Source organism: Bactrocera tryoni, unplaced genomic scaffold, assembly GCF_016617805.1.
Source record: "Bactrocera tryoni isolate S06 unplaced genomic scaffold, CSIRO_BtryS06_freeze2 scaffold_207, whole genome shotgun sequence".
Taxonomy (NCBI): domain Eukaryota; kingdom Metazoa; phylum Arthropoda; class Insecta; order Diptera; family Tephritidae; genus Bactrocera; species Bactrocera tryoni.
This window is the reverse complement of record NW_024395930.1, coordinates 139,351-211,439: the sequence shown is the minus strand read 5'-3', so window position 1 is coordinate 211,439 and position 72,089 is coordinate 139,351.

Sequence of the window (72,089 nt, the reverse complement as noted above, 5' to 3'; positions counted from 1 at the left end):
GAGCGCTGAGTATGCGTATGCGTGGCGGCTGTATACGTTGACGTAGACTGCATAGAAATGTTCGAACTATTCTGCGAGTTCGTTGTTGTCTGCGTTGAGACTGCTGTAGGTTGTATAGCGATATCTACAACGGGATCCACTGAGGTCGTAATGGAATTTGACCTTGATCCGTCCTCTACGCGTATCGTGGACTTCAGAAGTTCACACTGGCGTTCACTTTCCTTCAACTTTACCTGGGTACCTCGCAGTTGGTTACTCAGAGCATTGATTTGCTTTTGCATGGCAATGAGCATTTGTTGCTGACTTTCTACTGTAACTTTAGTAGATGCGCTAGAGTTAGTTGACGTAGTACCTCGATGACTGGATCCGTTATCCACATCATCATTATCCAAACTTTGATCTTCAACTGCAACTGACTTACTAAGACTGTCTTGTTGTTGAATACGCATACTCTTTCTAGTTGAGTTTTCCATTGTTATAATACGGCGGTTATAATACATTTTCCATAATGTTACAGAAAAATATGATCGGCACTTTGGCAATATAAGCGTTATAATGTTAGCGATGAATAGCGGGATGGCGTCCCGTTTGGCGACGTGGCGACTAGGATTTTGGCGGCGAATAGCGGGATGGCTTCCCGGTGGCAATATAATACGATGACGATGGCGACTAATTAGCGACAGGATGTCCCATTTGGCGATGTAAAAACGTTAAGACGTTGGCGGGGAATTGCAGGATGGCTTCCCGTTTGGCGACGTAATGGCTACGACGTTGGCGGCAAATAGCGGGATGGCGTCCCGTTTGGCAACGTAACGGCTATGACGTTGGCGGAGAATTGCGGGATGGCTTCCCGTTTGGCGACGTAACGTGGCGGCAAGTAGCGGGATGGCGTCCCGTTTGGCAACGTAACGGTTACGACATGGCGGCAAATAGCGGGATGGCGTCCCGTTTGGCGACGTAACGGTTACGACGTGGCGGCAAATAGCGGGATGGCTTGTGCCACGATGGCGGCTCGTAACTGATCAGTTATCCCATAAAGCTTTATAATGTAAATTATGTACATATATACTCCACTGGCACGGGAGTTCGGCTATGCAAGAATTGGCTGTTTGCATTCAATTTGGCGACAGTATAAATGAATGCATAGTCTTGCGTGTAAAGATGGTACGAATAAAGTTGACGGTAAATATAGGATACTGCGAAATAAAGATCGCAAATAGACCAATGCAAAATAAAGATGTCTCAATTCCGTTGGCTGGCGAATTTAATTGTGTTCAAACCCATGTATGCCCATATACATTTCGTACATGTGCATACGATGACAAACAAGAACAACAATTTATTTCTATAAAGAAAAGGTTATTACAATATTCAATGATCTGCAAGATCAACTTACCGCAGTGTCTCAGCCTATCTCTTCGGCGTTCGGAAATTGAGTGAATTATAATCGGAGTTCCAACAGTATGGACACCGAAAACGAACGTCGGGAATAAAAGACACTGCGATAATTCACAATAATATGCTTAAACTAATAATTCACAGTGATCCTGAAACTGATTAAATCTATTAACTATAAATTCGTTACAAATAATCGCCGTTTTGTTACAGCCCCTGAAAGGAAAGCGTTATGCAGACGTAGAAGCCATTCAAAAGGCTTGCTTTTAATGTTTTTGGGAAGCACTAGTAAACTTAATTATATTATCTAATTATGATTATAGTTTTTAATTTATTATGTTTAATGAGTAAAACACAAATTAGCTTTTCTGTGCTTATACAAAAGCGGACGATTTTATTGTTTTTAAAGGGATACACTTAACTTCGTGTTTCAAATGAAATAAAATATTAATTTCAAATATAGTGTAAATGAAATTAAATAAAAAAAATAAAAAAATATAATTTTTTCGTCGCATGTCATCTTACATTTCGAGCTCATTTTGTAAAGCTCACTAATTTTCAAATGCTTTTATCTATAGTTTAATGTGATTTGTTTCTAATCTATATAAATAAAAATGAATTGTTGTTCGTTAGTCTGATTAAAACTCGAGAACGGATGGGCCGATTGAGCTGATTTTGGGTTTAAAATGTTTGTCCTAGTCCAGGGTATGTCTAAACGGTGAGCAAATAAGGAAAAATTGCGAGTAAGATAGAGTAAAACAACAATTCCATTTTCCCATATAGAAGTTGGCTCTAATATATAAAAATAAGCTGGGGTTTCCTTCCTGACGCTATAACTCCAGAACGCTTGAACCGATTTCCACGGTTTTGCATTCGTTAGAAAGGTCTCGGGCTCCGTGAGGTTTATAGCAAAGAAAATTCAGGAAAAATTTCAACAGAAAAGCGGGAAAATAGAAAACCAAAAAAAAATGTGTTGGTAAGCGCATAACTCAACAACGCCTGGACCAATTTGGCCAATTCTTTTTTCTGAATGTTCGTGGAGGGTCAAGGATGGTTTTTACGGCAAGAAAATTTCAAATAATTGCCGGAAAACCCCTAAAAACAGCCCTTTTCTTTTTCACATACAAACGAATGAATGTTTGTTTGTTAGTAACGCTAAGATAACGGTTGCAGCAATCTTGATGAGATGAGATTTGGGAATAAAAATACCTTATGCTTTTTATGAGGAGAAGTCTGAAAATTGAAAAATTCCAAAAAGTAACATTTTTCCATACACAATTTTTTTCAATTTTTGTTTGACAAGAAGCACTTCCAGGATGCGATGACAAACGTGCGGAATTATGGATCGCGGTCAATCAGCAAGCGATCGTCACGATGTCGCAACATGACTTTTTAAACAACAGTTACGATGTTTGATTGGCTTTATCTTCAAGCAACGTACATATATGTGGTGCTGTTGGATGCTAGATGTACTTTGTTGAGTGGCAAAAGAGAGGTTTTCCGCATTCTTTTTTGGATGATGGTTACACCAGATCAAATCGAGGAAATCATTTCTGCGGAAATTCCTGATGTAGAGAAAGATCCAGTAATAAACGAAGTGGTGCAAACCAATATGGTTCATCTTTTCGGTTTGTATGTCTGACAATAAATGAAAGAAACACTATTCACGAGCTTTTCTTTCGGAAACACAAACTGGAAATGATATCCACTCTATCGGCGTCGCTCACCAGACGACAATAACAGAACATTCAGCATTCAATTTAGAAGAGTGAATATCGAAGTTAACAACACATGGACCGTATCATATTCGCCATTATTGTGTAATTCACATTCAAAACTCATATCAATGTTGAGTATTGCAGTTTGGTGTAATCGATAAAATACGTTTGTAATTACGTCACCAAAGGAAGCAACATGGCGGTTATTGGTCTTGAACGATACGGTCGATATGTAAACTGCAATAAAGCGCTTTGTAGGATATTTACTTTTGCAATTCATGAACGTTTTCCGACTGTTGTGCGTCTCGCAGTTAATTTGGAGAGTGTATTTCAACCCAGAGAATACAGTACAGCCAGTGGAAACACCGCCAGCAACAAAATTAACATTAACGAGTTCTATTCGGAAATACCTTGATATTATACCTGGAATGCATTGTCGAAGAAATAGTTGCACAGAAAGCAAGGCCAACCAATAGATTAACATCCAGGTGTGTTATCAACTAATGCATGAGGACGAATTTACACAATCCACCCGAAAAAGGACGATTGTTTCTACCTTCGGTTGCTATTGATTAATGTACGCGGTTCAACTTTATTTGAGTCATTGGGTACTGTGAATGGTACGGTGTGTGCAAATTTTGGAAAAGTAAGACAGCAATTACAATTGCTGGAACATTTTAATCACTGGAATAAAAATGAAGTTCGCACACTTTTCGCTATAAACATTTCGACAAATCAGCCTTCAAATCCGCGTCAATTATGGGATACGAACAAAAATGACATTGCCGAATACATTTTACATCGTCTTCGCTAAAAATTAGAAATGGGTCAATTCCGGTGGTTCGATATCAATTCCATCTGTCGTTTATTAATTCACGAAAGATGAACTCATTACGAATGTTCGGACATTGGCCAAATTATTGTAACTACGATTCCTTAAGTGCACGCGCAATGTTAGCTGCCAAAATACCGATGCTGTTGACTTAAACTGGAAGATTCAAAGTCAAATTCCGAGAGACTTGCGCTCATACAAATCGATCGATCGTCTTGACAATGACGCCGTGAATTATCCAGTGAAATTTCTGAATTCTTTGGAGAGGCTTGGTATCCCACCGCATCATTTGCGTCTCAAAGTTGGATCTGTTGTTATTATGTTCCGCAATCTGCGCTATCAAATAGAAGGGGGCAGAATGCTTGATTCAAGAATTTCTTTGAGTTCTAACGATTTGCCATTTCAATTCAAGCGTATTCCGTTTCGAGTGAAAATTGCGTTCGAGATGACAATCAACAGGACACAAGGATAATCGCATAGTGTGTGGCATAAGTTTGGAAATGCTATGTTTTGCACACGGTTAGATATACATGGCGTGCTAAGAAGTTGGAAAACCATATTTTCTGGACATCGGAACAAAAACCAAAAAATGTTGTCAAAACACATAATTTCACGCAGGACAACGGCTGCGGGGTCAAAGAGCACTTCAATGAAACGGATAATTTGCGGTCACGTAAAACGCTTCGATTCAGTATTTACTTTGGATTCACTTTCATTTACTTAGAGAAGTTCAACTAAATAATACTTAATTTTTGTAATCGAAATGAATTAATTACTTTTGTGAAATGAAATATAATTTTTCCTTTTCAAATATAAAACAAATTTTTTTTTTTTTTATCCTTTAATCACCAAACGAAATGTTACATAAAACGAAGCAATTTGGTGGCGAAACGGAGATCGCCGGGTTTGCTAGTTTTTAATATTTTTGATCAATAATACGAGTATGTCATTAACTTCTTTCTAAATAAAAAATTTCTATACGCAAAAAGTACCTCTATGAAGTGTTGTCAAATATGCACAACACTTGAAAATTTTTAGTGGTAATTTTTGCGTGGCCACGAGTGTAGTTCATCGAATCAAGAGACACCGGCTGCGCTGGCTGTTGTCCAGATGTAAGAGAACACTCCTGCTTTGAAGTTTTTCGACCCGGTGGGTGGAAGAGGAAAACCTCCACTACTTTGGAGAGATCAGGTGGAGAAGGCATCTCGAATAAGCGGCAACTAGCGAAAAAAACGACTGGCGCGCTGTTGTTAACTCGGCAATAACCACATAAGCGGTGTCTACGTCAATAAAGAAAAAGAAGATACATACAAGGTGCGATCCAAAGTAATCAGGATTTAAAGAAACAAAAAAAAACAGCATAAATGTTTTTTCGGCAAAATCAATTTATTTTATTCAAAATAGTCTCATTCTGTTTCAATACAGCTGTTTGCAGGGTCCAAAAGCATGTCGACCGAGGGTTTTAGCTGGTTGGCCGGTATGGTCGCCAGTATGCCGATGCAAGCATTTTGAATAGCCTCTACGTCTGCATAACGCATTCCTTTCATTGGCAAATGCATTTTTCCGAAACAAAGTCGCACAATGCCATACCAGGGTGAATTGAATGAATGAAATTTGGTCAAATAATCGGTCACAAGCATCGATTCGAATGTTGGATTCTGAGCAATTTTTGGTCGTCAGTCAATTTGTGTGGAACAAACTGTGCACACACCTTTCATAAGCCCAATGTTCGAAGATGTTCAATTCCATTCCCATGAATTTCAATGATGATTTCGGCTGATTTTTGATGAATTCACGCACAGTTTTAATGGAATTTCCGGTGATCACGTATTTTGATTTGCCCACAGCTTGATCGTCATTTATGTCCTCACAACCACTTTGAAAACGTTGAAACCACTCGTGCACTCTGCTACGGGATAGGCAATCATCGCCATAAACTTGTTTCATCAATCGAAACGTTTCGGTAAAAGTTTTATCAAAATGTTTCAAATATGAACTCTTTCATGAAACGAATTAAGTTTGGTTACACATTTCTACTGACCAACCAAATTCCTCTGACATGCATGCAAATATTGGGTAGTCGTAAAAGTCTTTTCGAATTTTGTCAATAGAAGTCATTCTAGTAATATACATTGTATTATACCATATAGCGTTGAAAAGGTGAGATTATATGCTTCATTTAACAAAAAATAATTAAATTTGGGGAAGTTGAAAAAAGTGACAGCTGTTCAAAAATGAGTGAAAATAATTAAAAAATTCGCTTTATTTTGAAATTTTTGTATCAAATACTGTAACATTTCGCGTAGCACAACAATGATTAGCTCGCTACCGTTTTGGAATTCTCAGTGTGAAAGATTCAACTCGCTCTGGTCGACCTATCGTTGAAAAAATCACATAAGCAGCCACGACATCGCTAAGAAACTTAACATTCATCATCAAATGGTTTTAAACCATTTAAAAAAGGCTGGCTACAAAAATAAGCTCGATGTTTGGGTACCACATGAATTGTCTGTGAAAAATGCGTTCACCATATAACCCTGACCTTGAACCATTGGATTAAAGCAAAGTTGGCTTCAAGAGAAGCCAGTGAAAATTACTTGTCGCAGTTTTTCGCCACGAAACCACAAAAATTTTACACTGATGGAATAATGTCTATTCACATGAGCTATGAACGTTCTGAAACATCCCACATCGCATCACGTCACGTCACAACACCTCATCACACAACAGTTCACAACATACACCACTACACACACACGCATCAAACACAGTCCTTAACAACGCTCATTACTACAGCACAACAACCACACGATTATCAACGAGACGACTCGTAATCAGCTAATATTCACCACCCAAACTATCAAAAGGGATTGATCCGACCGGGATCGGTCTCTTACCGTTTTCATCCGCGAGTTCGCCAACAGTGTCCAACAGAAGACTTTCTTTAAATACAATATATATACAATAAATTAATATTATATAGTGAAATATTATAGTGAAATAAATATTTTATAACGAGTGTAAAAATCAATGCGTTTTATTTTCCATCTCATAGGTATACTATAGCAAGTAAGTATACTAGTGGCATACGTTAACAATGTCTCTAGCGGAAAAATTGCTAAAAATGGTCGACCAAAATGGTACGTATTTGTAAAATAAATTTAATTTTGATTAGAATTACGCAAAGACTTTTTCGACTACCCAATATATAGTAAGTACAAGCGACCTGGTACGTGCTTCGTTACGTATAAAGTGAAATAGAACAACAAATCTTCCGACTCTGGAACAGGCAACCTAAAGTTGGCCAAGTGAAAAACATGATTCCTTCAAATTACTCACAAATTCACAAATGATAATCGCACAGGATATTGTAATCGTTTGAATTGAAATGGCGTATCAGTTGGAATAATAGGGATACGCTGTATTAAACAAACTTCTCATTTTGATCTAGCAGTTAAGATCGTAGCTTCAATCAAATTTGGCAATAACTTTTTTCATTGCCAATCTGGTGCGATAACACAGATCGGATGCGGATGAAGAATTCCCAATAATATAATCAAAGAACAAACTTTCAGATTCAAGCAATGCGGTGGCACACCAGCCGGTTCCAATAAATTTAAAATTCAGTTAGATAATTCATTGCCTCATCTTGATTCATAACACAGTCAATTGATTTACATATACCAAAAAATAAGATGACATTGTACTTATTTTGAAAATTCTTTATTTATTCTTCCAAATCAATTTCATCCCTTTCAAAGTAATCCCCTCCCGATGCAATGCACTTATGCCAACGAATATTCCAATCTTCGAAACACTGGTTGTGGTCACTTTCCGGGATGGCCTTCAGTTCCGTCTTCGCTGCGGCTTGAATCTCCTCTATCGTATAAAAACGGTGTCCCCGGAGCGGTCTTTTGAGCTTGGTGAACAGCCAGAAGTCGCACGGCGGCAGATCAGGTGAATACGGTGGTTGCGGAACGATATGGGTTGAGTTTTTGGCGAAATGATCACGAATTACGAGGGCAGTATGGAATGGTGCATTATCGTGGTGTAAAAACCAAGAATTGTCTTTCCACAATTCCGGCCTTTTTAGGCGGATAGCGTTACGCAAACGACGCATAACGTTCAAATAATATTCTTTGTTGATTGTTTGACCGGTTGGCAGGAATTCATAATGCACAACACGACGATAATCGAAGAAAACAGTCGTAACATTTCTAGAACGCTTCGGCTGGGATGTCCGCGAGTACCCTAGTCACGGCCCTCTGGGTGTCCGTAATCGACTCAAAATGGTTTCCTTTGACCACCGATTTTGTTTTAGGAAACAAAAAAAAGTCACAGGGTGACATGTCGGGCGAATAAGGCGGCTGTTGCAACACGGCGAACCCTTTAGAGGCCAATTACTGGGACACGCTGAGGGCGGTGTGGCACGGCGCGTTGTCGTGATGAAGAATCCAGTTACGAGCGATGTCTGGGCGCACCTTGTTGACTCGTTTTCGCAATCTTTCGAGTACTTGGCAATAGTAGACTAGATTCACAGTTTTCCCTGGTGGAACGAATTCTTTGTGGACGATTCCACGGCTATCAAAAACGGCAATAATCATCGTTTTCCCCTTTGACTTGCTTATGCGAGCTTTTTTCGGGCGGGGGGCGCGCGGAGACAACCATTGTGAGCTTGGGCACGACTAAGAGCACTATCACCATACACTCTTACAGTTTTAGCGTCCGTTTCCGAAGCTGTTTCGCCCAATCTGGGGCAAAATTTTTTCGCGACGCGTTGCTCTTGATTTCGTTTTTCCATTTTCGTGAAGAGCACTACAACCACACGTCTACTCAACTTGACGCAGCAGGCGAACTAAACAAGCTAGAGCGATGGTACATACATCAATGGAAATGGGAGGGATGCCAGAAAAAGAGAAAGGGATTTTTAAGGTCACAGGTTTACCACAAGTGCGGCAATAAAATCAGTCTCATTACTTAATTGTCAAACCTCGTAGATGCATCATGAATCCCAATGTGCATCATCCTGCAACAATCGCAGAGTTGACATGCTTCACGATATGTTTGGTACAAGTGACCGTCGACTATTCTTAATTCTAGAAATAATTTTGAGCCATCGACTTTAATTAATAACAATCGCAAATAAACACACTCAACATTGTTCGGATGTACTGTATATATTCTCCCAATTGCATCTGTTTGGAAAATGTCATTTCTGTTCATCGACTGGTGTTCCTTGCTTACGTCTTTGAAATTTGTTTCTAAGCCACATATGGAATGTGCACTACTGAGGTACGTCAGAATATAACAAATTTATCGCAAATGTATCAGTTTCGCATAATTTGAAAAAAGAGATAAAAGTAGTATGGTAGTTGTTTTGCTAATTCCAATACATTTACTTCATTAAAACAAACGGGTTGGCCGTTCTCAAAATGCACAGCCAAATGAACAACCACAAGATGTTCTTCGTGCATTGGAATTCGTAAATACTATAATCAATATGACTGTTGTAATTAAAAGCAGCACGCATCATTTCTGCCTAAACAGCACAACGTAGTAGTCATCGCCGTGCAAGATTCAGTAAAGGTACAGAGTCAACAATTATATTTCGTGCATTACATTCACACTGCGGTGTATTAGCCTAAATGACATAAATTATATAACATAATTTGACAGCACAATCTCCACCTTAAAAAAGTATCAATTTGACACAAAATTATCCATTAATATTTATTGAATCAATTTGTTCCAAAAAAATGTGCTAAATGAAAAGAACCGCTCGACCGTCCAAACTTTACATAAACCATTTACTAAATAGTACGAACAAAGCCTATAGATTTGGATTGGATAGGTGAGCCTGTTTTTAAGTTATAAAGTTACAACGAAAAATGGCATTAATTTGTATATACATTATATATAAATAAACACTGTTATGTTTACTTATTACTAGTTGATAATTTGTTTAGATACAGATTATATTATTTGCTTAGGTTTGTTTACATACCTATATATTATTTGCTTAGACACATTTGCTTTGTTTTAAGATACCGTTATTGTGGTATTCAAACTCAAGGTTGTTTTGATGTTTGTTACTACGAGTATTATAAGGCATACGTTCCTTAACGCATAATCAGTACATGAAGATGACCAACATTCTTAACGTAGCGTCTTCCCTAAACCAATTAATAAACCAGTTATCGACTACAAACATAAAATAAGCATTCATTAATCATTAAGCATCATTAGCCATTAGGGAATTCCATAAAGAGTCAAAAACATGTAAAACAAATTTGCATTAACAAGTTCTGTACTACTTACAAGCAAAAACCTACGTTGACGGTATTATATCAGACAACCCCAGTCTCTCATTACAGACTATCTCGAGTGATCAAAGCACCCCATTCAGCCGGGTTCTCTACAGAGAAAATTACATCAAATCATACCGTAATAATAAAAAACATAAAATGGGAACACTTATAAGACGCAAACTTTCTTGAATTTGAAAAATCCAGTACTTCAAAAACCCCAGGGACTTAAAAGAATGCAATAACAGATTAAATCTCATAAACAATTAAGTTCATATCTGCAATATCAGGTATAACCAAATACCAAATACCATACTCGCGAAAAATGATTCAAGCAAAAATCCTCATTCCTAGAACAGATTGGAAATTAATATCTCTTTATGGGTAAACTTCGTCCCTAACTACTGAAAAAGTTCGGATCACTTCAGAAGAGAATGATATATTAAGCCGATTTGCATCACTTTCCAAAGAGCTAAGGATAGGCGCTTACATGTTTAAATTTTCCCAAAACCTTAAAGAATAAACAAGTAAGGAAGGGCTAAGTTCGGGTGCAACCGAACATTTAATACTCTTGCAACTTGCAACAATCAAATCCACGGAAATAGTTTTAGGTGCAAAACCAATCATATAGAGAAAAGTCAACTGGATGTTCGAAAATCAGTAATATAGGGGCTAGTCCAAGTTTTCGCTCAATCTATTTTATGCACAAAGATACACTGTTATGAATAAAACACGCTCTCTTATTATACCCTGAGAAATCGTCGGAGACCCTACAAAGTATATATATAAATGATCTGTATGTCGAGCTGAGTTGATTTAGCCATGTCCGTCTGTCTGTCCGTCTGTCTGTCTGTATATATACGAACTAGTCCCTCAGTTTTTAAGATATCGTTTTGAAATTTTGCAACGTCATTTTCTCTTCAAGAAGCTGCTCATTTGTCGGAACGGCCGATATCGGACCACTATAACATATAGCTGCCATACAAACTGAACGATCGGAATCAAATGCTTGTAAAGAAAACTTTCACATTTGACAAGATATATTCACGAAATTTGGTATATATCATTTTCTAAGAAAACACTGTAATCTCCGAAGAAATTGTTCAGATCGGTTAATTATAGCATATAGCTGCCATACAAACTGAACGATCGGAATCAAGTTCGTGTATGCACAACTTTCACATGTGACACGATATATTAACAAAATTTGGTATATGTTATTTTCTAAGGCAACAATATAATCTCCGAAGAAATTGTTCAGATCGGTTAACTGTAGCTTATAGCTGCCATAGAAACTGAACGATCGGAATCAAGTTCTTGTATGCACAACTTTCACATTTGACAAGATATATTAACGAAATTTGGTATATGTTATTTTCTAATGCAACAATATAATATCCGAAGAAACTGTTCAGATCGGTTAACTATAGCATGTAGCTGTCATACAAACTGAACGATCGGAATTAAATGCTTGTATGGAAAACTTTCACATTTGACAATATATATTCACGAAATTTGGTATATATTATTTTCTAAAGCAACAATGTAATCTCCGAAGAAATTGATCGGATCGGTTAACTATAGCATATAGCTTCCATACAAACTGAACACATACATAGTTACTAACAGAAATGCACCTGTGAAGGGTATTTAGCTTCGGTGCAACCGAAGTTAACGTTGTTTCTTGTTTTCATTGAGATAACTCACATATAGGTCGATATATGCGGTAAAAAGTCACCCCGAAGTTCGAAAATCTTTACGTTAAGTATATGCGGGCTAAGGGAAGTATTGGTCTGATTCCACCTATTTTTGACATACAGAAATTTCATTATAAGAAAAGGATTATCCCTTAATTTCAGTTATATATATCATACATTGACCCACATTTTCGATCGAAAGTACAGTGATCCAAATATTCGGTACATAGGACCTTGAACAGTTAAAACAATTACATATTTGTGCAAAGTTTAATCCCGTTGTATGAATTTCTTCTTGATTTGTGTATTTTAAATTGAACGAATGAAGTGAAATATAAAAGTGTGTTATATGGGAAGCTTGCTCGTAAAAGGAATGCCCCATATAAATTTTGTCGAAATCAGTTGGACGGTACCCGAGATATGAGATTTCATCAAATAGTGGGCGGTGCTACACCCATCGTCCGAGTCTTACCCCGGTTTCTATAAAGCCTTGTCACACTATCTCGGCGACAAAATTTTACGTTTCTGGTGCATTTAGTTATTGATTTATCGCGCTTTTAGTAGTTTTGAACAGTACCGTTATATGGGGAATGAGCGGGTTTTCCTCTGATTTTATACGTTTTCACACTAGTTTTTGTAATATTCGTGCTGGGAGAACTTGGTTGTTATAGCTTTAGTGGTTTAGGAGATATACACATTATACTTTTTAGGGGGCGGAGTTGCGCCCACTGAAAAAAAAAGGTGCGTGGAGTCCCTACGCGAATTACGATATTATATGTATGTAATTTATCGGAAATTACATATCTTTCGTTTGAATGAAAAACTCCGGCTAATTTACCGTACTGTGCGGCTTGCCGTCCAGTTTATTAATTATAATTTTATTCTTTATAAAAATTTTATTTGCTAAATTTTTATGTTAATATTAAGGAGTCAAATTTTCATGAAATTTTTTGTAGGTTATTTCCAAGGAAATTTCATGACGGGATTGAAAATAATGAACAGTTAAAAAGAAATCATCCTAATATGCTTATGGGCCATTCCATAAATTGGCGATATGGTTTTGTACCCGTGGTTCTCCGATCTTGACGAAACTTTAGAATATCATAATATAGACCAAAATAAGAATATCTGTAAACTTTTTAGTGGTCAAAGTTGCTCCATTGTTTTTTGGCGCGCAATTCAAATTGAGATCAAACAAAAAAATGACAATTTCTTTTATTTTTTAACGACCTCAAACTTGAGTGAAAAAAATTTTGCAGTTATCCAATTTATGTAAAAAAATCTCAGCTTTCTGATAAAAATATTTTCAAAATCCAAGAAAGTTTTTTTTCAAAAATCCAAAAATCCCATTTTTTGGGCTTTTCCCCCATTTTTTTTTTCAGAATTGACTATTTCATTCGATTCCTTCTTCAATTTAATAAGAATCAGTGTTGAAAAATATGGGACTCTGATCCCATGAACAGCGGCAAAAATTCAAAGTTGTCGCTCAAAATCAAAAAAAAAAAAAACAACTTTTTCCAAAAATCCCATTTTTTGTGCTTTTCCACCAACTTTTTTCAAAATTGACTTTCCCATTCGTTTCCTCGTTAAATTTTACATTAGAACCAGTGTTCAAAAGTATGGGACTCTGATCCCATGAACAGCAAAAAAAATGCAAGGTTTTCGCCACACATCTTTTAGGCATAAATGAAATTTAATTACTAATATGTGAATCATTTATTCCATTCTCGGCTCGTTTTAATACATCAAGTAGCTTGTTTTTATAACCGTGGACCTGTTCCTCTTTAATTTGCCTGTTGACAATTTCCCATAAGTTTTTAATCGGATTCATGTCACGAAACTGGTCGGACCATCTTATAACATAAACTTATTATTCCAAAAATCAATCCTTCACAACTTCCAGGATGTGCCTGGGGTCATTGACATGTTGAAACTGCCAATCAGGCAGCATTTTTTGGATAGCGTGAGGAAACATTTGGGTTGGCAGTATATTTTTATATTGGAACCCATCCATGTTCCCTTCTATTCTGTAAATTGGTCTTACACCCTGACCAGAAAAGCATTGCCACACCATTATATTACCCTACCATGCTTTACTGCACCCTGCAAATATCGACACTCTAAATGCTTCATGTTGATCTTCGTATACCTGTCATTTCATCTAAGTTCTGCAAATTAAATTTGGACTCATCTGAAAACAATATCGGCTTCCATTGCTCTTCAGACCAATTTATATGCAGTTTCGCAAATTCCAAAGGTGCTAACCGATTTTTTTGGAAACATAAGATTTTTTTACTGCACGGAAGCTAAAAAGAACAACATCAACGGCGCGCCGTTGTATAGTACGCGTACTCTCTCTCTTAGTTGAGAGCTATCTACAACATTGTTTGTTGATATCTGGGGATATTTTATAAGCTCGCGCACTATTCGCAAGTCATACTTTACCGAATTGACTCTGGGACGTCCTCCAATATTAAGTTTTTTAACGGTTCCTTCAGCTTTGTTCTTGCGTAAAATAGCAAAAACAGTTGTTTTCCCCAGAGAATAATTTTTTTAAAGCTTCTTTTCCACACATTTTTAGTGAATTTGCTTACAATTAATAATTTAAGTTCAGTTGAATGTGCTTTGTTTGTTTTTTTATCAAAAATAATTTTTTAGTAGCATTATTCGGGACAACTTTAAATATTTCACAACACACTCGTTATCATTAAAATAAACAACTCGAATAAGTGTGATCTACGATTTATAATAATTATAATTATTGTAAGTACCTGCAAAATTCTTTTCCCGCCACATAACGGTAAATTAATTCAATGGAAGTGGTTATTTCGATATCCAAAGTGTTAGTCCAATGAGTTATGTCGCACAAATTTTTTACTTTTTTCCCTTCTGTTATAATTTGTAAATTTTACATAAAAGTTAAAAAATATTACTGCATTGTTTCTTAATATAGAATATGTGATCTATCTTTTGCAAAAAAAATTATTCTTCTAATGCATCTATGTAAAAAGTTATGACGGAACATGTGTGAGACTCGAGTTAGTCCAATGAGTTTTGTCCGACACTGTATATAAGTTTGTATGGAAGCTATATATTGAAGTGGTCCGTTTTCGGGTCCAAAATTTCAGATCGATATTTCAAAATCTTAGGGGACTAGATTGAGTATATACAGACCAACGGGAAGAGAGACGGACATGGCCAAATCGACTCAGATAATCATGCTAATCATGGCCAACACAACCTTACCGCTTCAGGCAAACGCCAAATTCTTCGCCGCTTGTAAGCTTATTTTGTCCAAAGTTATAATTTGTGAAAATATCCCGGTCGTTTGATTAAGATTATTAATAATAGTACAGTAAAAAATTTAATTGCACGTAATTATGCTTTTACGCGGTTTTGATCAAACACTATTTAAAATATATCAATATTTTTTAAAGATTTTATTCCATTCCAAACTTTTTTGTTATACATTCCTTTTTCCAGTTATTTTTTGCGAAATATGACACATCACAAATTTATGAGGAACCCACTTTTTATGGATACTAGCAAGAGTATAGTACTGGTCGAAGAAATTGTAAATGGCACAAATTTAAGTTATTGATCACTTTATTTTTTACACAGTTTATGCTGCAATAAATCTAAATGTAAAAACAGAATTAGGTAAATTACTAACTTTTGTTTAATTTCACTCAATTAAAACTTCTCTCTTTTGAAATTGAAATCGCATAATTTTTTCTTAAAATTACTCGTGATCACTAACTTATGCTTAGAACGTGTTGTTTTGAAACCTTTACACGGAATGAATGAAAATACTATAATACAAATAAACAAGAGATAAGTTCGGGCATAATCGAGCATTTCATACTCTTGCAGCTTGCAAGGATTAAAGCCTACTTCCTTTTTCTTCTTAATTGGCGTAGACACCGCTTACGCGATTATAGCCGAGTTAACAACAGTGCGCCAGTCGTTTCTTCTTTTCGCTACGTAGCGCCAATTGGATATTCCAAACGAAGCCAGGTCCTTCCAACGGAGTGGAGGTCTTCCTCTTCCTCTGCTTCCCCCGGCGGGTACTGCGTCGAATACTTTCAGAGCTGGAGTGTTTTCGTCCATCCGGACAACATGACCTAGCCAGCGTAGCCGCTGTCTTTTAATTCGCTGAACTATGTCAATGTCGTCATATATCTCGTACAGCTCATCGTTCCATCGAATGCGATATTCCCCGTGGCCAATGCGCAAAGGACCATAAATCTTTCGCAGAACCCTTCTCTCGAAAACTCGCAACGTCGACTCATCGGTTGCTGTCATCGTCCAAGCCTCTGCACCATATAGCAGGACGGGAATTATGAGCGACTTATAGAGTTTGGTCGAGAGAGGACTTTACTTCTCAATTGCCTTCTTAATCCAAAGTAACAGGTGCTACTTCAAGCGTTATCTTGCGTTGCATGTCCAGGCTGACATTGTTGTTGGTGTTTATTTTGGATCCTAAATAGACGAACTTATCTACAACTTCAAAGTTATGACTGTCAACAGTGACGTGATAGCCTCGTCGCAACTGCGACGACTGTTTGTTTGATGACAGGAGATATTTCGCCTTACCCTCGTTCACTGCCAGACCCATTTGCTTTGCTTCCTTGTCCAGTCTGGAGAGAGCAGACCTGCTCGATAAAGTTCTGCAGCTCGAATTATTTTCTCCAGCAGCAGATTGAAAAAGTCGCAAGATAGGGAGTCGCCTTGTCTGAAACCTCGTTTGGTATCGAACGGCTCGGAGAGGTCCTTCCCGATCCTGGCGGAGCTTTTTGGTGTTGCTCAATGTCAGTTTACACAGCCGTATTAGTTTTGCGGGGATACCAAATTCAGACATCGCGGCATAAAGGCAGCTCTTATTCGTTCTGTCGAATGCAACTTTAAAATCGATGAAGCGGTGGTGTGTGTCGATTCTCCTTTCACGGGTCTTTCCCAAGATTTGGCGCATGGTGAATATCTAGTCGGTTGATGATTTGCCAGGTCTAAAGCCACACTGATAAGGTCCAATCAGTTTGTTGACGGTGGGCTTTAATCTTTTACACAATACGCTCGATAGAACCTTATACCACGGTAATTGCTATTCGAGCTTCTTCATTTTCGTACTATTTTCTCCAGAAGCAGGTTAAAGAAGTCGCACGATAGAGAGTCGCCTTTTCTGAAACCTCGTTTGGTATCGAACGGCTCGGAGAAGTCCTTCCCGATCCTGACGGAGCTTTCAGTGTTGCTCAACGTCAGGTTACGCAGCCGTATTAGTTTTACGGGGATACCAAATTCAGAAATCGCGGCATAAAGGCAGCTCCTTTTCGCGCTGTCGTAAGCAGCTTTGAAATCGACGATAAGGTGATATGTGCCGATTCTTCTTTCACGGGTCTTTTCCAAGATGATGGTGAATATCTGGTCGGTTGTTGATTTTCCAAGTCTAAAGCCACACTGATAAGGTCCAATCAGTTTGTTGACGGTGGGCTTTAATCTTTCACACGGCTCGGCCTGCAATCCGTCGGCCCCTGCCGCTTTGTTGTTCTGCAGGCGGGTAATTGCTATTCGAACTTCTTCATGGTCGGGTAATGGACCGTCTGCTCCATCGTCATCGATTGGGGAACCGGGTTCTCCTTCTCCTGGTGTTGTGCGTTCACTGCCAATCACCACCACCATTGGGGGTTCTACAAGAGTATGCTCCGGTCTTGAAACCTTATGTAAGCCGCCGCATTTTTTCGTAGAATTTTCGAGCATTACCCCTGTCGGAGGGCTTATCAATCTCTTCGTACTCACGCATTCCGGCCTCTTTCTTTTTCTGTCTGCAAATGCGTCTCGCTTCCCTCTTAAACTCTCGGTATCTATCCCATCCCGCACGTGTAGTGGTCGATCGTAACGTTGCGAGGTAGGCAACCTGTTTTCTCACCGCTGCGACATGGCATTCGTCGTCGTACCAGCTGTTCTTTTGCACTTTCCGAAAACCAATGGTTTTGGTTGCAGCTGTACGTAAGGAGTTTGAAATGCTGTCCCACAGACGAGTGCTCTCAGAGAGCAAGAGTGCAAGCCGAGTAGCAAATCGTTCGGTTGTCTGCTGTGATTGCAGCTTCTCGACGTCGAACCTTCCTTGTGTTTGTTGACATGCGTTTTTTGCTGCACAGATGCGGGTGCGAATCTTAGCTGCAACAAGATAGTGATCCGAGTCGATGTTAGGACCTCGGAGCGCATCATCATCTAAAACACTGGAGACGTATCTTCCGTCTATCACAACATGATCGATCTGCATGGTGGCTTTTCGATCCGGAGACTGCCAGGTAGCTTGATGTATCTTCTTGTGCTAGAATCTAGTACCACAGATAATCATATTTCGGGCCCTGGCGAAGTCAATCAGCCTCAACCCATTTGGGGATGTTTCGTCGTGGAGGCTGAATTTACCGACCGTAGTGCCAAATATACCTTCTTTGCCCACCCTGGCGTTAAAGTCGCCAAGCACGATTTTGACATCGTGGCGGGGGCAGCCTTCATAAGTGCGCTCCAAGCACTCATAAAAGACATCTTTGGTCACATCGTCCTTCTCTTCCGTCGGGGCGTGGGCGCAAATCAGCGATATGTTGAAGAACATCGCTTTGATGCGGATTGTGGCTAGACGTTCATTCACCGGAGTGAATGATAGTACTCGGCGACGGAGTCTCTTTCCCACCACGAATCCAACACCAAACTTGCGCTCCTTTATATGGCCACTTTAGTAAATGTCACAATGACCTACTCGTCTCTGTCCTTGTCCCGTCCATCGCATTTCTTGGACGGGGGTGACGTCAGCCTTTATTTTAGCGATCAGACAACTTTCCTCACTTGCGTGAACTTCTACACATGACTCCATCCTCCTACTTCCTTGGCTTCAAGTAAAAAGGACGTGTTAGTTATATAGGGTCTAGGCGAGATTTCACCCTTTTTTATTAATTTTAGGCACAAATATGCACCGTAATGAAAAAACACTCCAACCGGAAGTTCGACAAACATTATTTTTGGTATATGGGGACTAAGCACACAGACATACTACTATCGGGAAAGGATTTTCTCTGAATTTCAATTATAAATCTGACATATTGACCAATATTTTCGGTAAAAAGTCAACGATAGGTAATGGGGTCCAAATATTCGGTACCTAGGGATTTAAAAAATTTGGTGGATTTGGAAAATTTTTAGCGATAATGCTCCAAAAGCACTATTCGTGCAAAGTTTTATCCCGGCTTATTAATTGCTTCTTGAGTTTTACACTTGAAAGGAAAGAATCAGTTGGAAATTAAGTTATGTTTGATGGGAAGTAGGCGTGGCTATAGTCCGTTTTCGCCCATTTTCATACTGTAACATAAAAATGCCACTCACAAATTTGGTTGAAATCCGTACGGTGGCTGTCGTGAACCATATGTGTTTTCACCTAAACGTGGGTGGTGTCACGTCCATCGTCCAATTTTAAACCCGACCCCATTAAAGTCTATTATACCATCTCGCGGGTGAAACTTAATGCCTCTGGTGTATTTAGTTATTGATTTAAATATAACGTTTTAAATAGTTTTTAACGGCATCGTTATATAGGAAGTGAGCAGAGTTATCATCTTATTTCATCCATTTTCACACTGTCGGGAGGAGTTCTTGTACTATTTGTGCTAGGTGAATTTGGTCGTTGTAGTGGTTTAAGAGATATATCCATTGAACTTATTAAAGAGCGGGCTGTGCCCACTTTTTCAAAATTTTTTCCCCACAGTTGCCCCAGTGCCCAAATCAGTTCTATATCTTAATTTAGTTCTTAGTTATGGCACTTAATAGTCCGATTACGGCCATTTACGAACCCAGTTTTTTTGCCAAAGATCACGCATACGAAATTTCATAAGATGTCTCAATTTTTACTTAAAATACAAATAGTATGACGAGGAAAGACGAAGGGGTCGTGCCGCTAATTTTTGGATGGCAACTTTTGTGTTCTGGTTCGTTATCATAATATGCTTGTGTACCGCATGCAGAAATCTAATGAAACGAATATATGATACTATGATTTTTTAAAAAATATTAATTTTAAAACTATTTTATGATATTTATTTTACTTCGAAACCGGAAAAGTTAAATCAACCAAACTTCCAGATAAGAATTCACTTAAGGCACTATAAAAATGGGCAAAATCAGATAAATACGCTTACTCTTCATATAACGGTTATGTCGAAAACTACTTAAAGTGCGGTAACTCTCTGAATATATGCTCTATAACTGGTATTCATAACCAAAATGGTGAGTGTGAGGTTTTTAGGATCAGCTGTAAAATTGGGTAATGGCCATGGCAACACCCTCCTTTTGGCAAAATCTTATATCTCAAGAAGTACCCAACCAATTTTTTGATCCGTGGGAATTTTATGTGTGAAATCAACGTTCCCAAAGTATAAGGTTATCCTTATGACTCCAAGTTATATAAAAACTTTCCACTTAAAATTTTTAACGTATACTTTTTCATTACTAATTTAGAATGTTAACTTTACGAAATCATCCACTGTGAATAAATTGGTCCAATTTATGACTTTTGACTAACCCATTCGTCGCAAAAGATTAGGAAGTTAGAGTTCAGCATAAAGTTGTGCGAAACTTTATTACCCTTGCAACCAGTTGCCAGAGAGTATTATTTTTACCTAACGGTTGTGCGTATTAGCTAAAACTAATCGAGATAGATATAGGGTTATATATAGTATATAAATGATCAGGGTGACGAGAAAAGTTGAAATCCGGTTAACTGTCTTGCTGTCTTGGTATGCCTTAGTACACAAAAAAATCGAGCTCGTAGATGGGCGTAATCGGACCACTGCCACGCCCACAAATCGCCATTAACCGCAAACCTATAAAGTGCCATAGCTAAAAACTAAATTAAGATATAAAACTGTAATTATGTACAGGGGATCACAGTAGCAAGGGGCACCTGTGGATACAATTTTTTTTTAAGTGGGAGTGGCCACGCCTCCTAATATGTTTAATGTGCATATCTTCTACACCACTAAAGCTACAACAACTAAACTCGTCCAACACGAATATTACGAGAACTACCACCGATAGTGTGGAATCAGATGCAAACCCCGCTCACTCCTCAAATAACGGCACTGTTCAGACCTACTAAAAGTCCGATGAATCAATAACTAAATGCTCCAGAAACGTGGAAATTTGCCGACGGGATAGTATGACAAGGCTTTATAGGAGTTGCGGTAAAAATCGGAAGATGGGTGTAGCACCGCCGACTTTTTGGTGAAATCCCGTATCTCGGGACCTGACCAACAGATTTCGATAAAATTCAGAACTCGACATTCTTTTCAGATTTATATGTAAGGTTGTGGAAATGAGCGAAATAGGACAATAACCACGCCTAGGACGATTTTGAATTCCACTTGACTTTTTTACTTTCCTGTACACAAATCAAGAAATAATTAATATAATAGGATTAAACTTTGCACAAATAATGCCTTAAGTAGATGCCACCTTATGACAAAAAATGGTTCAAATGCAACCAAAACCGAATATGTGAACCCCAGTACTTATAGTGGACTTTTGATCGAAAATATCGGTCAATGTGGGAGATATTCAATAGAAATTCAGGCAGAATTCTTTTCATGCATATGTATCCAAAATGGGTGGAATCGGGTCAATACTTCCCTGACCATATACCTATTATAAAGATTTTCGAACATCCTGGTGTCTCTTTAATGCTATCTGATCTGTAACTTTATGGCTTGTTTTTACCCATGCATTTTTATCATTATTTGATGCGCATTGCATGTAAATGCATGGGTATGTTTATGTACATATGTTTGTATGTATGTATATTATTATATAAATAGATATTTATATTTAGTAGAATATCGGTTTTGCTGTTAAAAAAGCATGATCAATGATATTTGAACATATTGCCGAAAGAAAGAAATTATTAATTAAAACAAAAAAAAACTTTAACTTCGGTTGCACCGAAGCTAAATACCCTTCACAGGTGCATTTCTCTTAGTAACTATGTGTTCATTTTGTATGAAAGCTATATGCTATAGTAATTCGTTCTGAACAATTTTTCTGGAGGTTATATTGTTACCTTAAGCAGTAATCCATGCCAAATATCTTGAAGATACCACGTCAAATGCGAATGTTTTCCATACAAATCCTTGATTATGATCGTTCGGTTTGTATAGCAGCTATATGCTATAGTAATCCGATCTGAGCAATTTCTTCTGATATTACATTATTTCTATAAACAACAACTCATACCAAATTTCGTGAAGATATATCGTCAAATGAGGAAGTTTCCCATGCAAGCATTTGATTCCGATCATTCAGTTTGTATGGCAGCTATATGCTATAGTAATCCGATCTGAACAATTTCTTCGGAGATTACATTGTTGTCTTAGAAAATAATCTGTACCAAATTTCGTGAAGATACATTGTCAAATGTGAAAGTTTTCCATACAAGCCCTTGATTCCGATCGTTCAGTTTATATGGCAGCTATATGTTATAATGGTCCGATATCGGCAGTTCCGGCAAATGAGCAGCTTCTTGAGAGAAAATGACGTTTGCAAAATTTCAAAACGATATCTTACAAACTGAGGGACTTCTTCTTCTTCTTAATTGGCGTAGACACCGCTTACGCGATTATAGCCGAGTTAACAACAGCGCGCCAGTCGTTTCTTCGTTTCGCTGCGTAGCGCCAATTGGATATTCCAAGCGCAGCCAGGTCCTTCTGTGGAGTGGAGGTCTTCCTCTTCCTCTGCTTCCCCCGGCGGGTACAGCGTCGAATACTTTCAGAGCTGGAGTGTTTCCGTCCATTCGGACAACATGACCTAGCCAGCGTAACCGCTGTCTTTTAATTCGCTGAACTATGTCAATGTCGTCATATATCTCGTACAGCTCATCTTTCCATCGAATGCGATATTCCCCGTGGCCAATGCGCAAAGGACCATAAATCTTTCGCAGAACTTTTCTCTCGAAAACTCGTTGTTGACATCGTCCAAGCCTCTGCACCATATAGCAGGACGGGAATTATGAGTGACTTATAGAGTTTGGTTTTTGTTTGTCGAGAGAGGACTTTGCTTCTCAATTGAAACTGAGGGACTATTCGTATATATACAGGCAGACGGACAGACAGACGGACATGGCTAAATCGACTCAGCTCGACATACTGATCATTTATATATATACTTTATAGGGTCTCCGACTCTTCCTTCTTCGTGATACAAACTTCGTGACAAACGTCATATACCCTGTTCAGGGTATAAAACTCAGTGGACGGTATATGATATGTATGTATATGATATTTCTTTCCCTTTTCTTATTTGTATATCTTTGTACACTCTTCTGTACTGACTCCGTTCTTTGGTGATGGTTGTACTTGTTTTGTTTGTCGGCGGACATCCCATCCTTTTCTTCATCTTGGCTTTTGGGTTCAGTTCTGCACCTTCTGCTGTCATTCCTACATCGTCACCGGCTTTAATTTCAACGTTTTTATTTGGCTCTTCGTCAGGTAGATCAGAGTCCAATGTTGAATTAGCAATCTTTATAAAATCTTGATTCTGCATTTTTGCAGCTTCAAGAGCTATATTTTTTGACTCCTTTTCATGGTTTGCAAAATGTTTTCTTTTTTTGATAAGATTAAGATTTGGCTCAACTAAAACACCTTTCCGCTTTTTCGGCAATTGTGTTGATTTATGCAAAACTTGAATTTCCTCTTCCTTCTCATACGCATCAGCATCATCTTCCAAAACGTGGTCGACTTCTTTAGCTTCGTGCTCATCTTCAATCGATTTAACCTGGACTTCACTTTCCCACATTTCTTCAAAATGTAAGCCTGCGGGAAGAGATAGAAGACAAGGTACCAATTGAGTTGGGTTTTCCTCAGTTATTGTAGGTTCATGTTTTGTTTCTTCAATTTTATTTTCCTTTCTATCTTCCTCTATTACTTCTGTTGCTTCTTCCTCATCAGAAGATAGAGGGCGTAATCGAACTGTTATAAGCTTTTCGTCTTCAATTTTTTGCACTGCATTAGTTAGTTTCGTCGCAGTTATAGATAATTTGGGTATCATGAACAGAATTCGCTGATTGTTATACTTTTTCTTAAGTAGACTCCATGCAGTTTTATAATTTTTTTACGAAATTTGAAAATGCTGTATTACTCCTGCAGCTTCGCCTTTTAAGCATTGACGAAGACGCAGAATTTTTTCTGTGTTCGGCAGCTGCTCGTTGTCATGTACCATAACTTGGAACACGTTGTAAAAGTTGACCCATTCTTTAATATCGCCATAAAATGTTGGAATTTTTATTTTTTCTAAATCCAAGTTAGGGCGATAAGAAACTTTAGGCTCTTATGTTTTAAATGTTGAAGCTCTTCGTAATATTCGTCATATATTTTTTCGAATATGTCTTCAATTTCTACATTAAAATCCAATTTGCTTTTTAGATTTTGTATGTCAATGAATAAAAAGTCTAAGCCCTTTATTTGATCGTTGTGGATCATTAATTCTATGCTTAGATCTTCCATTTACAATGCTTATCTTTAGTGCATTGATTGCCTCTTCGATTTAATCACAGTGTTATTGTATATATTCTTCTTGAAGTAATCTTCTTCTCCTTTGCCATCTGCTATTAGCTTTTCGTAGTTGGTAACGAATTCTTTTTGGTGCTTTTCAAGAATTTTAATGTTTTCTTCAATTTTTGTTTTCTTTAATGTTTTTCCTAAAACAGTGTTGGACGTGTACAACACTTTTTCGGCTTAATCTGTCTGGGCATCCAGAATTTTTTTTCTGTTTATACCCATTTCAAGAATTTTTTCTCAATACTTCTCCTACTTATTGGTGGACTGCTTGATTTTCTCGAAAGAAATCGTTGGAGGAATTTGATTTGGTCGCCCAGAGTTCCTTGCTGTGCCTCGATTCACAGCCGCTGAATATTTCTTGGATATCAGTTAGATCTCTGCGTTTAGTCTCTGTAAAACGGCTTATGTGATCAGTTTAATGTGTGGGAAATTACACCCGTCTTACATTTATTATTATACTCTCGCAACAAAGTTGCTAAGGAGAGTATTATAGTTTTGTTCACATAACGGTTGTTTGTAAGTCCTAAAACTTAGAGAATCAGATATAGAGTTATAGAGTCCGTGCAAGCTGTAACTTGAGTAAAAATTGAGATATCATGATGAAAATTGGCTCCATAGGAAGGTTAAGTTCGAAGATGGGCAAAATCGGCCCACTGCCACGTCCACAAAATGGCGGAAACCGAAAACCTATAAAGTGTCATAACTAAGCCATAAATAAAGATATTAAAGTGAAATTTGGCACAAAGGATCGCATTAGGGAGGGGCATATTTAGACGCAATTTTTTTGGAAAAGTGGGCGTGGCCCCGCCCCCTACTAAGTTTTTTGTACATATCTCGGAAACTACTATAGCTATGTCAACCAAACTCTACAGAGTCGTTTTCTTCAGACATTTCCATATACAGTTCAAAAATGAAAGAAATCGGATAATATCCACGCTTAACGTTGAAAATCACTGAAAGTGCGTTAACCGACTAACAAAAAACGTCAGAAACACTAAATTTTACGGAAGAAATGGCAGAAGGAAGCTGCACCCAGGCTCTTTTTAAAAATTGAAAATGGGCGTTGCCTCGTCGACTTATGGACCAAAAACCATATCTTAGGAACTACTTCACCGATTTCAATGAAATTCGGTATATAATATTTTCTTAACACCCTGATGACATGTACGAAATATGGGTGAAATCGGTTCACAACCACACCTTCTTCCAATATAACGCTATTTTGAATTCCATCTGATGCCTTCTCTGTATAATATATACATTAGGAACCAATGATGATAACGGAATAAGACTTTACACAAATACGGTATTTGAAAAATATGTAAATGACTGATAATGAAATCTCGATTATCACTTTATCGTGCGAGAGTATAAAATGTTCGGTGACACCCGAACTTAGTCCTTCCTTACTTGTTTTTATTTAGTCAATATGCGGGAATATATACCCGTCGTACAATTTAATTTTGCCTGTATTTATATTAATAACAGGGCTTACTGTATTTTATTTGCCTGTGTTTTTTATAATATTAGGGCTTTTTTAAATTTGACTGAGCTATGTTTTTTTTAGGCTCGATAGGACCAAAAATGTTGATTTGTAAGATCAAACATTGACCTCAAAAAAGAATTTGTCATTCCTTACCACTGGTGGGAGGAAATGAAACGTCTTATATTAAGTAAGAAATCTTTCATTCTAATTTTTATTTGACATTTTCATTGCTTATATACTATTTTAGAAAACTATCTTAAATAACTAAATATATGTGTATGTGTATATGTTTGTATGTATTGCACACTACATGGGGTCCCTGCCAGCCAAGAGCGGTTAAAAAACTAGTGAAACATTGACCTCAAAAAAGAATTAGGCATTCCTTACCACTGGTGGGGGGAAGTGAAACGTCTTATATCAAGTTAGAAATCTTTCATTCTATTTTTTATTTGACATTTTCATTGCTTATATACTATTTTAGAATTTTAAATAACTAAATATATGTGTATGTGTATATGTTTGTATGTATTGCACACTACATGGGGTCCCTGCCAACCACGGCTAACCATTTTTCTCAAATATTTCAATACACTACACATTTTTTCTCTATGCACTAACACCAACGCACATTTTCGGGTTATTATACCCTGAACAGGGTATATTAAATTTGTCCCAGAAGGAAGGGTCGGAGACCCCATAAAGTATATATATAGAGCTGAGTAGATTTAACCATGTCCGTCTGTCTGTCCGTCTGTCTGTCTATATACGAACTAGTCCCTCAGTTTTTAAGATATCGTTAAAAATTTTGCAAATTTTGCATTTTCTCTTCAAGAAGCTGCTAATTTGTCGGAACTGCTGATATCGGACCATTATAACATATAGCTGCCATATAAACTGAACGATCGGAATCAAGGGCATGTATGGAAAACTTTCACATTTGACAATGTATCTTCACGAAATTTGGTATAGATTATTTTCTAAGACAACAATGTAATCTTCGAAGAATATGTTCAGATCGGATTACTATAGCATATAGCTGCCATACAAACTGAATGATCGGAATCAAATTGCTCAGATCGGATTACTATAGCATATAGCTGCTATACAAACCGAACGATCGGAATCAAGGGCTTGTATGGAAAACTTTCGCATTTGACGTGGTATCTTCAAGAAATTTTGCATGGATTACTGCTTAAGGTAACAATATAATCTCCAAAAAATTGTTCAGAACGAATTACTATAGCATATAGCTTCCATACAAACTGAACACATAGTTATTAAGAGAAATGCGCCTGTGAAGGGTATTTAGCTTCGGTGCAACCGAAGTTAACGCTGTTTCTTGTTTTTGGTTTACCTAAATGCGATGAAAAAAGTTTCTTTCATTTCTTAATTTATTTGAATGAGTGCGAAGGAGAAAACATAATTGTCAATAGTGTCAAAAGAAAACCCCATAAAAGGTAATAAAAAAACGATTTAAAGACGCATGTCATTCGTGATCGTACCATCGTAAAGGAGGCTCGTACAACAAGAAGGTAAGTGAATGATTTGTATGTAATTTTTTTTAAATAATTTGCAAATAATTACTTTATTTGTTTTTATAGCATTGGAAATCAGAACTGAATTGAAAATAGCAGCAGCAGCAATATCATCAGAAGCAGCAAATATAAATTGTTGTTAAGTATGTGAAAATAAGTGCGTGTTGTTTTAAATTGGACTGCGCACTCCATTATAATACGTAAAAATACATAAATACATATATACAAGTATGTACATATGTAATTTATGCCTTTAAGGCGGCCAGCACAATCCACTATAATATGTGAACACAAATGTTTGTTTTATATTTTAAATGATAAAATAATATTTATCTTTTCTTTCAGATGTTATTATTATTCAAATGAAAGGAAAAACTACCAATGCATTATTATTTGCCGCTGAATCGCAACTTTTTCTGCTGCTTTTTCGACGCATAGTATTGCGGTATTATGACAAAATTGCCACTCATACCTTCTGTTTAGTGCTAACTATAGTTCTTTTGTATAAAGAATATACAAAAGTGGATCTAAAATACTTTCCTGCGGTACACCTGTTTCAAATTCTTTTAATTTATTCCTTTATTTTACTGAAAAAAATCTGGAGATGGTATACAAGGTGTGTTCCAAAGTAAACAGGACTTTAAAGAAATCAGAACAAATGATTTTTTCGGCAAAATCAATTTATTTTTTTCAAAACAGTCTCCTTCTGCTTCAATACAGCTTTTTTGCACTGTCCAAAAGCATGTCGAACGAGTATTTTAGCTCGTTGGAATCGTTGAAACCACTCGTGCACTCTGCTACGGGAAAGGCAATCATCGCCATAAATTTGTTGCATCAATTGGAACGTTTCGGTTAAAGTTTTACCACTTTTGAAAAAAAAATTAATGTTGGCTCTTTGTTCAAAGCCCATTTTCGCACCGATAACACAAATATACTGAGATAGATGGCGCCACCAGGGGGCGCTAGATTCAAAAATTCCTGTTTACTTTGGAACACTCCTTATACAAGTATATAGAAGTAGAATGACATAAACGGAAGGAGAGCGCATATTACGAATTCAACAAATGCGTGACACAATATCTTTACGGTTAGCTACCAAGACTCAGTTACGAAAAATCGTCGCTGTTCAGTATAGGTTGTAAATACATATTTATATCGAATAATTGTGTATCCTTTACGGCGGACCTGTGGTGTTGCGATTTTTTCCACTTTTAATTGTGTTTGGACTTTGGGTGTTGCATCACTGAATACTGTTGCAATTATATTATTACCGCACATTAAATTTCAAGTATTGTTTGTGAAAAAAAACACACTGAATTGGAAATAACCTTCGGTATCGTTCGTTTTTTTGATGAGTTAGAAATTTTTAGATTAATTTCAAGTGCATTATGTGTTAGTAATTTTTTTTTTTAAATTATTGCTAAACATTCATTCAATTAAATAATTGTTTCGAAAGTGTAGTCCGTAGTTGATTATAATGTTATTAATAATTCAATTCCTTTGAGTTCAAATGTGATTTGATCGAAACCGCGCTTATTTTCATCCCTTTCTTATTGGTTCTATGAACTTGGTTTATAGGCATTGTTAAGCTAACATTTTGCTTCAGAGTCTACAATGCGTGAAACAAATTACTTCATTAAATGTTGCCATAAGAATAAAGTCCATCTTCGATTTTTAACACAAACAATATTTTTTTTGGGGTTTCTGTTATCATGCTTGAATTCTGATTCTAGACATTGAAAAACACTTAAATATTAATCTTTAGTTCTTTAAGTTTGCTTTGGGCTGATCTACATCGACAAGTTTATTTGGGGTTTAATACGAGAGAACTCATATGAGCATAAAAGAAATACAAAAAATATTCACTTTTAGACAGTAATTTCTTGTTATTTTACATTTATATATTATTGTTTATCACACATCTTGAATAAAAACGACTCTTGTATCTAAAAAAAAGTTTTCTAATTATAATCTATAGTGAAATTGTAAAAAAAATATAAAAATCATAGAAAAATTGCTCTAATTTCTACGAAAGCAAACTTTAACCGGAAAAAAAAATTTTCCTTATTTTTGTCATAGGAGAAACTAAAATTTAACATGTGGATGTCAGACCCAAAAATCGTGTTGACCGGTGTTATATGACGGTTTCACATCAAATGATAGAAATAAAAAGAAAAAGTCCACAAATTATTTCGACAGTATTCGAAGCTGCGATTCGAAAACTCACAAATATTTCGTAAACAGTTTGAAGAAGAGTTTATCATTCCAAAATTCCTTTTTTTTAATTTATTTTTGTAAATTATTTTATTTAATTACAACTATTACATTTGTTCACATTTTGTTAAAATTTGTCAATAAAAATTAAATATGTAGTATATTTTAACATGTTAATAAGTTGTCTAATGTCGACCTTATTATTAAAAAAATGCACATAAATTATAAATCTTATCATTTAAAATCCGATATTTTTATACTCTTGCAATCTGTTGCTACAGAGTATAATAGTTTTGTTGACCTAGCGGTTCAACGTATCGCCTAAAGCTAAGCAAGATAGATGTAAGGTTATATCACATACATATATACAAGTATATATAAATGATCAAGGCTGACGAGAAAAGTTGAAATCCGAAGGACTGTCTGTCTGTTCATCCGTTCATTGTTAATTTGTTAATTGAGTAAAAATGTAGATATATTAATGAAACTTGTGGCCTCGCCCTCTAATATGTTTAATGTATATTTCTCCTAAACTACTAAAGCTACAACAAGCAAAGACGTTGAGCACAAAGATAAGCCCGCTCCCTCCCCATAAAAGTATAACGGTATTGTTCAAATCAATAACTTATTACGCCTGACACATTAAATTTTACCTCCGAGATAGTATGAGAGCACATAAAGTACACTTTTAATTTGTAAATCAAATAGTATTGAATTTTTTAATAAAGGATTGTGATACCCTTATGTATTTGCACTAACCCGATACGATGAAGCAGTTTTTTTAGCTGGCATATATGTATTTTTTCTCATTCGGCCAAAATTTCATGATTTAGTTAAGGTTAAGGTTTTCATATTGCTTGAAAGATGCCTATATTTTGCCGGAAAGAATTCCCCACAGACCCTCGATCGGATTCAAATATGGAATTAAATAACACCTTTTCTTTTGGTCGTTTTCCATGAAATTAATATAGATTTCTGCAATCATTATGCTTGGCACAAAGCATATTCTGGACTTGTCTTTTGATGAATATGCTGCCCATAACATGAGTGATCAATCATCATGAACACATTTATGGCAAATTCCTTCAATATTTACGAGGACTATCTGGTCCATACAAAGTAAATTTCTTTCCATCACTACAATTCTTCGTTCCAAAATTTATATTTTTCACAAAATGCATATTGCATTTTTATTTAGTTGTTTTAAGCATTGCTTTGGTACTCGAGTATCGAGTATGTTGATTTCTGAAAATTGGTTATTGTCTTCGTTTGCCTATTTAAAAAAAAAAAAACTATTTAGACAACTTTGATGCCAGATTGACTTATCCCTTTAACCAACCCACGTTCCTCATCGTTAATTCAGTTCCATGTGGCATTTCAGAAATGAAAAAAATGTAATTTATTTTTGTTGTCTCAAACCATTATTCAAGTATGTTTTGCTGATATGTTTACTTGATACTAGTCAGAACACAAATATCCGTAGTTCATTTCGCAAATATAATTATTTTATACTTAAGTTGCGACTTACTTCATTAGAATGAACGGACGGAATAGACATTTTAGCAAAAGTTCTATAGCTATTTTGATGAATATTGTTTTGCATACTTAAATATGACCAGCAAACTTTCACAAAGAGCTCGAGTCATGAAACTATGCTCGGTATTAGAGACACCTGAAGCGGCAGTGGTCCACACAAACGCCTGATGAAGCAATTTTCCGACGCCGAGATAATGCCCAGTTTATGGCTAAAATGCGTACTTCAGAGACAGTAGATGCGACAGATGCTCGACGAGTCGCAGTCGTTCATCGTCAATCATAGCGTCGGCAAATATTTATCAAAAATTCGTGGGGCTTTTTTAAAAAATTTGAGCTTGAATATGATGCGGCGGTAACCACAGGCTCAATAAAATTGCAGTATGGAAAATGGAATGAGGAAAGTACGGGAATGTGTTGCTTTGGGGGAACACTTAAAACCATTATTTACAAGCGCAACTGATGAAAGACGACAGTTTCTAAAATGTGTAAAAAATATAATTCAGCGTATACTATCACATGACGTCATGGGCGGCGAACAGAATTTTCGCTAAGCCTGGATTTTCACAGTATAAGGCAAAGTACATTATGTACAAAATAGGATCACCACCACGTAATGAAGACGGGGAGACTGACAGAGGGTACCAAATCATTCAAGACGAAAAGCGAGAAACTGTTATTAAAACTCATCAGGTTCTGCACAATATACCATCTTGATCCATGCGTTTAAGTCAGCCTTACAGATATGTCCAATGATAGTTGCAAGGTAACACAGAGCGCGTACTTAACGAGCAGCATTCGGGCCGCAACAATACATCGGTGCCGTCGAGATGCGGGCGCTGATCCCACAACAATTCTCTCACAAGGATTACAGACACTCAAGTAAAAGTACAAATTTACAAACCATTTTAGTTCTTTCAGTCAACCCCACTGATGAACGATCTGTACAATAATATGAGTACATATACATTATTATCTCTGGTGGCGCACAATAATAGACTGACACATCATCTAGTGATAACTATTTCATTCTGCTTTTATTTTAACATTTTCATCGATTATGGCTTATGTATTATTTTAGAATTTATCTTATCTACTTAAATATGTGTAGGAGGTGTGTTCAAAAAGTATAGCGAATTTTGTGTTTTTTCAAAAATTATTTATTTATTCATGAATATCTATTTTGTCCCCTTCAAAGTAATCCCTTGTGCCAACGGTAATCCCTTGTGCCAACGGTTTTTCCAATCTTCGAAGCACTTCAAAAAATCATTTTTTTTTTGTCTTCTTCAGCTCCTCCTTCGATTCCGTCTTTATCTCGTCAAGAGAAGCGTAACGTCGTCCTTTCATGGGCCTCTTCAGTTTAGGGAACAAGAAAAAGTCACAGGGGGCCAGATCTGGGGAATACCGTGGCTGCGGCATCATTAGTGTGTGGTTTTTGGCCAAAAAGTCACGCACAAGCAACGATGTGTGAGCAGGGGCGTTATCGTTGTGCAAAAGCCAATTTTTGTTCTTCCACAAATCCGGACGTTTCTGGCGAATTGCTTCGCGCAAATTGCGCATAACTTGCAGGTAATATTCCTTATTGACCATTCTTCCCTGTGGCAAGAACTCATGATGCACCATGCCCCTGCAATCGAAGAAAACTGTCAGCAAAACTTTCGCTATACTCTTTGAACACACCTCGTATATGTATATTGTGTTGTCATGCCATATGAGTTAATTGTTTATAAGTGTACAACAATAAATGTGTCATATCTTCATCTTAATTGGCGTAGACACCGCTTATGCGATTATAGCCGAGTTAAAAACAGCACGCCAGTCGTTTCTTCTTTTCGCTACGTAGCGCCAATTGGATATTCCAAGCGAAGCCAGGTCCTTCTTCACTTAGTTCTTCCAACGGAGTGGAGGCCTTCCTCTTCCTCTGCTTCTCCCGGCGGGTACTGCGTCGAATACTTTCAGAGCTGGAGTGTTTTCGTCCATCCGTCTGTCTTTTAATTCGCTGAACTATGTCAATGTCGTCGTATGTCTCGTACAGCTCATCGTTCCATCGAATGCGATATTCGCCGTGGCCAATGCGCAAAGGACCATAAATCTTTCCCAGAACTTTTCTCTCGAAAACTCTCAACGTCGACACATCAGTTGATGTCATCGCCCAAGCCTCTGCACCGTATAGCAGGACGGGAATTATGAGCGACTTATAGAGTTTGGTTTTTGTTCGTCGAGAGAGGACTTTATTTTCAATTACTCAGTCCGAAGTAGCACCTGTTGGCAAGAGCAATCTTGCGTTGGATTTCCAGGCTGACATTGTTGGTGGTGTTTATGCTGGTTCCCAAATATATCGATTAAGTTCTGCAGCTCGAACTATTTTCTCCAGCAGCAGATTGAAGAAGTCGCACGATAGAGAGTCGCCTTTTCTGAAACCTCGTTTGGTATCGAACGGCTCGGAGAAGTCCTTCCCGATCCTGACGGAGCTTTCAGTGTTGCTCAACGTCAGGTTACGCAGCCGTATTAGTTTTGCGGGGATACCAAATTCAGACATCGCAGCATAAAGGCAGCTCCTTTTCGTGCTGCCGAAAGCAGTTTTGAAATCGACGAAAAGGTGGTGTGTGTCGATTCTCCTTTCACGGGTCTTTTCCAAGATTTGGTGCATGGTGAATATCTGGTCGGTTGTTGATTTGCCAGGTCTAAAGCCACACTTACAAGGTCCAATAATTTTGTTGACAGTGGGCTTTAATCCTTCACACAACACGTTCGATAAAACCTTAAACGCGATGTTGAGGAGGCTTATCCCACGGTAGTTGGCGCAGATTGTGAGGTCTTCCTTTTTGACGATTGGGCAGAGCACACTTAAACTCCAATCGTTGGGCATGCTTTCGGTCGACCATACTTTACAAAGAAGCTGATGCATGCTCCTTATCAGTTCTTCGCCGTCGTGTTTGAATAACTCGGCCGGTAATCCATCGGCCCCCGGCGCTTTGTTGTTTTTCAGACGGGCAATTGCTATTCGGACTTTTTCATGGTCGAGCAATGGAACGTCTGCTCCATCGTCATCGATTGGGGAATCGGGTCCGCCTTCTCCTGGCGTTGTACTTTCACTGCTATTCAGCAGGCTGGAGAAGTGTTCCCTCCATAATTTAACTATGCTCTGGGCATCGGTCAATAAATCACCTTTGGAAGTTCTACAAGAGTGTGCTCCGGTCTTGAAACCTTATGTACGCCGCCGCATTTTTCGTAGAATTTTCGAGCATTGCCCCTGTTGGCCAGCTTATCAAGCTTTTCGTACTCACGCATTTCGGCCTCCTGTTTTCTCTTCGCTGCGACACAGCACTCCTCGTCGTACCAGCTGTTCTTTTGCATTTTCCGAAAACCAATGGTTTCGGAAGCAGCTGTACGTAAGGAGTTTGAAATGCCGTCCCACAGTTCCCTTATTCCGAGTTGTTGACGAGTGTTCTCAGAGAGCAGGAGTGCAAGCCGAGTAGAACATCGTTGGGCTGTCTGTTTTGATTACAGATTCTCGACGTCGAACCTTCCTTGTGTTTGTTGACGTGCGCTTTCTGCTAAGGCGGGTGCGAGTCATGGCTGCAACAGGATAGTGATCCGAGTCGATGTTAGCACCTCGGAGCGTACGCACGTCTAGAACACTGGAGACGTGTCTTCCGTCTATCACGACATGATCGATCTAGTTCTTGGCTTTACGATCCGGAGACAGCCTTGGTGTATTTTCTTGTGCTGGACTGTAGTACCACAGATAACCATTTTTCGGGCCCTGGCGAAGTCGACCAGCCTCAACCCATTTGGGGATGTTTCGTCGTGGAGGCTGAATTTACCGACCGTAGTGCCAAATATACCTTCTTTGCCCACCCTGGCGTTAAAGTCGCCAAGCACGATTTTGACATCGTGGCGGGGGCAGTCTTCATAGGCGCGCTCCAAGCGCTCATAGAAGGCATCGGGGCGTGGGCGCAAATCAGCGATATGTTGAAGGACCTCGATTTGATGCGGATTGTGGCTAGACGTTCATTCACCGGAGTGAATGATAGGACTCGGGATGAAGTCTCTCTCCCACCACAAATCCCACACCAAACTTGCGCTCCTTTATATGGCCACTGTAATAAATGCCACAAGGACCTACTCGGCTCAGTCCCTGTCCCGTCAATTGCATTTCTTGGACGGCGGTGATGTCAGCCTTCATTTTCACGAGGACGTCAACCGGCTGGGCAGCGGCACCTTCCGCCGACCAGACACTCCTGGCGCCTGCCCTAATATCGTAGTCCTTATTTCGTTTGCCATGGTCGTCATCAAAAGGGGGGGTCTCTCATCCGAGGCTGTCGTTTAGATTTCATTGGTATAATTTTTTACGAGGGGATGTTTCGCCTTCTCACGTTAGTTCGCCTTCGAACGGATGTTCTTAGGCTTCCCAGAGGATTCTTGGTCAAAGACCGGAAGTCGTGAGCTGCTTGAGCCGTGTGTAAAAGAATCGTTTCTGGCCACTCCCAAGTGAATGGCGATCAGAGAACTTTCCTCACTTGCGTGAACTTCTACACATGACTCCAACCTCATGTGTCATATACATAAATTAAATTTTACATCACAGATGGAACAAAACGGCTTCTGAGGATCCAGTTTCAAAATTGGACGACGAGCGGGATATTTCACCAATTTCAATAATTGAACGAAACCACACCAGCAGTCATAGACGGAAAAATAACACACTTTGAGCATGCAATAAAACCAAGTTTGTTTTATAATAATTGAGCAATTTACAACCTGTCGTAAAGCATCGTAAAATCGTAAAATTATAAAAAAACAAGTGTAAAAATTTATAATTTTACGATTTTACGATGCTTTACGATAGGTTGTGAATTGAACAAATATAAACAAAAAACGTATTGAAAATTTTCATTGGTTTTTAAAACAAATGATTGCGTTTCTTATTTGGTATTTTGGTCTGGAGATATAAGTAGCGTAGTAGACGGCTTCTGCGGAATTTAACAAAATGTATTACAAGTGTTTTAAGTGTTATTGCTTTTGAACTGTCACTACGTCAATACTTTTTAGTATGTTCACAATTTTTTCAAAATTGCTCGGCATTTGGCACCTGTTTTTTAACCTTAAAACGTCAATACTTTCTGCAGTGAGCCAACTCTTCGCAGTTTAAGCTGTGTGCTTTGGACAATTGTCATGCTTAAAAATCCAAATCACATGCATCGATGCGAACGCTAATGGTTCCATAGTATATTTGAGAATGTTGAGGTATAAAAATTGGTTCAATCTACCATGTATCATTACCAACGCTGTACTAGGAACATGCCCCCCTCGCGACAACTGCCATGCGGTGTATCCTGGGCGACAAACGAATGGTTCCCCATCGTATCCAATATGATTTACCTTTGTTTCATCGCTCTAAAATACTCCTTTCAAAATTTGACGTCCTTTTCTAAATACTTGTATGCTTTTGCAAAGTTCGCCCCTGCTCTTATGTTCTTTTGGACACCAATGGTTTTTCTACTTATTCGTCCAAGCAACTGAGCATCATTGGGATGACTTTGTACAAGACGATTGGACACGCTAAACCCAAATTTCTCATTTATTTCAGCCACAATCTCTAGGGAAAATTTAAAAGGATTAGCCTTTCTTTTTCTGATGATGGTTATATCAGCATGTTCCGTTGTTTTACGTGCAGGAGCCTAACATTTTCTTTATTTTTCAGCAAATCAGGATCCCTTTTAACAAAATTTATGGCCTTATATACTACTTTTCTGGAAAAATTCGTAATTTTCGCATTTTGGGTTTGATTTTTCTCATTTCTCTGTAAATAAATCATTTTCTTTTTTCATGGAGCACCATGCAAATTTCTACCTATTCTTTAAATATTTTTTCCTTCACTGCCAATTAGTAACAAATATTGATGCAAATAATAGAATGTGTGCTGTTCCTTTGTTCAATCAAATATCGTTAGAATACGAATGAAAAGAGTTACAAAAACAGTAACCATGACAACGGCATAAGCTTACCGTTATAAATTATGGATGTAAACACATATAGTACATTTTTTCTGTTTCACTGTCATAGGCATCGTTTACGCATTAATAGCAGAGTTAACAACTGCGCGCCAGTCATTTCTTTTTTTCGCTATTTGGCGCCAATTCGAGATGCATTCTCCACTTGATCTCTCTAAAGTAGTGTAGATTTTTCTCTTCCTTTTCTTCCCCCGGCATGTACTGACTCAAAAACCTTCAAAGCTGCAGTGTTCTCTTACATCCGGACAACATGACCTAGCCAGCGCAGCCGGTGTCTCTTGATTCGCTGAACTACACGTAGTACAAAGTGCGTTCCAAAGTAAACAATCTTGCGCCCCCTGGTGGCACCATCTATGTAAATGTCGACCGGTGCGTTAGAATCTGCTATCTTTATCGATTGTCAGTGAGAATTTCATTGATTTCTTAGTGTAGTTTTTGCGTTTTAAGTGTCAGTATGTTTGTGTTATCGGTGCGAAAATGACCTTTGAACAAAGAGACAACATTAAATTTTGTTTTGAAATTGGTAAAACTTTGCTCATGAAAGAAAAGCGTTATGCAGACGTAGAAGCCATTCAAACGGCTTGCACCGGCATACTGCCGGTCATAACGGCCGACGAGCTAAAACACTCGTTCGGCATGCTTTTGCACCGTGCAAAAAGGTGTATTGAAGCAGAAGGAAATTATTTTGAGTAAAATAAATTGATTTTGCTGAAAAAACCATTTGTTCCGTTTTTTCCTGCCTACTTTGGAACGAACCTTGTATGTCAATGTCACCGTATATCTTGTCATCGTTCCATCGACTGCGGTACGTACTCGCAGTTGCCAATGCGCAAAGAACCATAAATATTCGTCAAACCTTTCTATGAAACACTTCTACAGCCCACTTATCAGATAATGCCATTGTCCATGCTAATACACTATACATATAGCTGGACGAGAATGATGAGGAAAATGTTTGCAAAATGTATCTGCATTGGATTTTAAGGCTGATATTGTTATCGGCGTTGATGCTGGTTCCACGGCAGTCACACGTCTAAACCACTGGGTACGTGTTTTGCGTCTATCACAGCATTATCGGTCTGGTTGGTGGCTTTTCGATCCGGAGACAGTCAGGTAGCTTGATGAATTTTCAAATGCTGGAATCTAGTACTACAGGTAACCATATTTCGGTCCCCAGCGAAGTCTTAACTCATTTGAAGATGTTACATCGTGGAGGCTGAATTTTCCGACCGTTTTGCCAAAGATACATCCACCGGGGTAAATGCCAGTACTCGACGACGTAGTCTCTTTCCCACCACGAATCCCACACCAAACTTGCGCTCCTTTATATGGTCACTGTAGTAAATGCCTCAAGGACTTACTCGCCTCAGTCCTTGTCCCGTCCATCGCATTTCGTGGACGGCGGTGATGTCAGCCTCTATTTTCACGTGGACATCAACCAGTTGTGCAGCGACATCTTCCCAAATAAGAGACCGGTGCAATCCAGGTGCATACCCTCAAATCATTATCCTTAACACGTTTTACGAGGCCGTTGTTTCTTTTTCCTTTGTAGGGTTTTTTACGTGGCGGGAACCAAACCCAGCGTACAACCGTAGGGAGGGGGATGTTTAGCTTTCTAACTTTATTTTGCCTTCAACGGATGTTACTTGGTTTAAGACCGGAAGTCGTGAACTGCTTAAGCCATACGCAAGAGTATCGTTTCTGTCTACTCCCAAGTGAATGGCAATCAGAGAACTTTCCTCAATTGCGTGAACTTCTACACATGACTCCATTCTTTCAAAAATTTACATTTGTTTAGTAGCCAATAATTAAATACGCCAGAGACATTAAATTTTATCTCAAAAATGGTGTGAAAGAGCTTTAAAAGACCAGGCATCAAAATAGGACAATGATCGTAGCACCGCCCACCCTTGGGTAAAAGCACATCTCTCGGGTCATTCTCTACCGATTTCACCTAAACTCGGCACATAATATTCCTGTGGAAAAAATGCTTTTGAAGTATTTCACCTCATGATCAACAAGTGTTAAGCCCCTAGGTGCCGAATATGTTGAGACCAGTGCTTAGAGTTGATATTGATTGAAAATATCGGTCAGTTTGCGAGTTTAGTTTGGGGAGAATCTTTTCCTGTTAGTAATATGTATGTGGGTTACAGTTGGGTTGAATCCCCCATATACCCAATATAAAGATTTTTGAACTTCCGGATGCATATTTGGAGATAAAATGGATAAAATCTGGAAAAAATTTGCATTTTTAAATTCTAGTTATGTTTCGAATGGAATGTCGGAATCAATTGAATATCAAGTAATTAATTTTGACAGGTGAATCATAAAGTACTTAAGATAGGGCTATTTGCGGAATAACACACCTGGCAAATGGTTTCAACGTCTTTCCAAAATCACACGTAGATTCTCTGAGTTCGATTAACAAATCCATGAAGATGAAAATGTGCTTCATCGATTAGCATGATTGTGCTCGATTTTGCAGCCACCAAGCTTTCATTGTTTTTGAAATATTGTTCAACAGTGAAGTCAAGTTGTTCAGACGTGTACCGCTTCACTTTTACCAGGTCTAAACTGACAGTTGTTGATTTTTTCTTTTATGGTTATTTATATTTAAATCGTTCATTTTAGAACATCCTGTATAACAATTAGATGCAACGTTGCCATCGTGAGATTTTTCTAAGATAAATACATATACATACATATGTTCTGCAAAGTCGTAAAAAATTATTTTGTTCCAAAATCAGTAGTATTCGCAGAGCATGCTATTTATGCTTATTAGGACATTTTTTACATCTTGCGTTACATTTAAAAATGGGTCAATAACTGTTTTGAAAATGCAATATACCCGTCAAGTATTTTTGCAGTCTATGCAGTTCAAAAACAAACCATCAAATATTTCCTCTTTAGTATTAATGTATAAAAATATGTATCTAATTTTCACAATCATCTCCTACCGTTTTTTCACAGATAATCAAAGATATCAAATTGATAAATACTTAGCATAATTTAGGTTTCTATCCTCACATACTTGTATGACGACTATGAATACTTCCGAACTTTGGTTGACTTTAAATCATATGCGTAAGAATAAGTCAGTGTGTAAAGTGTCTTAACGAAATGATTTTCTCAATTAGAACTTTTATATAGTCTCATAAAGGAAGAAGTTATAACGCACCGAAAACAAAGCGTTAAGGATTGTGATTGCGTAAACATATTTTTGTATTTTTTCAAACAAGTGTAAAAATTTATGATTTTGCGATACGTTATGACAAATTGTGAGTCCCCTACAGCATTTTAATTCTTGGTTATTTTTAAGCAGTGCATTTTGGTTAAGCAAATAAATACTTTAATAAAAAAATTGGTTCCTTCGTTGTTTAAATGAGTTAAGCATCCACCCCCTCTACTCGGTAAAACTGGCGCATCCTAATGCTTCATTGCAATTCACCACAGCTGATGACACTACTACAGCACCTACTACTCAACACATCTGTACGCCAACCCACTCAACAAAAAGGATGGGCAACAGGACAGCAGATTCATTCGTTCTAAACAATTCGACAGTTCAATTCGTCACACAATCATCGCACATCATAATTCGTATACATATTCGCTATCAACATTCGTCAGCTACCTCCGTTTCTCTTATAAAAGTATTTTCGATCATACGCGGCGCTACGTAAATACTTCCTGCGATCCCTCATCGGTCCGGTGTGCTACTTACATCCACCCCGCTCCGGGCACCTACATGCATTCGTCGCCCACATATAATTTATAATTTTTTATAAGAATTTAATTACAATAATAATGATTGTGAACACATTAAATTACATTAAATGATTGTAAATTTTAACCTGTGTGAATTTTTTATTGCATGATTGTTAAAGTGATTAATACTTTTGGGTGCAAATTTGGGCAGCAGAGTACCTATGGTCCTTCGAGCCTTACCGAAAGGCACCTTCGGATTTTTATAAGGCATTTTATATTTAAATAAATTAAAAATAAATTGGGGTGACAGAAAACAAAAGAAAGTTCGACAAGAAAGTGCAGTGACATCAAGTGCAGAAGCGAACAAAATACAACGCAGTGACCCCCCCAGCAAAATCTGCGTGACCGAAACTCCAACACATTTACACAATTTTTACATGTCACTAACATACCCTCACAATTCTGTCAAGTGAGTAAGAGATCAATCAATTGTGTCTTTTGCTTGTTTTATATTACACGCTCTTCACACAGATGTTAAGAAAAATAAAACAAAAGAAGACAAACTGATTTTTTAGCTGTCATTGCTTATTGAAAACAATGGATGTGAAAGCGTACGGCATGATACCGTGAATTTGACGTTTGCTTGTTCGTTGCGACTAATTGAATTCAAAGAAAAACGATTTTTTTTATGAACGAGTCGCGATAAGAAGTTTTCATTTTCTGGAATTAAATAAATTTGTTTGTTATAATATATGTATATAATATTTGATTAAAGAATTTTTAAGTGGTTACTACAAACGTGTGTGAGAAAAGGGTAAGTAGTAAACACAACAATTAAAACGAAAAAAAATACATTCAATACTTATATGAGCCGAGAAAAAAAGGCTTTTAATCTTAGTGCGTCTCAGTTTATGAACTTTTCTGAAAAAGATATAAATTTTGAATTTGATCCTATTGTGGAGGGGTGCAGTTTAGAAAGCTTGATTTTTCGCTAAGCAGCGATAGCGATATTAGTGATAGTGATAGTTTAAATTTAAAAATGATAGAAAATAATATATTTAGCTTAGAATTAAAAGCATGGGCTTTAAGAAATAGGGTATCCCACAATACATTGAGCGATCTGTTGCAAACACTGCGAAAAATAGGTTGCACTGATTTACTTTAACGGCTAAAAGTCTCCTAGTTACCAGCCGAAAAAAGGTAAATATTCAAACGATTCCATTTTTTATATAGAGGAATTCAAAATTATTTTAAGAATAATTTATTTCCTCAACTGGAAAATACGAATACCATTTTGCTTGATGTGGGAATAGATGGCCTTAAATTATTCAAAAATTCAAATAAGGTATTGTGGCCTATTTTAGCGTCCATATTTGATTTTCCAAACGTATTGCCGTTTACAATTGCGTGCTTTTCTGGAACAGAAAAACCTTGGAACATCAATGATTTTTTGAAAGAATTTTGCGAAGAGGTAAATTATTTAAAAAAAAATGGCCTTCAAGTTAGTGTTTATCCTATAAAGAAAAAATTTGATATTCGTTTATTTTGCTGCGATGCTCCTGCTAGAGCTTTTGTTACAGGTGTGCAATCGCACACTGGAAAAAGTAGCTGTTCTAAATGTGATCAAATTGGTGACTACAAAGAACGGAGAGTTTGTTTTTCAAAACAAATAAAAAATTTAAGGACTGACCTGTCTTTTAAAAATAGAAATGACAGATCACATCACATCACTCCTTTTAAATTTAGAGAAAGCATTTTAGAGTCCGGAAATTTCAAAATGGTTTCCCAATTTCCTTTAGACCCAATGCACCTCGTAGATCTTGGTGTATGTAAAAAGTTGCTTCAATTGTTGATAAAAAAAGGCAATATAAACGTAAGCAAAATTAACGAAAAAATAACATTTCTCTTCAATTTAGTTCCTTCAGAGTTCGGCCGAATATGTAGAAGTTTAGATGAAATCAATATTTGGAAAGCGACAGAGTTTAGGCAGTTCTTATTGTATATTTGTTCTAAAAGATTGCGTTAGTGGAACCATTACTACCATTTCCTCTTATTGCACGCAGGTATAAGGCTGCTATCATGCAAGAAGTCATATAGCACTGAAGCCAACGTTGCCCAACAAATCTTGGAAGAATTCGTTAATTTGATTGGAAATATATACGGAGACCATTTAGTTAGTTACAACATACATGGTTTACTCCATTTAACTGAATGTACTAAGCTATATGGGCCTCTAGATAACTTTTCCGCTTATAAGCCCAATAAAATCCTGCAGAAATTACATTTAAGGCTTGAAGAAAGAAATAGTGCAGATTTTAGTTGCAATAAAATTTCTAAAATTAATTCATTTAATACAGATTATAAAAAAGAAAAAGACTCTTATTGTTTAAGTCAAAAATTAGGCCCCATAAAAGTAATAGGGATGACAGACGTGTCTGGTAGTGCTATAGTATCGGCGCATTGTTTCTTGGGTGTTGAAAGCTAAAAGGCTAGAACCATTGGAATCGTAGTAATTAAAAAAAAACAAAGACGAACACTTGCGAAAGCGAAAAAGATATCTGTCCAGATGGTCAGAGACTGAGGTTTAGCCATTTTGTTGGCAAATAAATTAGATCCACAATTGTTTAAAATCGAAAAAGATGATATAGTTTAAAAATATTTTTCTATTCCACACGAGGGCAGGTTTCTTCTCATACCAATTTTATATCATCTATTTCATGAATTTTCAAATTAGTACTATTTAAAGTAATTGTGGTATTTTCCGAATGTATTTTATTTCATGATATGAATTATTTAAAAGAATTTAGATTCTGCCAATGTTTTATTTTACGAACAGATGGATTCACCAGCCCTCTTTGATGCAATTGATTTTGAAGAATTCCCAACAACGTCTTCGACTCCTGTAAAAGGTATGTACATGTAAATTTGTCGTTTTAGTTTTCACTTTATTTGTACACATTTGTTAATGTAGAACAACTGACATTGAAGCGCAAAAAATTTGATAGTTCTGGTTGCTACAACTCAGAGGCAAAACGAAATGAAAACAATTTGGCTGTGGATGGAAATGGTAATCCAATACTTTTCTAAAATGCATTGTTCTCTATTATGTTTATAACTTTTTTCAGAAGTTTTTAAAATGTTAAAAACTATTTCTGCACAATTAGAAGTATTGACGACAAGAGTATCCAATATGGAGAAAAAGATGGACAGCTATATGAAAGAAAATGTAAGTTTATATTGTTCTATAAGTATTCATCAATATAGAGAACGTATTGTTTTGTTATTGTATCCTCTAACTGCATACATACATATCTCTTTTCAGATAATTCATAAAAGCGAAGAAATGGCCCAACAAAAAACTGTGCGCGAATGTAAGGTTTTAATTAGAAAAATTCACCATTCAGTATGCCGACTGACTGGTGAAGAAATAGATAGTATGCAAACCGAAGTTGCCTCCACGCTACCAATAACAACGATAGCTGCAGCATTGGAAATGGACGAGAAACTGAAATGCGAGGAATTTGCTACTGCAACGGTTAGTAATGTATATATTTTTTTCAATAAATATTATTTAAAATTTTGCTAAATATTTTCAATTTACAGAAACAGCTTATTTTAAAAACAAAGGGAAATTCAGATAATTTTCATGATGTGCTGAGACATACATATATACACTGACGAATTTTTGTTTTTGTGTAACTGGGACGATAGAGGAGGGAAACAACCCCTATCGAAATTTCTACTGGCATCTAACATATTATATGGTAAATTTAATATATACATATTTAGTTAAGAGGATGTGTTTTAATTTGTCTCTTCATTATAATTTATTAGATTCTTTCGTTACTTGTGGACTGGCGAATTTCGAAAAACAAATTCGGAAGTCCATCGAAATGAGCCACCATAGGTACAAACAAAAGAAATACAGGAAGCAAAAAGCTGTGGAGGAATCGAACGAATCCAAATAGATAATAATTTTAAAAAAATGTAGTAGGATTTAAGAATGTATAAACAAAAATGAATTTTAATAGTGTAACCATAATAGCTTTAATATGAATGTTTATTTTTAAAATCTATATCTTACTATGTAATTAAATTTTTCTTAAAAATATTTATAAAAATGAATTTAAAGTAATCTAATGTAGTTAGAAAAATATAATATTATAGATTATTTTTAGTTTTTTAAACTCAAAAAATTATAATATAAAAATTATTAATGAAAATAATATAAACATTTTAGTTGAAAAAAAAAAATATTTCGCGTTTCGAACTCTAGACTGAGGGAATGGTAAGCGAGTGGTTTGCCCACTACGCAAATATGGAATGCACCGCCACGCTTTCCTGAAAGCAGTTTTGTCGATTTGTCTTAAATTTAACGAAAGTGTGAGAAAGAAGTATATAGTTTTATTACGGCAGAAAATATGTGAACGAGAAGGTGATAAAAAATCACATGTATACAAAAGTTTTGGGAGCTTTTTTGATTCACTCTTTAGAAAATGATAGAAAAGTGTGACAATTAAACTGGCACGCGTTACCGGCATGTCACTAAACAAAAAGAACAAAACATACATATGTATGTATGTTAGGGCGGGTCGATTTAAAAATCACCCATTGCTCTATGAAAATCATATTATAGCGATCAAAATAAGATACTTTGCCTGGAACTCCCTTGGGGGGTTCCCCATACAATCATTCCATAAAATCACCATTTTTGGTGATTTACATGAAAAAATCAGCTAAATTGCTATGTTTTTTCTTTATTTTTATTTATTTATTTATAATAATATCTATTTTTTCTCTTAAGAAATTTATTTAGTCAGAACATATGTAAATGAAAAAAATTAATTTAAGTGAGTTATAGAAAAGAAATTAAAAAAAATTATTGTTTGAAGTCTTTTTTACTTTCAAGTCTGGGCAATTTCGCACGGCTCTCTAATGTCGTCGCCATAACAGTCTCTACATTTTCCGAGATAACCCGTTTGGAAACGCTTGCTAGCAATTGAACATGTCATTCCGTTCCTTGTATGTGTGATGGAATTTTTGGATCATTAAACGGTGGATCATCTTGATTTAAATATTCTTTCAATGTATCGTACGGAATGCTTCGCGTGAATGGTGGTTCAAATACGATATTTATATCATTCAAATTGATCATTTCCGTATAACTTGTGCAATTAAAGTTTATATCTGGTTTTTTATAAACTCTAAGTTCCATTGGCTCGTCAACATCGGTTCGATAGCGTAGAATTTTCTTGATGGCACATTCGCGCTTTTCTTTCCTATCATCAAACAACATTGATAACAAGATATTTTCCGAATGCGCATAGTATGAATTATCATTAATTACTTGATTGACAATTTTGCGTAAGCGAGGTTCTAGAAATCGTGACCAACCACTGAACTTGAAAAATAATGCACTGCCGTTCACGACAGACCTGTAATACTTGATATTGAAGTACATTGGCACATAACATTTAATTATAAATTCAACCAGAATTCTTAAATTTGCATCTGGATTTTCCATTGTCACATATAATCGCAATAATCTATCGGCCTTGGTGAGCCACCGGGAATGTACAATTTTCCCTGGTTTGATGTTAGCCAGATCCACCGGGACCACGCCTCTAGAAATTGCATGGGCCATGTCGTATAAGTACTTCGATCGGTGAAAAATTCTTTTTTTTCTGGAGCAGGGGCATATTCTGCAACTCAATTTTCTGGAAGTCGTCCACCACCTAAAAATATATAATAATAAACTAATTAAAAATGGTTGACAATTATAATAAATGAGTGATTGCAATAACTTACCGGAAGAGTTTCACAAGTTTCGATTTGACGGCTCAGTTTTCCGGTTGCCGATCTTGGTCCAGTGCTGGTTGATGGTCTTTTTAACAGCAATTCGAATCGTCGTATAATTCCACCGTGTGGGCCAGTGTTTGTTGGCTCACTGTCAGCGCATATTCCAATTAATGTATCCAGTGATATATTTTTATCGTTGCAAAAACCATTTAATTTGGTTGTTTTGTATTCAGCGGTTTCATATTCCAGTCTTACGTAACCAATCAATTCAGAATTGGGTTCTCTCAAAATAACAAGATGAGGTTCTTTTACCATCCTAGTATGATACTTCGCATCAATTTTGTCTATCGTTAAAGTATCATCTTTTCTGCCATCGAATGAAAACGCTAACAAATTGGTATCATCTAACCGTTTGCGAAGCACTTCTTATCCGCATTTATCTTTTTCTCTGCGAACTTTCGATTTATCCATGATGAGAGGTTTCCCATGCTTATCTTTAATTTTAAAATCTTGCAAAAGAGCGGTTTCCAATGCTGATGCTATTTTGTCAGGCACACCAAATCTGTCACATACCAAGGCAAAGTTAAAACAATCGTATCTCTCTGTGTATTGTGAACTTGTGCTTCTATCCATATCTTCTTGAACCGGTGGCGGTGCGTATGTTGAATCATCGGGCTCTTGGTATGTTGACATTGATGGCATAGACGTTGCTCCTTGCTCTTCAGTTTCCATCATAAATGTTAGTCTTCTCTGGTTATGTTGATCGTTCGGGAACCCAGCCGCATGCACATGGAGCTGCCTTCAAATCGCATTTACATGTTCCAATGCAAAAATTTGTTTCCAGAGATTTTACATACTCTGTAAAGTGTTGGGTGTTGTTTCTTCTCTTGATTTGCTCTTGATACTTGTCAAGCAATTTATTCAATTTATTACATACACTTTTTTCAGAATTATTTCCATACCAAGTTTTTCCCAAATTCCAATCAACTTATCTTGTACTTGAATAGTGAATGATTTATGGGAAAACTTTTTTTGTTCTGTTTCAGCACGTTCGCTTAAGTAAAGATAATATCTCAAGATATACAGATGGGTTGGTAAATTAAGATCAGTCAAATCAGTAGACACACCAAAAACAGTAACATCATGCTTGGGTATATGACTCATTGGGTTTTCGATAGTTGTTGATGTAGTTGCTTCATCTTGCGGTGTAGAGGATGGTGGATTCATTGTAAACTTTTTGAGGTAATAAGAATGAAATGGTAATTGTAAAGTAAGACGCGTAGGGTTTCGGTTGTTAAATATAACTCAGATCTGGTTGCCCAGAGCTCCTTTATTTATAGCATTCCTTATCCTAATTTATGTATGCACCACATGCTGAGTGCATCCACACATCTGAACACTAATCTACTGTACATACCGACAGTATGTACACATATCTTAAGCATAAGTGTTTTCAAGGGCAAACACAATTGTCTATTGTTAGTTTAAGATCATCACTTAAATTAATTTTTTTCATTTACATATGTATGTTCTGACTAAATAAATTTCTTAAGAGAAAAAATAGATATTATTATAAATAAATAAATAAAAATAAAGAAAAAACATAGCAATTTAGCTGATTTTTTCATGTAAATCACCAAAAATGGTGATTTTTTGAAATGATTGTATGGGGAACCCCCCAGGGGAGTTCCAGGGGGTGTGCCACTGGCATGGATGGATCGGCCGTCCAAAGTTAGTGGGGGTCGGTCATACATTTGGACTCGATTGGAGCACTCTAAATGGGTCAAAGTGGGATTTTTCAAAATTTGCCCCTACCCAAAAGTTCGACCCAAATTGGGGAACATCAAAATTCGTTTCAAAGGTATGGTTCCTTCGGCAAAGTATCTTATTTTGATCCCTAAAGAATGATTTTCATAGAGCAATGGGCGGTTTTTTTGCCTCCCCACAAATCGACTCGGCCCACAGTGGCATTTCGGCGGAAAAAAAACGATTTTTCCACTTTCCAATTTCAAAACTTTAATGATTTTGTTTTGTAAAGAAATATTTGGATAAGAAAAATTCAACAAGGTTTTTTATAAAAAGTGAAATTTTATAGTTAAAAAAACTAACAGAAGTCGACGGAAAGTTATTCAATAAAATCAGATTAAAATGATTGTCCAAATGAAGAATTTTTTTTGTGTGTAAGTTTATAGCTATGGCTTTTCTTTTATTTTTTAGTGAAAATATAGCACCTACTTGTTTATAAAAAAAAATTTTATTGAAATTGGCAAAGTAAGCTAATTTTTATAATTTTTCAAAATTTATACTAAAACATATCAACTTTTGATTTTTTGATGGAAAAAAACTTTATGTGCTTTGCCTCGCTTGGCCCTCTTACTATAAAAAAATGAAAGTTCCGAGTCTGTACTTTCAATTAAAAAAAAAACGACCGCCAATTACCGTCCCTTTTAGTAACATCGACAAATACTGATGTCTTCAACAGACTTCTTATAACTTCGGATCCTTACATAAGTAGCTTAAGGCGTCATTCGAACAAATTTTCCTTAGAACTAGATCCCATTGTTAAAGATATGGTGCTTGCATAATATTACAAATAAAAACTAACACAATTTTTCGCCTGCTACATATTCAATTAAAACATTGCATATTATATTGGATTTTTATCAAGGTAAAGGCATAAATAAAGTCACTTTGCGTTTAAGTTTAATTTTTTTTCATCAGGAGAACTCAATTAAGAAGTGTCCCGAATTTAAAGTCCCTAGGTCCAAAAATAAAAATTTTGGCAATTGCGGTTATATGGGAGGTGGGTGTGGCAGTGGGCGGTTTTCCAAGATTTTTTCAAAATTTCTTAATTTAGTCCAGAGAAGTGTTTCTGCAAAGTTTCATTGTTGTACGACTACTCCAGCGGAACGACAAAAAAAAAACAAAGCTGTAATGAGAAACATTCAAACATTTCATTAAACCAAAAATAGAAGACACATTTTTAAAATTCTTGCCAAAAACAATAAAAACAAAACGTTTTACCTAGCTACACCACAATCCGGGCGCGAAACCCAAAACATAAAATAAAAATAACAAAATTAACGGGCGCGATCATTAAAACAAAGAGTTAAACAAATACATCTATACACAAACAACAAAACAAGAGCAGAAGGAGGTAGCCAGCTGGAGGAAAGAAATAGGAACAAAACGCAGAAAGCATTAGCGCAACATATGTATAGACATATACCCTGCAAAACATATAATACCAAAATACCAAGTGAGCGTATCAAGTCCTTTAATATACTATTATATGCACATTTGTATGTATGTATCTATAGGAATATGAAACCTATGACAAATTCCAATTTTACGATTTAATGCGGTTACCAAACGGTGCTAATTTTTGGGTGTAATTTACCGGAAAACCCGTAAACTGTTCAATATAATATATATACACATATGCATACATACATACATAAATACAAATACCAAATTTTTCGTTGCCTATGTACTAGCTTACCTTCGTGTATTCAAATACACATATTAACACAAATAAAAAAAATCAATTTACTTATCATATTTTCCGGCATATCTCTTATGTTTAACAAAACAACAAGCAGGATTGCATAAACTAAGTAAGCAAAGGCACATACAATAATCAAAAATTGTAACAGAAAAAACAAAGCAAGAATTGCAAAAAGACATACATACATACATAGTCGCATATATACCTAGGGGAAATATATTTCCCCTCATATATTCTTAATATACATATGTACATACATACCACAAAACCTTAACATACAAATTACATACTTATACATTAAAATCAGATATATTAGAACATATGATTGTTTACATACGTACATATGTATATATAATAGGGCATACGGAAAACATCTGTTTTACCGAATCCGTTTTCCCGCTCTCTTTTCAAAGTGCAAATACAAGTATATTGCCAAACAAAAAAAAAGCAAAATTACACATATTGTTTGCTCATATACATTAGCACGAACAATTTGTGCATACTAATCAAAAAGCGAATTGATCTCTCTAACGAGCTCTCAATTGCTTAAGAATAAAAGAAAAAGCGTAATCATAAGCACACAAACAATTCGTGCATACTTATGTAAATAGCGCATTGATCTCTTCAGCGAGCTCTCAATTGCACAAAACATAAGTACTTTCATAAGCACATACATACAAGTCCAAGTATTAGGGTGTACCTGAATACTAACATAAGGACATAAAAAGTGTTAATAAATTAAAAGAGCGGATATTTTCAAAATAAGAAACGGTAAAAATAAAAAATAAAGAATTCGTTTTATACGAAATAAACTCTTATTTATTGAAAAGAGAATTTGGTTTACACTGAGACAAATTTAACTCAATTTGACAAATATTTTTACAGTCAAAATAATTAATAATATTAAAAATCAAAATACACCTGCAGGAGCTACACACTCAAAAGATGTTGTTAAATTCATTTCACAAAGTGACAGTTTAATAAGATACTGCACTAGATTTGACTCCTCACCGATTCACGAAAACTCTGAATCGTTATTAGACGTAAAAGGCCAAAATCTTAAAAATTTTTGGACTCGCCTCCAAACGGCTCATGACGCCATTGTAGATTCTGACGATTAAGATCTACCAGAAAATTTTAAATTATCTGCTACCGCAATATACGAAAACTGCTTGGACCAGTACGAAGAAACAAAAGCTATGATCTCCGATCAACTAAAGCTAATAAAAGCAATTGCACCTACTCCACACAGTAGAGTAGAGCTGCCACAAATAGACAGTAAAAAGGCAAGTTCAGGCATCCACGTCGAGGTGCCCGTATGTGACACAGAAACATTTTGTGGAGGTTATGAAGAATGGCCGTCCTTCCGGGACATGTTCACGGCCGTGTACATAAGTCATCCTCAATTATCAAAAGCGCAAAAATTGTATCACCTGAGATACAAAACTAAAGGTCAAGCAGGCGAAATAGTCAAACAGTTCGCATTAAATGACGACAATTTCAATTTGGCTTGGGAAGCTCTAAAAGGTAGATATGAAAACAACAGAATACTGGTCGATAAGCAAGTTACGACACTAATGAAGTTGCCAAATGTTAAGAAAGAACAAGAGTAGAATTCATCAAACTAGAATCCACTGTTTCAAATTGTTTGTCGATTCTATCGACACTAAACATTCCCACAGACAGCTGGGACCCAATTCTGGTAAACATTTGCACCGCCGCATTACCAGAAAAGTCGTTACTTCTATGGGAGCAATCGCTCTCATCTCGCAAAAAGTGCCCAACGTGGCAAAAAATGAAAGTTTTTCTCACCACCCAATATGAAATTGCGGAAAGGTTAGAAGAAAAAATAATCAAAACTAAGAACAAACACGACCGAAATGGAAGCTTAAATAGACCCCAAGCTAGAAGCAACAAAAATTTAAACAAAAGCTTTTACAAAACACAAACGTTCACAACAGAATAAAGAAACCAAAGTCATGCGAACTATGTAAAAGGGGGCATAAACTTACATCTTGCAAGAGGTTTAAAAACTTAACAGTTAACTAACGAAATAATTTTGTCAGGTCAAAAAGACTTTACACAAATTGCCTCTCACATGCGCATACATATAAAAATTGCAAAAGCAAATTTTATTGCTTACATTGTTACAAAAGACACAATTCAATGCTTCATCAAAAATCACGGGCTTAATTGCAAAAGCAATTACTGAAAAGCAAAATTCTAAAAATTGCCATGTTGCTCAAAGGCACAAAAAGCTCAAATGCTTCACATCGAAACACAAAGTGGACCAGTTACAAAACTAGTTACCACCATACCAACTCAAGCTGAGTATAACACAAACAAATACCTTAATTCACAATTAAGGAAATTTCAAAAGTTAAAGAAACTTCCCCTCATATCAAACAGAACTCTAGAAAATCAGTACTGTGAAGACTTCTCTAAAGCCACAACTACTCGATCAAATAATGGCCGGTATGTCGTACGACTACCACTTAACACGTTCGCGGACGCAAAAAATTTTAGGGAGCTGCAAAAATATACAGGCAATTATTTTTGAAACTAGTTGTAATATCCGAAATCTAATTAGACATATATTATAAGAGTAGTCAGAAGATCGTATTTTAACCGTTATATACAATGAATGCTATAGCATCCACGACGATATAGAAAATATTTTTCAACCAGAATGACGTGAGGAAATTTGTAAATACACAGAGAAAAGAAAAAATAATATGAAAGTATCTAATGAACCAATTGGTCATTATTTTGAAATGTGTATTAATTACAAAAACTTAAGATTGTATAAAATTAAATGAATAAAAATTGGCTTTAAAATTTGAATGCTATAGCATTAACGTCATTTTGCATCAGTATGAAAATGAATGCTATAGCATTCACGTCCGCGAACGTGTTAAGCCACCGTTTTCCAACACTCTACGAACTGACAAAAAAAAAACAAAGTCAGAATTCAGAATAACAATATTAAAAACTCAAATACATATATGCTACTTTTCGACCCTGCAGGATGGCTTACGCCAATAATGAAAAAAAAAATACAATCCTTAACAAATTTTTAAGCGGTGGCCGGCTACTACTTGCCAAATTAATGCACAGGCGCTTAAATATCGCATATAATAAAATTGTTTAAATAGTCGAAAAATCGACACCTATCATAGACTTGTGCCTAATAATTTTCAAACAATAAAAAATAATTTTATTTATACTCCAAATTAAGGTTAAGGGTACACTATACGCCCAATGCCCCTCATAAGGGTAGTTGGTGAGAATCTGCTGAACAACTTGAACATCCCACCTAAAAATTATAATTCTAAATGAAGCCAAACCGCTAAATAATAAATTGTAAATAACAGCTAATAAAATTAATAAAAGCAAACAACTTTTTTGGTATAATAATACAATACGAGTAAGTCGTCAAAGCACGCAAAATCAGTTAGTACCTCAAACACCAATATTTACACAAAATACAATTGGCTATTAAAACGAAAATCGCTTCTTACAGCTAATATTCTGCGGCCTCGGTTACTCCACCAACAGTAAGCCGAATTACATGCATCAGATTATATATGTATATAAAACTAGGCAAAATATTCGCCTAGGGGGGCCAGGATGTTTAAATGAGTTAAGCATCCACACCCTCTACTCGGTAAAACTGGCGCATCCTAATGCTACATTGCAATTCACCACAGCTGATGACACTACTACAGCACAACTCAAAACATCTGTACGCAAACCCACTCAACAAAAAGGATGGGCAACAGGACAGCAGATTCATTCGTTCTAAACAATTCGACAGCTCAATTCGTCACACAATCATCGCACATCATAATTCGTATACATATTCGCTATCAACATTCGTCAGCTACCTCCGTTTCTCTTATAAAAGTATTTTCGATCATACGCGGCGCTACGTAAATACCTCCTGCGATCCCTCATCGGTCCGGTGTGCTACTTACATCCACCCCGCTCCGGGCACCTACATGCATTCGTCGTCCACATATAATTTAAAATTTTTTATAAGAATTTAATTACAATAATAATGATTGTGAACACATTAAATTACATTAAATGATTGTAAATTTTAACCTGTGTGAATTTTTTATTGCATGATTGTTAAAGTGATTAATACTTTTGTGTGCAAATTTGAGCAGCAGAGTAACTTATTATTATGAAAAATAAAACGACCTTGTGTTTTGATAACTCTACTAAGTGCCATTAAGTTATTTGTAAAGGGTGATCGATTTCGAGTTCCCTACTTCTTTTCAATGAAAAAACACAGAAACTTTAAGTTTAATGGGGAATGTTTATTATCATTCGAAAGAACATTTTCTGGCATTTATTTTTTGAACGTAAATTTATTTGCTCACCGATGTGTTCTCTCAATAAATCTATTGATTGATGCGAAGTATGGGAAGTGAAAACGTCTTGTTGAAAATCGGCGAGATCACGAGCTTCAATTTCAAGAATCTAATAGTCGGTTATCATGGCGATAAGGGCCGCGGTGGCGGTTATGTTCTTATCAGTATCATTTAAAAAAAAAAAAATGGACCGATGATCCCTACAGTTCATAAACAATACCAAACCGTTTTATTCTGGATGAAATGACAGCTCATGAATCTCTTCAGGTTGCTCTTCGTCACAAATGCGGCAATCTTGCTTATTTACATTCTCATTGAGTTAGAAATACTCAGCATCGCTGAACAAAATTAGGCTCGAAAGCGTCGGATCTTCTTGAAACTTATCAAGAGCCAATTGAGCGAAGGAATGTTGCTTGGGAAGGTCGAGTGGCTTCAGTTCTTGCACAATTTGTATTTTGTACACTTTCAGTTTAAGGTGTATATGGAAAATGTACCAAGTCGTTTTATATGTCAAACCGAGTTGCTGCGAACGGCACCAAATGGACTCTCCACGGTCTTCGTGTACACGGTCGAATATTATCCAATGAGATGGGTGATTTTGTTGCGAATAGTACGCTCAGGAGGCCGATTATGTTGACCGTAAGTTGAGCGAAGTGCGCGAAACACATTCTTTACAAAGCGTGAATTTTCGTAATAAAGTTGAACAATTTGTAAACTTTTTTCATGCGTATGTCTTTCCATGATAAAATGTCAACCAATACTGCACAAAAATAACCTGACAGCTTGCCAAAAAAAAAATAGAAAAATTGTATTGAAAAAAGTACTTCTATTTAGATTATCCGTTATTACTAAGTTTGCAGTGCAATAACTAATCCTGTTCACATCGGCAATTGATAGTTAATAATAATAGGATTATGTGAGTACAATATTTTTACTTACTATTCCCATAGAGTGGTAGTGTGCCACTAGTAGGTAAGGCATAGTAAATAATGTGGAATACATTACTCCTGCTGTCCAACTAAATACAATCACACTCAATTTAGCTCGAGTTAAAGCCATCAATGCCATTCCCATGCTATAGAAAAACAGTCCGCCAACGTATACCACTTTAGCGCTATAATAAAAAAATGTTTTTAAATAGCTATACAAAATATATTTAAAACATTTAAGTATTTTACAAAATATGTAAAGACCGAAATAATATTTTTCGAGATTTGGAGTCATAACTATGAAGTAAATTCTCCATTTCCCAAGGTTGGCTTTCAAAATCGAAATATTTGCCTTCACATTTCGAGTTTGAAAATTATCATTAATTACACTGGCAAGCACTGTTTTTTGTGTTGGTATACCTCATCAAAAATATTTAATAATTTCGTTTCAATCACTTCTTATTGGCGTTCAAGGTGCAGAGACGTGTTTTTTAATTTGCTCTGTGTATTCAGATTGTGCAAAAAGTAACCAATCAATAATAACAAAATAAAAACAAACAATCAAATAAAAATCAGTGCTCATAAATTATTAATAATAAACATAAACAAATAGTGTGCGAAATAAATAAATAAAAACAAAAAAAGCTATAATGAGTGCTTCGCAGCCTCACCAGCAAGGCCGTAATCGTTCCCTAAATGCCTACTTCTACTTTTCCGAGGCAACAAAAACAACGGCAAAAAATGTAACGGCGATGATGAGTCATCGCAGCGATCAGCAAGCCCAGTAGAAGCAGCAGTAAACAACAATTGGGCACCAACAAATGCGCTGACAGCATTCACTATGCAGGTACCATCAAACACCCGGACAGCAAAGGAAAACAAAATGCAAGGTGAGAATGTACCTAGCAAGAAAGGGCCATCTGTACAGACTGGTATTGATCGCTACATAAATAAAAAAGGATATCAGGTTCAATTAAATCAGCGACCAGGCACGCCAAATGGTAAAAAGCCATAAAGTCTTAATGGCAACAGATTTGCGTGAGCGTAGCTCAAATGCTCTTGTCTCCAAAATAAGTATTTTAATAGGCACAAACAATTTTCATATTGTGCCCGTGAAAAAATGTAACATAGTTGAAACAAAAATTCAAACGTACACTGAAAAAGTTTCATGGATGTTGTAAAGTACTTGTCAAACAATAACAGGAATTAGTACTCTTACCTACTGAGGAGCTCAAAAGGCCTAGTTGTTGTTATAAAAGGTATAGAGTCTTCGGTATACACTAATGATGTTAAAGAAGCACTGGAAGAACGTGGCTTTAGTATTTAATCAGTAGTAAATATTTTTAACAGGAACAAAGTCCCACAACCAATGTTCAAAATAGAATTGATGCCAAATTCTAACCAACTAAAGAAAAATGAAATACACCCGATTTACAATTTAAAATATTTGTTCTATCGCAGAATAACCGTTGACGAACCACATAACATAAATGTACAAAGAGTATCAACATACGAAAGCATATTGCCCCCTATGCAGTGCTTGTGTGGTGATCTACATCCTGCTTCAAAATGTACCCTTAAAAAAGAGGATTTAAATAAAAAATTTAGTAATTGTGGGGGAAATCACTCTGCAAACTATAGGGGTTGCCCTGTGTATAAAGACTTAAAAACGAAATTGTTTGTCGGAATTCAAGCACGTCGTAACCAAGAGCTACAAACACTCCATAATGAAATTATAGCAATCTCGGATAAAAGTTCAAATCCTAATCCTTTTAAGAATAATACTATGCAAGGAAGCTATGCAAATGTAGAGAAAGGCAAAACTGTACAAATGCAACGGCCGCAAAATCCTCCAGGTATTGAAACTATTATTTTAAATCTTACAAAGTGTATGACACAATTTATGTCTACCATGCAAAACATGATTCAAGATTTAAGAAAAACACAAAGTCAAATGCTGCATAATTTATTAAGTAAAAAATTAGCGTACTAAATATTTGTATATCGAATACTAACGGTGTTAACCAACATAAATTAGAGATTTTTAGATTTCTGTCTGAAAAAATATAGATAGCTAATTTAAAAACTTTTTTGGAACGCTATGTCAAAGATTTCAGGAAGGTGGAGATTACAACGCAAAACACACGTACTGGAGGTCACGTCGGAAAATGGGTAGCCAACTGGCGTAACTGAGCAAAAAAGCAAGCATGTTACATTCTAACTACTCGCTAAGATCAGAAACGTGTCGGCAGTTAAAATAAACAATGTCCTAGTACCCCAAGCGAATGAAGTAATTTATCTTGGGATTCAATTATATCGAAGGCCCACGTGGCGAAAACATATAGCGAGTTAAATAACTTGCATGAAGTTAAGAGCTGCAAGATTAAATTGGCTTTTAAACTAAAATTCTAAACTTAGCCTAGGCCAAAGTCCTATTATACAATGCAATCATAAAACCGATTTGGTTTGGCATTTAACTTTGGGGTTCGACATGTGCAAACAACATTGAAATAAAACAAAGGTTCCATTCAATATGGCAACGAAGGAGATAGAGGACAGCAGAATGAGTTACAAGTATATTTCTAAACTTCACGAATAACCAAATCCATTGACTAATTCCTTGGTAAATTCTTGCAATCAAACACTTTTAAAAGGAAGTGATCTACCAGCCTAATAGAGAGGCGTGTTACCTTATCACTAACAATTAAATCGAACTGAAAGGTATATAAAGGCCCTGCGTACCGAACATGTGGGCCGCAATTCCTATAGTTGACCTTTGACAGAAAATATCGGTCAGTGTGCGAGATATACAATTAAAATTCAGAGGGAATCCTTTCCTGATAACACGTTTATATGTTTGTGTGTCAAAAATGAGTTGAATCAGATCAATACTTTCCTTATAACACTATTATTAAGATTTTCGAACAAACGGTTGACTTTTCTCCAAATGATTGGTGATTATATCTGAGGAACCTTGAAGAAGCCCTGGGATCATTTAAAGCGTATAATAGGCGTGTTAGTCAGTTCCTATAGTTGACCTTTGACAGAAAATATCGGTCAGTGTGCGAGATATCTATGTAATTAAAATTCTGATACAATGTAACCAATGGCACAGCTGAGAGGTGCCCATGGAGAAATATCGCCGGAGTTGAGGATGAGTTTCTTTTAGCATCCAAAATGGCCGCTTTTTGACCAGAAAATTGTTGCATTGGGATATTTTCAAAAACATATATAAAAATCGTCCCAAACATTGGTTATATGTAAAACTTTGATATTTTTGCAAAAAAAAAAATCAGTTTAATTTATTATTCATTTCTAAATTAGTGGGTACTATTGGCAAATATAAGAAAAATTAAGTTTTATATTTATGCCTTTTTAACTATGATTGATGACAGTAAAAAGAACAATCAATCGTTCGACCACGCTGGAGCAGCTCATAGTGGATGATTCCGTTCCAATCCAATTCCATTAGTTCAGCTCCACCGCGATATATTTACCGAATTTTACTTAAGATGTAAATAGACTATATCTAAAAACTATATGTGACCTGGTCTACGGAAAGAGGGTTTAGGTGTCAAAAAATCAATTTTCACTTTTTAGTTGATTCGGATGGAAGATGAGATGCTTTTTCACGTGATAGAATCCAAAAAGTCATAACTTGTTTGAAAGTTCCCTAAAAATGTAGAGAAAGAAGAGTAAAAATACGAAAAAATATAATTTTTTTGTAATGAACAAAATACATTGAATTATAAGCTATAAAGACATGATTATACACTAGAAAAACGTATTATGGGCCAAAGATAATAATGCTGAGTAGTTTATGTATTTTTCTTTGTTGTCGTTTTCCTTGAGATCTTTTTACGTGTTGATCCTGAGGAAGATGGACCTGGTTCCTCGTCTGGTTTGAGAACATCTTCACTAATTTTTGCCTTCCGTTTCTTCAATGGCAAATCTTTCGGCAATGGAGCCACAATATCTACTTTAGATATATCCGAAACTAAGCTGCGAAGATTGTGATAGATGTACCACTGACGTTCCGAAGATAAACCGGCTGGTTGTATAACTTTCGGCATTTCAGGATCGATAGGTTTTAACAGAAGCTTAAAGGACTGCACTTCTTCACTGTCTGCGAATTTCTTTGTTTATACACAATCTGTAGAGATTATGAAATGATGGAATTGCGTTATTCCAACAAGTGGCTTGTACAGTGGTTTAAAATAACTGTCCCATTCATACCAGACGACTTTTTCAGGCGATACAGCTTTATTATAACCCCCAGGTGATGATGGCTCGACACTCTGCAGTAAATCTGCATACGTGTCGATGTTACTAACAGCATACTTACTTTTGAAAATACCGAAGTAACGATCAGGCGCGAACCTAGTGTGCCCTGTAAGTAGAAAGTTTAATAAAATAGTTTTGTTAAGACCCCGAGCCAAACGCCATTGCAGATATGATAGCACAGTGTTATTCTTATTCTGCCCAACACAATTGTCACAGAAAAGAACGAGTGTTTTAATGTCTTTATAGTAGGTTTACAGGTGATAATGCAGGAAGCTCACAACACAGTTCGGTCCTTTACCAACGTCATCTTTTTCGTCTAGCATGTAATTGTACTGTAAAAAAAAAAAAAAATTATAGGTAAGATCCTGTAAAGGCGAGCAATTTGAGTTCCTATGATTCAGTTTGAAATTCTAACCTGAACTTTTTGTTTTTCGTCTGTAATTCCGAAGACTCCGCACCTCTTGATTGCTTTGAAGTGTGCTGTACCAGGTTGTTGTGGACTGACAGGGTAGTGAACGGTTTGGGCAAAATCAAATGACAGAACGACTGCTGTAGAGTCAGTATTTCTACACCAACTTTGATAATATTCTCGTTGATTTCGGGCTCGGTGGAGGTGATCAAGAAATTGATTAAGCTTCTGTTCGCGTTCAATGTCAGTAACACCTTTGGCTTGCGCAATCGATATTGCGTTTCCTATTAAAAGAAAAAATACTGAATTTAATTTCAACGTTTGATACAACTATAAAATGAGCAAATAATGGGCTACTTACCACGACAGACATCGCAGAGATCATCCGCTGGTTTCATAACTGCAACGTAGGGTATGTATTTGGACCATATCCGTCGAAAACTGCGATTACTCATCTTCAATTCGTCATCACTGAGTGAAGAAATGTATTTTCGATAAATTGAGGACTTCGTCTCGCTGGATGGCAGTTTCATTATCCGAAAATCCTTAAATTTTGGGAGTCGTCCGGGCAGTGGAAGAGACATTAAATCGGCTATAGACTCGATGAATTTAACAGCTTTTTCGATGTCAGCCGCTTTAAATGACTTTGGATGTGTATTCGGTTTATTTGCCAGTCCGTGTTGGCGCACTGTTACACCCTGTGCGGCAAAATGACGTACTAAATGTTCGTAACGCTTCTTCCCACACGCATGTACAAAAAGGAAAAACGAACGACAAACAGGTACTCTGTAGAAGGTAAATGTAATTTTATGCCTCATAACTTCTGTATCCTGTCTCTGTCCATATTTCTTCCGCCCAGCAAGCTTTGCGTATACACTTTCTAGCTTTTCGTTACTCATAATTCCAACTTCGATGTGACTTAGTATCAATAAATCAAGTTCATGTTTCGACGTGGTATCAGTGTATGACATTTATTATTACAACAATCTTTTGACAGAAATTTTGTTACCAGCTCCTCCTCTATTACTTCAACAACAGACAGGTCAATCTTAACAAAATTTTGTTCGGTATCATTTTCTGCCTGAGATACACATACTTCGTCTTCATCATAATCGCTCTCTTCATTGTTTTCATCATCCTTTTCATGGAAATATTGTCCGTATACGGCACTGAACTCCTCATCAACACTCATGTTTCATTTCATGCGAAATGCGAAGACGATAATCAACAGAAACACTTACACAAATGTGATAACAGAACATCCAGAAAGAGAGACGAATGAAAACAAGACAACAGCAGCTGCGCGGTATTAGAGTAAACGTCACTTCTTCAGTGTTACTTTTTTAAATGTTCCACACTAGCAGCTTACACGATGAATTATAATAATATTCCGACCAAAAACAACACTTACTGGACGTCCTTGAAGCCTCTGGAAAGGAGAACAATTAATGAGATAACGAGAAACTGACGAAACGAGTTGTTTATTATTAACAGCTGTTTCCCAGAAAACTAGTTTTCGCACGTTAGCTCCCTTTTCGTAGACCAGGTCACTTATATAGAACTATATAAAAATATAGACGATTTTTAATGCAAAGAGTTGTTAATAAAATAATCTACATATTTTCATCGTTAAATGATGATATACTGAGACGGGAACACAAACGCTAAATTTCCTGATCACTGGCGGACTGCCCCAACACGCGTATACTATGAATCATATACTAATATTATAAATGCGAATGTAAGTTTGTTTGTTACGCTTTTACGCAAAAACTACTTTACCGATCATCATGAAACTTTGTACGTATACTCTTGAAGGTATTAGAAGTAAAATAGAGTAGTTTATATTAAAAAAAAATTACAAAAGGTAAAAAACTGTTTGTCAAAAAATCGTCAAATTTAGCTACTTCAACGCCATCTAGCATTACACTAATGAAGTTTCAACCCTGAATACTGTAATACAGTCCCACTGTATTACCGGCGGTGACGACAATATCTAATTCAATTGAATATATGTGTTTTTCTATATTTATTGTTATTTTCAAGCGGAAATCTGGTCTATCCAAAAATTCATCGCGGGCCCGTGCCGCAAAAGTTGCCCGAAATCAACAAACTTCGGCTCACGCAGAGCTGAGAAGACAACAACAAGCAGAGCGACAAAGAGTTTTGAGAGCAGCTGAAACGTCTCTTCAGGCACGAGTTCGTTTAGAAAGACAAGCTGTACTGCAGACAACTAGAAGAGCGATACAAACACCAGAACAATCGTAGGCTAGAAGAATTCATAATGCAGACATGCAGACCACGCGCCGGCGAAATTTCATGCGTAATGATTGGGCTGTGTTTAATGGTACTGGGTTTCAATATGATCATTCAATTGAATATCATAATCATCCATTGATTGTTATTGGCTCAATGAATAAAAAATGTTAGTATTGCGATGCTTTTAAATGGAAAGATGGAACTGCTGAAATGTGCTGTTCCGGTGGTAAAGTTTCACTTTCATTACTTGGTGAACCAAAAGAGCTTTTGAAAACTTTATTATTAAATGTTACAGATGAGGCAAAGCAATTTCTAAGTGATTTTCGTCAAACCCTCCCAGTGAATCAGAGGGGGACACCAGCAGATGAAATTCAAGCCTGCATTAAATCATCAAGCTTATGGTCGACAGTTGAAAAACTCCGCTTGAAAACGAATATGAGAATCCATCTTCATAAAGAGGTGGATTCAGGACTTTACGCAGAAATGTGGTTGAAAATTGGGGATGGTTGTTTAGATGTTGACGCTGAAGGCTACATATTACTGTCAAGAGAATTTTGTAATTTAGTAGAGAGTGATGTGGATCTCATTGCTAATGTTTTTCCGGAATTGCAACAAAATTTGTGGTGATCAGTGGTTGTGTGCAAGAGCAATATTAGCACCAAGAAATTAAATTGTTAATAGGATCAACACTGACATTTTAAACGAGGTTCAAGGAGAAATGAAGGAAAATTTGTCAATGGATACAATTATAGATACGAAACTAAGTACTTCATATCCTGTGGAGTTTTTAAATTCACTTGAACTATCGGGTGTACCGTCTCATAAACTTCAATTGAAACTAAATGTACCAGCAACGCTTATGCGAAATCTAGATGCTCCTAGGCTATGTAATGGAACAAAGCGTCGGATAACAAAATTGGGAAAGAACATATTTGGTGCTACTATTTTAACAGGTGTAGGTAAGGGAAATAGTGTTATGATACCTCGGATACCAATTATTAACACTGACCTTCTATTCAAATTTAAAAGGGTTCAATTTCCCGTCAAGCTTAGCTTTGCTGTTACTATAAGCAAGGCACAAAGACAAACATTACAGGTAGCAGGAGTGCATTTAAAAAACCAATGATTCTCTCATGGTCAACTTTATGTAGCCTGTTCACGTGTATCTAATGCCCGGAATTTACCCATATTTGCACCCGACGGGAAAACTTATAACATTGTCTACATAAATATCCTAGATTAGTACTTTTTTTAATTTTATTTTTTTAAATTGTTCTTCTTCTTCTTAATTGGCGTAGACACCGCTTACGCGATTATAGCCGAGTTAACAACAGCGCGCCAGTCGTTTCTCCTTTTCGCTACGTGGCGCCAATTGGATATTCCAAGCGTAGCCAGGTCCTTCTCCACTTGGTCCTTCCAACGGAGTGGAGGTCTTCCTCTTCCTCTGCTTCCCCGGCGGGTACTGCGTCGAATACTTTCAGAGCTGGAGTGTTTTCGTCCATTCGGACAACATGACCTAGCCAGCGTAGCCGCTGTCTTTTAATTCGCTGAACTATGTCAATGTCGTCGTATATCTCGTACAGCTCATCGTTCCATCGAATGCGATATTCGCCGTGGCTAACGCGCAAAGGACCATAAATCTTTCGCAGAACTTTTCTCTCGAAAACTCGCAACGTCGACTCATCAGTTGTTGACATCGTCCAAGCCTCTGCACCATATAGCAGGACAGGAATTATGAGCGACTTATAGAGTTTAGCTTTGTTCGTCGAGAGAGGACTTTACTTTTCAATTGCCTACTCAGTCCGAAGTAGCACCTGTTGGCAAGAGCAATCCTGCGTTGGATTTCCAGGCTGACATTGTTGGTGGTGTTAATACTGGTTCCTAAATAGACGAAATTATCTACAACTTCAAAGTTATGACTGTCAACAGTGACGTGAGTGCCAAGTCGCGAGTGCGACGACTGTTTGTTTGATGACAGGAGATATTTCGTCTTGCCCTCGTTCACTGCCAGACCCATTTGTTTTGCTTCCTTGTCTAGTCTGGAGAAAGCAGAACTAACGGCGCGGGTGTTAAGGCCGATGATATCAATATCATCAGCATACGCCAGCAGCTGTACACTCTTATAAAAGATGGTACCTTCTCTACTAAGTTCTGCAGCTCGAACTATTTTCTCCAGAAGCAGGTTGAAAAAGTCACACGATAGGGAATCGCCTTGTCTGAAACCTCGTTTGGTATGAAACGGCTCGGAGAGGTCCTCCCGATTCTCACGGAGCTCTTCGTGTTGCTCAACGTCAGTTTACACAGCCGTATTAGTTTTGCGGGGATACCAAATTCAGACATCGCGGCATAGAGGCAGTTCCTTTTCGTGCTGTCGAAAGCAGCTTTGAAATCGACGAAGAGGTGGTGTGTCGATTCTCCTTTCACGGGTCTTTTCCAAGATTTGGCGCATGGTGAATATCTGGTCGGTTGTTGATTTTCCAGGTCTAAAGCCACACTGATAAGGTCCAATCAGTTTGTTGACGGTGGGCTTTAATCTTTCACACAATACGCTCGATAGAACCTTATATGCGATGTTGAGGAGGCTAATCCCACGGTAGTTGGCGCAGATTGTGGGGTCTCCTTTTTATGGATTGGGCATAGCACACTTAAATTCCAATCGTTGGGCATGCTTTCGTCCGACCATATTTTACAAAGAAGCTGATGCATGATCCCTATTAGTTCTTTGCCGGCGTGTTTGAATAGCTCGGCCGGCAATCCATCCCCCCCGCCGCTTTGTTGTTCTTCAGGGGGTAATTGCTATTCGAACTTCTTCATGGTCGGGCAATGGGACGTCTGCTCCATCGTCATCGATTGGGGAATCGGGTTCGCCTTTTCCTGGCGTTGTGCATTCTCTGCCATTCAGCAGGCTGGAGAAGTGTTCCTCCATAATTTAAGTATGCTCTGGGCATCGGTCACTAGATCACCTTTGGGGGTTCTACAAGAGTATGCTCCGGTCTTGAAACCTTCTGTAAGCCGCCGCATTTTTCGTAGAATTTTCGAGCATTACCCCTGTCGGCCAGCTTATCAAGCTCTTCATACTCACGCATTTCGGCCTCTTTCTTTTTCTGTCTGCAGATGCGTCTCGCTTCCCTCTTCAATTCTCGGTATCTATCCCATCCCGCACGTGTAGTGGTCGATCGTAACGTTGCGAGGTAGGCAGCCTGTTTTCTCTCGCTGCGGCGCGGCACTCCTCGTCGTACCAGTTGTTCTTTTGCACTTTCCGAAAACCAAGGGTTTCGGATGCAGCTGTACGTAAGGAGTTTGAAATGCCGTCCCACAGTTCCCTTATACCGAGTTGTTGATGAGTGCTCTCAGAGAGCAGGAGTGCAAGTCGAGTAGAAAAACGTTCGGCAGTCTGTTGTGATTGCAGCTTTTCGACGTCGAACCTTCCTTTTGTTTGTTGGCGTGCGTTTTTTGCTGCACAGAGGCGGGTGCGAATCTTGGCTGCAACAAGATAGTGGTCCGAGTCGATGTTAGGACCTCGGAGCGCACGCACATCTAAAACACTGGAGACGTGTCTTCCGTCTATCACAACATGATCGATCTGGTTGGTAGTTTTTCGATCCGGAGACAGCCAGGTAGCTTGATGAATTTTTTTGTGCTGGAATCTAGTACTACAGATAACCATATTTCGGGCCCCGGCGAAGTCGATCAGCCTCAACCCATTTGGGGATGTTTCCTCGTGGAGGCTGAATTTACCGACCGTAGTGCCAAAGATACCTTCTTTGCCCACCCTGGCGTTAAAGTCGCCAAGCACGATTTTGACATCGTGGCGGGGCATCTCTCATAAGTGCGTTCCAAGCACTCATAAAAGGCATCTTTGGTCACATCGTCCTTCTCATCCGTCGGAGCGTGGGCGCAGATCAGCGATATGTTGAAGAACCTCGCTTTGATGCGGATTGTGGCTAGACGTTCATTCACCGGAGTGAATGATAGTACTCGGCGACGGAGTCTCTCTCCCACCACGAATCCCACACCAAACTTGCGCTCCTTTATATGGCCACTGTAGTAAATGTCACAAGGACCTACTCGTCTCTTGTCCTTGTCCCGTCCATCGCATTTCTTGGACGGCGGTGATGTCAGCCTTTATTTTCACGAGGACATCAACCAGCTGGGCAGCGGCACCTTCCCAATTAAGGGACCGGACATTCCAGGTGCATGCCCTGATATCGTTATCCTTATTTCGTTTGCCATGGTCGTCATCAAAAGAGGGTTTCTCATCCGAGGCTGTTTGTCGCTTTTCATTGGGATAGGCTTTTTACGTGGCGGGTCCCAAACCCAGCGCACAACCCTATGCAGGGATGTTTCGCCTTCTCACTTTAGCTCACCTTCGAACGGATGTTCTTAGGCTACCCAGAGGATACTTGGTCAAAGACCGGAAGTCGTGAGCTGCTTGAGTCATATGTAAAAGAATCGTTTCTGGCCACTCCCAAGTGAATGGCGATCAGAGACTTTCCTCACTTGCGTGAACTTCTACACATGACCCCATCCTCCTCATTCCTCATTTTAAATTGTTAGAATTCAGAATTATTTATTTTGGTTTCGGTGAAATATATCTTAACATTTGTTGTTGCATTTCAATACGCATATTTTAAGGTGTTAAAACTTCATTGTCTGTAGTAATTTTAAAAATTGTTGATCTCAGCCAAGCAATAACATTTAGCTATCATATTGACTCATTTCTATTATTATACCGCTACCCTTTATCCCGCCCCACTGCGGGTGAAGCCGTGGGTAAAAAGCTAGTATATGCATATGTATATGTATTAGTATTAGTTGTAACTAAAATTTTCACAGTTTCGGTAGTCGTGACTTGCCGGGTATTCCTGCCTAATCACTACGAATTCTGCAAATAATTTATTTAATAAGTATACATATTATATAGAACAAGTAATGAAGGGCTAAGTTCGGGTGTCACCGAACATTTTATACTCTCGCATCATAAAGTGATAATCGAGATTTCATTATCTGTCATCTACATATTTTTCAAATACAGTGTTTGAGTAAAGTTTTATTCCGCTATCATCATTGGTTCCTAATGTATACATACATATATTATACAGAGAAGGCATCAGAAGGAATTCAAAATAGCGTTATATTGGAAGAAGACTTATATTCCGTACATCTCATCAGGGTGTTAAGAAAATATTATATACCGAATTTCATTGAAATCGGTCTAGTAGTTCCTGAGGTATGGTTTTTGGTCCATAAGTGGGCAACGCCACGCCCATTTTCAATTTTTAAAAAAAGCCTGGATGCAGCTTCCTTCTGCCATTTCTTCCGTAAAATTTAGTGTTTCTGATGTTTTTTGTTAGTCGGTTAACGCACTTTTAGTGATTTTCAACATAACCTTTGTATGGGAGGTGGGCGTGGTTATTATCCGATTTCTTCCATTTTTGAACTGTATATGGAAATGCCTGAAGAAAACGAATCTACAGAATTTGGTTGACATAGCTATCGTAGTTTCCGAGATATGTACTTAATAAGGGGCGGGGCCACGTCCACTTTTCAAAAAAAATTACGTCCAAATATGCCCCTCCCTAATGCGATCTTTTGTGCCAAATGACATTTTATAGGTTTTGCCTATCTTCGAACTTAACCGTCTTATGGAGTCAAGAAATACGTGTACCAAGTTTCATCATGATATCTCAATTTTTACTCAAGTTACAGCTTGCACGGACGGACGGACAGACGGATATCCGGATTTCAACTCTACTACGTCACCCTGATTACTTTGGTATATATAACCCTATATCTGACTCTTTTAGTCTTAGGACTTACAAACAACCGTTATGTGAACAAAACTATAATACTCTCCTTAGCATCTTTGTTGCGAGAGTATAAAAACGAAACGAAGAATTATATAAATAAATGGTATTTATTATGTAAAAATTTTAAATGAAATATTGCACATATTTCCATTGCTATATACTAAAACTTTAAACGCAAATAAAATTTGGGATTAAAACAATTTATACTTAAATTATAGGAAAGTTCGGTTCAATAATTATCCTTTCGTATCTCTTAAAATTTAATGATCAAAAGAATTATTATGACATATTAAAAGTTAAATTCTGTAACAACAGTTAACTTTTCTGGACCACTAATTGTAAAACTGAATTTCCATTTTGTCCACGAATAAGTTAATTAAAGTGCTTAAAAATACACCGCATATTTATCTGTACCAAGATGGTGTAATTCAATTTTTTGTCAACAGTCAAATACAACCAAAATTGAAAATGTATATACAAATAAAACAGTAGTAGTATAATATAAAAATTAATATTTCAGCGTTTTTGGTTCTGTGCAACCCATTTTGACCTCTTTCCACCCTTATTCACCACAGGCGGCCGAGATATTTACATTTTCAACGTACACAAAGTGCTGTGAATAGTCAGTTTTGATAGTCCATTATACCATGTTGTCGACTCTAATGCAAGATGTCATATGACGAACGATCAGTAGTTACTTTCGAAGATGAGAGCACCATGAAGTCATTTCGGGAAATTCCTGTTTACAGTGTAGGTGAAGTCAGCCTAGTCTTAAAAGTGAACAACCAAAAGATCGGAACCAATCAGCCTTATCGCAAACTTCACGTGAATGCCATTCCCCATGGAAAAATTCACAAGTTTGTGTTTTTCTTATCGTAAACTTCATATGGGAAAAGTCTTCCATATTTAAAGATTGTGTAATCATAAATGAATTTATTTTCACTCGAATTCATGAAATTTGTTCACAAAATTGTTGCTTGGGAACAATCTTCAATAATACATTTGACGTGTAAAAGGAAACAACGAGATGAATGTATTTTGAATGAAGTTACATGATTGTTGCAATAGACAGGAAGCAAGGAAGGCTTAAGTTCGTGAGCAACTGAACATTTCATACTCTTGCAACTTGAAAGAATCAAAGCCAAGGAAACACCTTAAGGTATAAAACGTCAACCAGAGGAACGGAATCTAAGAAGTTTTGTATATACAAATGATCCATATAACTCATACACTGTCCGATAAATTTTGTTGCAAAACGAATGATAAAGTATGTATATGAAAGTTGGGTTAGGATCGGCCCGATATTATCCAATAACTATTATCATTAAGCCACCTCATATACAATCACCAATCATATGGAGGAAAGTCAGCAGAATGCTCAACAATCCTGGTAATGGTTATAACGCGGATAGGTCAAGATTTCGCTCAAATTTATGCATTTGGTGGTTTTCACGATTAAACCACACTCTCCTAATTTCATTGAGATAACTCAAATATATCCGGCATAAAGTCACATGGAAGTTCGAAAATCTTATTAGGTCAATGGGGGATCAGGGAAGTATTGGCCCGGTTCGACTAATTTTAGGCCTACATACATATCATCAGAAGGATTATCTCAGAATTTCAGTTATAAACCTCACACATTGACCGAAATTTTCGGTCAAAAGTCAGGTATAGATTCTGGGGTTCACACATTCGGTGCCTAGGGTTTTGAACAGTTTTGATTGGATTTAAACCATTTTTTTGTCATAAAATTGTACATACTAAAGACATTATTCGTGTAAAGTTTTATCCTGTAATATTAATTGCTTTTTAATTTGTGTACTGGAACGAATCAAGGGGAATTTAAAACTGTGCTATAAAATAATACCATGTACCTAATTTCATCGGAAACCGTTAATCGGGTCATATCGGGAGATATGATATTTCCCCAAAAAGTGGGTGGTGCCACGCACGTCGTCCAATTTTCACCGCGGTTCCCATAAAGCTCTCTCATACAATCTCGGTTGTAAATTTAATATCTTTGGCGGATTTAGCTATTGATTTATCGCGCTTTTAGTAGTTTTTAACAGTAAGTTATATGTGAAGTGAGCGGGGTTATTCTCCGATTTCATCCATTTGTAATTATGAGACTTGTACATATCAAACTTGGTTGTTATAGCTGAAGTGGTTTCGCAGATATGTACATTAAACTCGTTAGGGGGCAGGGCCACGCCCACTAATTAAAAGCTTTTTGCCACAAGTGCCCCTGTTACTGGGATCCTCCTCACCAAAGTTTTATAGCCTAATTTAATGTTTAATTTTTATTTGTTTTCAGTTAATGGCGACGCGTGTGCGTCGCAGTGGTCCGATTATTTTTATTTCGAACTAAGGAACGCACGTACGAGGTTTCTAAGAGATATCTCAATTTGTACTCAAGTTACAGCTTGAATGGACGCATAGTCAACCGGATTTAAACTTTTTTCGTCTTCCTGATCATTTATATATACATAACCTTATATCTATCTCGATTAGTTTTAGGTGATATGTGGAGATTTGAGTCAGGTGTAGAAGTTCACACAAGTGAGGAAAGTTCTCTGATCGCCATTCACTTGGGAATGGCCAGAAACGATTATTTTATATATGGCTCAAACAGCTCACGACTTCCGGTCTTTGACCAAGTATCCTTTGCGTAGCCTAAGAACATCCGTTTGAAGGCGACACAAAGTGAGAAGGCGAAACATCCCCTCCATACGAATGTGCGCTGGGTTTGGAAGTCGTTACGTGAAAAACGTCTTCAATAAAAAATTTACCAACTGCCTCGGATGAAAGACTTTGCAAGACAAAGGCAAACGAGTTAAAGAATACGATTTGAGGGCATGTACATAGAATGCCGCTCCCTTAATTTGAAAGGCCGCAGCCCAGCTGGTTGATGTCCTCGTGAAAATAATGGCCGACAGAGGGCAGAAATGCGATGGACAGGACAAGGACTGAGGCGAGTAGGTCCTTCTGGCATTTACTACAGTGGCTATATAAAAGAGTTCGGTGTGACATTCGTGTTGGGAGGAGACTCCGTCGCCGGGTACTGTCATTCACTCCGGCGGATGAACGTCTGGCCACAATCCGCATCAAAGCGAGGTTCTTCAACATATCGCTTATTTGCGCCCACGCTCCGATAGAAAAAAAGGTATATGAGCAAAAATGCCTTCTAAGAGCGCTTAGAGTGCACCTATGAGAACTGCCGCCCCTCACGATGTCATAATCGTGTTTGGCGACTTTAACGCCAGGATAAGAAAGCATAAGAATATACATCAAGCTACCTTGCTGTCTCCGGATCGAAACACCACCAACCAGATCGATCATGTTGTGATAGATGGAAAGCACGCCTCCAGTGCTTTAGGCGTGCGTACGCTCCGCGGACTTAACATCGACTCGGACAACTATCATGCTACAGCCAAGACTTGCACCCAGGAAGGTATGACGTTGAGAAGCTGCAATCACAACAGACAACCGAAAGATTTCGACTCGACTTGCACTCCTCCTCTCTGAGAACAATCTTCAAAAACTCGGTATAAGGGAACTGTGGGACGGATTTTCAAGCTCCTTACCTTGAGCTGCAACCACACCCATGGGTTTTCGGAAAATGATACAAAAAAATGCGGCGACTAACAGAAGGTATCAAGACCGGAGCACACTC